This window comes from Gossypium hirsutum, chromosome D02 (assembly GCF_007990345.1).
Source record: "Gossypium hirsutum isolate 1008001.06 chromosome D02, Gossypium_hirsutum_v2.1, whole genome shotgun sequence".
In the NCBI taxonomy this organism is placed as follows: domain Eukaryota; kingdom Viridiplantae; phylum Streptophyta; class Magnoliopsida; order Malvales; family Malvaceae; genus Gossypium; species Gossypium hirsutum.
In genome coordinates, this window is record NC_053438.1 from 2,218,074 (window position 1) to 2,274,631 (window position 56,558).

The 56,558-nt window shown below is 31.9% G+C and overlaps 5 protein-coding genes across 6 annotated transcripts; 3 read left to right on the forward strand and 2 right to left on the reverse strand.

Moving 5' to 3' along the window:
• Positions 1-6,531: 6,531 nt before the first annotated feature.
• Positions 6,532-7,529, reverse strand: LOC121214414 (uncharacterized). The gene has a single exon (XM_041088011.1). The coding sequence runs from the start codon at positions 7,323-7,325 to the stop codon at positions 6,558-6,560; it is 768 nt and encodes a 255-aa protein (XP_040943945.1). The 5' UTR covers positions 7,326-7,529; the 3' UTR covers positions 6,532-6,557.
• Positions 7,530-7,981: 452 nt separating this feature from the next.
• LOC107934834 (putative wall-associated receptor kinase-like 11) lies at positions 7,982-9,301 on the forward strand. Its single transcript, XM_016867345.2, has 2 exons — positions 7,982-8,006; positions 8,102-9,301. Exons 1-2 carry the CDS (start codon positions 7,982-7,984, stop codon positions 9,298-9,300), a joined length of 1,224 nt encoding a protein of 407 aa, XP_016722834.2. The 3' UTR covers position 9,301.
• Positions 8,730-13,600, reverse strand: LOC107934850 (30S ribosomal protein S1). Of its 2 annotated transcripts, none has more exons than XM_016867361.2 (11): positions 13,193-13,600; positions 12,882-13,041; positions 12,121-12,182; positions 11,845-12,004; positions 11,635-11,755; positions 11,445-11,526; positions 11,254-11,357; positions 11,081-11,159; positions 10,933-10,983; positions 10,733-10,853; positions 8,730-9,112 (listed from the first exon to the last, which is right to left on the reverse strand). In XM_016867361.2, exons 1-10 carry the CDS (start codon positions 13,487-13,489, stop codon positions 10,770-10,772), a joined length of 1,200 nt encoding a protein of 399 aa, XP_016722850.1. In that variant the 5' UTR covers positions 13,490-13,600; the 3' UTR covers positions 8,730-9,112; positions 10,733-10,769. The 2 variants fall into 2 exon arrangements, with proteins under 2 accessions (XP_016722850.1, XP_040943944.1); XM_041088010.1 differs by lacking the exon at positions 8,730-9,112 and adding an exon at positions 9,655-10,315.
• A 1,943-nt stretch (positions 13,601-15,543) lies between these two features.
• Positions 15,544-17,450, forward strand: LOC107934815 (ras-related protein RABA5e). Its single transcript, XM_016867328.2, has 2 exons — positions 15,544-16,123; positions 16,987-17,450. Exons 1-2 carry the CDS (start codon positions 15,793-15,795, stop codon positions 17,301-17,303), a joined length of 648 nt encoding a protein of 215 aa, XP_016722817.2. The 5' UTR covers positions 15,544-15,792; the 3' UTR covers positions 17,304-17,450.
• A 23,289-nt stretch (positions 17,451-40,739) lies between these two features.
• LOC107934855 (transcription factor bHLH62) lies at positions 40,740-43,257 on the forward strand. Its single transcript, XM_016867368.2, has 6 exons — positions 40,740-42,049; positions 42,147-42,212; positions 42,283-42,351; positions 42,436-42,507; positions 42,593-42,845; positions 42,931-43,257. The coding sequence occupies exons 1-6, from the start codon at positions 41,222-41,224 to the stop codon at positions 42,966-42,968; spliced, it is 1,326 nt and encodes a 441-aa protein (XP_016722857.2). The 5' UTR covers positions 40,740-41,221; the 3' UTR covers positions 42,969-43,257.
• The last annotated feature ends 13,301 nt before the right edge of the window (positions 43,258-56,558 follow it).

Consider the following 56,558-nt stretch of genomic DNA (forward strand, 5'->3'; position numbering starts at 1 on the left):
ATAGAACGTTAATTTTTTATCCATTCTAAGATGATTTGACGAATAACACAAATTTAAAGGCTAAAAAAGCGAAAACTTAAATAGAAGGCTAAAATGACTTTTTTACAAAGTTGGAGGACCAAATATATTATTATACCTTTTGATTTCTGAACACATGTTTTATAAAACTTATTTTCATAAAAATTATGTAAATTTGAAAATTTATTTGTCGGGTCACTATTTGATTCTATTTGTGAAGTTAAGAAATTTTCACCATCATTTTATCAAATAATAATCATTCTACATTTGTATTATATTGACAAATTTTGACAAATTTATAATTTTGTGTTATTTATTTGTTGAATATGATTACTTTTCATTTTATATATTTTAAAATTGTATTGTTAAAATTTACTGAATACTAATTAATTTATGAATTGCAGAGTTATTGGTTCAAATAGACTTAAACGCATAATTTTCTCTTTTACATATGTAAAAGATAAATTATGATGTTAAAATTATGTATTTTGGGGTTTAACTAAATTTTTTTAAATTTTAGAAGTTTAATGAGATTTTTTTATAAAAAAAATGATGAGTATAATTAATATTTTTAGAAATTTTATAAGATTAATGAAATTTCCCAAAATTTTTAGAATAATTTAATTAAAATTTTCCAAAAATTTTAAAAATAAAATAAAATATTCCAAAAATTTTGAGCTTGGCCACCATTAAAAGGTTAGCCCCTGGCAGAAAGTCATTTACTTTAACCCTACTGGACTCAATGCTTTGTCGGTAAAAATTTAAGTCAATGGAAATATCTTTGAACCACGAATTTGCTTACGCGAGGAAGGAACGTACCGAAAGGGGCACGACTAGTGCATGCGCTAATGTTGTCAACGTAGAAAACCGAGAGTAACCTCGTCAGAGCTAAGAAATTTCTTTGAACCTTCAATTTGATCCACTCCAGTTTCCCCCCGACTATGATTATCGACTTATTGATCCAACAAAATCTTCATTAACAACAGGTGGTGGGAGAAATTAAGAGAGAATGGGCGCTAGCTTGGTGTTTTTCTTCATCCTGCAGCTTTCGTGGCTAATCGGAGCAGCCAATTCTGATTGTCATGAGACATGTGGGAATGTTGCAATTCCGTTGCCATTTGGAATCAAAACTGGTTGCTATAACAATTCGTGGTTTAGAGTCACTTGCAACCAAACCGTTAATGGGCCAAAACCTTTCATCAGTCGCATCAATCTGGAGTTACTTGGTAAATTTCAACCGGTTGAAAACGCCGTATCCGTCAACAATCCGGTAAGTTACCTAAATTGCGGTGATAAAGGAAACAACGGTACCACGGCTTCTTCAAGCGTGGACCTTGCAGACAGTCCGTTTTTCTTCTCAACTGAATACAACGTATTCGGGTCAGTAGGTTGCGGCAATATTGTATATCTCAATAATCAAGCTGCCGATGCAATCACTGTCTGCCTACAACGAAGATGTGGCGACCTGACTTCTAAATTAGGTGGCTGTCAAGCCAATATTTCTGATAATCTTGTTTCCTATACAACAAACATTACAGATATAGAGTTCTCTAATCCTGGGAGCAAGAGATGTACATCTGCTTTCATATTTGATTCTAGTCGGTTGAAATCATCAGATGTAGATCCTCAATTTCCCTACAATATAAGTATTAATATGACGCATGTTCCTGCAACGCTGATGTGGTATTCCGTCATATGCAATTTGGGAGGTCAGCACTTACTATCATCTTGTCGCTAATGACTTCTCCGTTTATTAAAAATGTTATATATTAATTGGTGCTTTTGTTTTCGCATGCAGCTGCGATATGCCAAAAATTAAAACCAGCTGAAAATCCACCTCCTCCAGTTCAATCACCAACTATACCTTTAAATTACAAGTATGGATGCATTGAAAGATGTGGGAATATTGGTATTCCATTCCCATTCGGCATTGAAGTGGGATGTTACATGAGTAACTGGTTCAGAGTAACTTGCAAGGAAACAAGTGATGGATCAAGGCCTTTCATAAGTAGCATCAATCTGCAATTATTGGATGTGTCATTTTCCGAAGGCATAGTTCTCGTCAACTATTCGGTAGTTTATACCAATTGTCTCAGAGAAACTAATGTGGTTGGTGTCAACCTAACAGGCACCCCCTTTCTCTTCTCAGATGTCTTCAACAGATTTGTTTCTGTAGGTTGCGATAGTTTGGCGGCTTTTCTTCGTAGTCCAACGGATGATTATCCTATTAATTGGTGTGCTCAACCACATTGTGACAACATGACTTCCGAAGCTATGTGCTCTAGAGATATTCCTCCGAATCTCAGTTCCTTTGCTGCAAACGTGACACAGATTTATCCTAGTAATGAAAACAATAGATTATGTGGATCTGCTTTCATTGTTGATCAACGTTACCCGGATTCACTAGAGAGAATAATTACAAACCGCAATGACACAAGTAAGCAGTCTCGGTCATACTTCCCCACAACACTGCTATGGGGCACACATAAACGTGGGCTGTGTGAGTTGAGAGAAGGTTCAAACATCTCGTGTCGCTCTGATGGTGCATACTGTTGGGCAAGCTTGAGCGAAACACATCTATGTGTTTGCCATTTGGATTCCTATGGTGATTCTGATGATGTATGCCAAGGTATTGTATTAATCATATGTTTTTGCACTTGACCTTTCCAAATAACATGCACAGATCTAACTCAATTTTATCCATTTTATAAATGACAGAATCAGGCAAATGTGACGATTTAAAATATAAATACTGTCATATGCTTTGTTTGAATACTCAAGGCAACAATTGTTCGTCATTGTTGGAAACGTGATGGGCCGAAAATTTACTTTTTATTACACACTCAATATATTACAATACGAAGATTACAAATATTTTCTCAATGACTAGATAGTCTAGCTGCTGCTAAATTTTAACTCACTCAAGGTTTGCTAACCTTCTCACTCTCACTCACGTTGCTACTCTTATTTCTTTTTCTTCTCATTTTTTCTTCATTACAACACAAGTTCAAGCCTCTATTTATAGGCTGATAAAGTGACAACAAATGTGGCTATTAATCCACTTAATTTCCAGCCACAAAACATCTCAATAATGGAGCACTTTGTATGGCTAAAATTTCAGCACTTTGCATGGCACAAAATTGCTCCACGTCTCATGCTTCTAGATTATGCTTGGAGTGGGTTTGATTTCTAACACTCCCCCTCAAACCCAACTTTCATACCGAGCTTCTCTTTGAATTTGTTGAATGTCTCCACTTTCAACGGCTTTGTGAAAATATCTGCCAGTTGATCTTCTGTCCTGCAATGGACCAACTCCACGTTTTTGTTTTTCACTTGCTCTCGGATAAAATGATACTTCGTATCGAGGTGCTTGCTTCGGCTGTGCGACACCGGATTCTTGGCAAGTGATATAGCGGATTTGTTGTTAACGTAGATGGTAATTGGACCTTCATTTGAAACACCTATTTCTCCCAAAACATTCTTCAACCACATTGCTTGGCATGTACAAGTTGCTGCGGCCATATACTCTGCTTCACATGTTGAGAGAGCAATTGTTTGTTGCTTCTTTGACGACCATGAAAAAACTGCGGAACTGATGTGGAATGCATATCCGGAAGTGCTTTTCCGATCATCCAAGTCTCCCCCATAATCGCTATCTGAGTAGCCAACTAATTTTGAATCTTGTGAGTGGGTATAGAATAAACCATGGTTCATCGTACCTTTGATATATCTCAAAATTCTTTTTGCGGCAATTAAGTGGTCTTGCTTCGGCTTCTCCATGAATCTGCTCACCAATCCTACTGCATATGTAATATCTGGTCGTGTGATTGTCAAGTACCTTAAACTTCCAACGAGACTTTTAAACAGCGTCGGATTTATCGACTCCCTTGTCGAATCAACACTTAGCTTCATCCCTGGATCAGCTGGCGTGACTACTGGCTTGCAATCCTTCATTTTGAACTTGTTCAAAATCTGCTCCGCATATTTCTTTTGAGAGACAAAAATTCCATCTTGCATTTGTTTCACCTCGACTCCAAGAAAGTATGACATCTCACCGATATCTGTCATTTCAAATTCTTTAGTCATAGCTTTCTTGAAATCATCAGACATACCTGGATTGTTTCCGGTGAAGATCATGTCATCCACATATAGGCATACGATCATGATATCTCCATATCCATTCTTCTTTGTGTACAGGGTGTGCTCGTGCGGGCTTTTGATGAATCCATTTCTTCGGAAGTACTCGTCGATCCTTGTGTTCCATGCTCTTGGGGCTTGCTTCAATCCATACAAAGCTTTCTTCAATCGGTAGACTTTGTCCTCCTTTCCTTGTATGCTATATCCAGGTGGTTGTTCTATGTAGACTTCCTCCTCCAAGTAGCCATTCAGGAATGCAGACTTGACGTCCATCTGATAGATTTTCCATTTGTATTGTGCTGCGACCGCTATAAGAAGCCTAATTGTGTCTATTCTTGCGACTGGAGCAAATATTTCATCATAGTCCACTCCTTGTCTTTGCTTGTAGCCTTTGGCGACTAGTCTTGCCTTGTATTTCTCTACTTTTCCTTCTTTGTTGGTCTTCGTCTTGTACACCCACTTGACACCAATCGGGCTATGTCCTTCTGGCAGACTTGTTAGCTCCCACGTGTCATTCCTTCTTATTGCAGCAATCTCCTCGTCCATGGCCTTCTTCCATTTATTGTCTTCAATTGCTTCTTCGTATGTCACTGGATCACATTCTGTCATTAGACAGAATAGTGAATAATCGAACTGCGTCTCTACAGGTTCCGTAGAATTGTAGATGTCGTTGAGACTCCGTGTTCTTGTGGGTGCTTCATCTGAGCTGCTGCTTCCGCTGCTGCTGGTTGGTGACGAAGGGGCTGTTGTACCAGGACTTTGATCATCGCCTTGTTCTTTTTGGTTGATGACATCATTGTCGTCTTCGTTGAAAATAATCCTTCCACTTTCTTTTCTTCTTCACTCCATCTCCAGTAATCCGCTTCATCGAACTCGACATCTCTTGAGATAATCAATTTCTTAGTAAGAGGATTATAAAGTCTGTAGGCCTTACTTCTTTTGTCATAGCCTATAAAGATACACTTCTCTCCTCTATCGTCAAGCTTTTTCCTCTGTTGCTCAGGAACGTGTGCATATGCAATGCATCCAAAAATTTTGAGGTGTCCAACTCTTGGCTTGTGATCGCTCCATGCTTCTTCTGGTGTCTTGTGTCTTACACTTTTTGTTGGACATTGATTCAACAGATAAACTGCGCATTCAACGGCTTCAGCCCAGAAAGTTCTCGGAAGGTGTTTACCTTTTATCATGCTTCTTGCCATATCCAGAATTGTCCGATTCTTCCTTTCTGCAACTCCGTTTTGTTGTGGAGTGCGTCTGGCTGTTAACTGATGAATGATTCCATGATCCTTGCAGAAACTTTCATAAAGCTTTGCAGTATACTCGCCTCCTCTATCGGATCTGAGTATCTTCAAATATCGACCACTCTGTTTTTCCACCATTGCTTTGAACTCCTTGAATTTTTCTAGGGCTTCCGATTTTGCTTTGAGAAAATAAACCCAACATTTTCTGCTATAATCATCAATAAAAGTTAGGTAGTACCTGTTTCCACCGAGTGATTCAATGTCGTACGGACCAGATATGTCGGTGTGTACAATTTCCAATGGTCTTCTAGCTCTTCGAGATTTTCCTACTTCAAATTTCTGCCTATGCTGCTTTCCTTTGACACAGGCTTCACACAGTTGATCTGGATGATTAATACTTGGTAATCCATTCACCATATTTGTCTTCGACAACAGCTTCAAGCCAGAAAATCCGAGATGTCCGTACCTTAAGTGCCACAACCATGATTCATTCTTCAGATCCGTCTTCATGCATTTTACTTCTCCAGACTCGATGTCGAGGGTGAAAAGACGATTTCGCGTCATATCAACTCGAACAACTAATTCTCCACTTTTGTTCCTGATGGCGAGTGAGCGGTCTTTCATATGAACTTCATATCCTTTTTCTAGGAGTTGACCAAGACTGATCAGGTTGCTCTTCAAAGCTGGTACGTAGTAAACGTCTGAGATGTACTTCTTCTCTCCATTCCTTTGTGTTATAACAACCTTGCCCTTTCCTTTGATTTCTGCATGTGAGTTGTCTCCAAAAGTTATTTGTCCATGAACTGTTTCATCTAATTCTGTGAACAGCTCCTTTCTTCCACACATGTGGTTGCTTGCACCGTTGTCGAGATACCACACACTTCTCTTGCGATCTTCATTTTCTCCGTAAGTGAGAAAGACACTTGATTCCACTTTTTCGTTGCCTTCTGCTGCGACTGCTACATGGTTTCTTTCATCCACTTTGTGTGTTGATCTGCACTCGTAACTGAAATGTCCATACTTGTTACAGTTGTAGCATTGTACCTGAGATTTATTTTCTTGAAATTTGCCTCGGCCACGACCTCTAGATCCACGTCCACGGTTGGATGTTTGATAATCTTTATTTTCTTGATATCTCCCATATGATTGATTTCCACGTCCTCATGATCCTCTTCCTCCTCTGTTTCCACCACGGTAGCCTCCACGGTATCCTCTGCGGTTTCCTCTTCCTTGGTTAAAGTTATTACTTGTTTCTCCGTCGTCGATGGACAACTTGCTATGCAAGGCTTGATCAAGATTTTCACTATCTTCATTTAGCTTCATCTTTTGCTCATGGGCTTGCAGAGAACCCACAAGTTCTTCGAGCGACATCTTTGACAAATCTTTTGATTCTTCGATGGCAACGACTACGTACTCGAATTTGCGTGTGAGTGACCATAGAATTTTCTCCATCACTCTTACCTCGTCAAGAGTTTCTCCATTTCGTTTCATTTCATTTACCACCGATTTTACACGATTGGCATAGTCATCGATATTCTCGGAGCTCTTCATTTTTAACATTTCAAATTCAGCTCTAAGTGACTGAAGGCGTACCTTTTTAGCTTTTTCTACACCTTGAAATGATTTTTGCAAAATCTCCCATGCATTCTTCGCGTTCTTCACATCTGATATTTTCTCGAAGGTTGATTCATCCATACCTTGAAAGATACTATTCAAGGCCTTTTGATCCTTCTTTCGTGCTTCTCGTAACGCCTTCTTAGCGTCATTTGATAAAGCTGCTTCTGTAGCGGCATCTCCGGGCTCGATGTATCCTTTTTCAACGATCTCCCAACAATCTTGCGAACCGAGCAAAGCCTTCATTCGAATGCTCCAATTTCCATAATTTGTCTTCGTCAATTGTGGAACTTGTAGCTGAATTACGTCGCCCATATCGACTTGTTAGATGAACACCAAAAGTACTCCGAACTGGACACGAACCGGACACGAACCGAACTCCGAACCAAGCTCCGAACCGTAGCTCTGATGCCACTTGTTGGAAACGTGATGGGCCGAAAATTTACTTTTTATTACACACTCAATATATTACAATACGAAGATTACAAATATTTTCTCAATGACTAGATAGTCTAGCTGCTGCTAAATTTTAACTCACTCAAGGTTTGCTAACCTTCTCACTCTCACTCACGTTGCTACTCTTATTTCTTTTTCTTCTCATTTTTTCTTCATTACAACACAAGTTCAAGCCTCTATTTATAGGCTGATAAAGTGACAACAAATGTGGCTATTAATCCACTTAATTTCCAGCCACAAAACATCTCAATAATGGAGCACTTTGTATGGCTAAAATTTCAGCACTTTGCATGGCACAAAATTGCTCCACGTCTCATGCTTCTAGATTATGCTTGGAGTGGGTTTGATTTCTAACAGTCATCATGTCCAGCAGGATATGAATACATCGATGATATATGCAAATCCATAAGTCCAAGTATCATGACAAAAGACCCTAAAAGATCTCAAATTTTGCCCATCATCGTAGGTATACATTAAATTTACTTTCTTTTTACCAATTTGTTGTCGTTTAGTTAATGATAATTCACTTATTGGCAGAAAGTATGAATCATATTAATACACCTATATATATATGCTTTGTCTTTTTATTTATTTACTCTATTGCAGTAATAAGTAATGTCTTTCATACAATACAGGTTGCGGAGCTAGTATTGGGACAATATTTGTGCTACTTGGTGCATGGCATTCGCACAAACTTCTGAAAAGAAGAAACAATACCAAGCTGAAGCAGAAATACTTTAAAAGAAATGGAGGCTTACTACTGCAACAACAATTGTCCAACAATGAAGGTAAGGTTGAGAAAATTAAAGTTTTTACTTCAAAGGAGTTGGAAAAGGCGACGGATTATTATAACGAGAATCGAATTCTTGGTCAAGGCGGTCAAGGGACTGTTTATAAAGGAATGTTGACAGATGGCAACATTGTGGCTATTAAAAAGTCTAAATTGGTTGAAGAGAAGGTATTAGATGATAAGAAGCTTAAACAGTTCATTAATGAGGTGATAATTTTATCACAAATTAACCATAGAAATGTGGTTAAGCTTTTAGGATGTTGCCTAGAGACCAAAATCCCTTTTTTGGTGTACGAGTTCATCCCGAATGGGACACTATATGACCTACATAGGCCAAATGAAGAGTTCCCATTGACTTGGGAAATACGCTTACGAATTGCAATTGCAACTGCAAATGCTTTATCCTACTTGCATTCAGCTGCTTCTGTCCCTATTTATCATCGAGACATCAAATCTAGCAACATACTATTGGATGATAAATACAATGCAAAAGTTTCGGATTTCGGAACTTCAATATCAGTTGCGCTTGAGCAAACTCATGTAACCACTCGAGTACAAGGAACTTTCGGATATTTGGATCCAGAGTATTTTCGATCAAACCAGTTCACAGAAAAGAGTGATGTGTATAGTTTTGGAGTTGTTCTTGTTGAACTTATAACAGGACAAAAACCCATCTCTTCAAGTGAATCAGAGGAAGTGGTGAGAAGCTTGGCAAACTTTTTTCTACTCTCAATGGAGGAGAATGCCTTACTCAACGTTGTTGATCCATTGGTAATGAATGGTAATGCAAAAGAAGAAATTGTAGCGGTGGCTAAGCTAGCAAAAAGATGCTTGAATCTCAATGGAAAGAAAAGACCTACAATGACAAAAGTTGCAATGGAACTAGAACAGATCAGATCGTTGAAGGAAGCTAATGTCATTGAACAAAATGCCTATGAAGATTCTGATATAGATGACATGATCGAAGCTTCGGATATTGCTTCTTGTTCAACGTCTAGTTCAATTACAAACGATAGTGTAACTTATCACAGTGTGACACTTTGAACTGCAAGTAAACATCGCAACCCAATAAGCGTCGAGAGAAAGCAGAAAGCAAGGCAAAGAAAGTGGAGTCCTTGGGGAGGACCTTGTCAAGTTAATGACGTTGGACGTCTCACCCAATCAAGAAAAGACTATGCACTCTCAGTAGCTCAAGGAATGGACAATTTCAAGGAAAGAGGTATAACCATCTCTTAAAAGATTTATTTTACCGCTTTATTACTGTTCTTTCTTTTTTGTTTGGCTCTCATCTAATTCTTAGGGACTTAAGCATTGAAAAACGTCTCAAAACACAAGTTTCAATGCCTTCATAATTCACCTTGTGTTTGCAAGCCCCAAGCTGCCTAGATTCAACATGTAAATAGACTAGTATTTTACTCTCTCTTTTTGAAACTATATTTAAATATGAGGTTGATTTATATTTCTAAGCTGTTTTACTTTTGAAATTTATATTTAATATACTATTAAGGGAGGTCAACTCTTTCTAAAGAAGTTTCCGAAATATCGTTCATTGAGAGCTAACAAACCCTTTAATAGGTTGATATTGCCTTAATCAAGATTTGACTTCCGACTTTGCGAAGAGCCCAATTGATTGAAGAGGCGAGTTCACAGAGCAAAAGTGCGTGGCGCACAATCACTTGCCAAGTAAATGTGAGCAACATCAAGTGGTAGCATAAATCCTCACGCTTACTTGGCAAGTGACTGTGTGCCATGTACAATCCTATGAGACGTTCATCTTCTGTGAATCTGCCACCTCAAACGTTCGTGCTATCCACAAAGTCGAAAAAGAAAAAAACCCTGACTGAGGATAATATAAACCCATTGAGTGGTCCATCGACTCTCAAACAAATGACATTTTGAAAACTTCTCCGACAGAAATTGCCCTCCCCTCAACAATAATTATTTTTCTATATATTCAAGGTATCCTCCAAGTCCGTTTTACAGTCCATAGAGACCAATCCTTTCGCGGTTCGTGGTTATCCCTCCCGACAATGTCATCTATGGTTCAAACCCGAGTCTCCTATTAAAAGTATAATGTGTCTTATTATTACATCCAACACTTGTTGGTGACAAAAATCAAATTATAATATAAGAGAAATATCCAATTACGCTAGTGTAAAATTTTCCGTAACTTAAGTGGATTGTTACAATACTAATAGTATAAAAGGTTAAGAATTAGTGTAAAATCACTTAAGTTTTATACCGGTGTAAACGAATCTCTGCACTAAATTCTTTTTTTTTGGGGGGTAAATTAAATCTTTTAATTTTTAAACAAAATAAACACCAAGAATGTGGATCAATGTTTATGATATAAACTATTAACACATATAGATTAGAGTATGTACTCCACTCCTATAACTTTTTGTACAAAATAAACATTAAAGTGGAAAACAAGATTACAAGATTAAAAAAAAATTATAAAAACTGGATAAATAACCTGAAATGATAAACAGCAGTCGCAGTGAAAATTAGAATCAAGGAACACGTTCCAGTACTCGCTGTAAAGCCTTTTTGATACCTTCTTGATCAAGGGATGTTGCCAGTTGAATCTCCTGAACCTGAACTTGAAATAAAATCCGATTAAAACGCGAAAAAGTTCGACACGAAAGAACCGAAATGATCACACGACGGATTTACCTGTCTTCCTGCACGAGCTAGGAGGGTGAACATATTGTCACTAGGTGGTGCCTGCAACCGGATGATCGAAAAATTAACGATATTATATTATCAGGACTTTCATTTTTCTTAAAAGTATTCATGTATGATCAAGAACAGAGTAACTTACATTTGAAAGCCAAAGCTGCAAATCTTGAGAGACTACCCGTTTTTCGAACCCTTGTCGACTAATACGTACATCATTTATACTGGTTAAGAACATGAATATTACAGAAATGAAACAACATTAATGAAGATTTTGATTTTGTAAAAAACAATCCAATAAAGGAAACGAAAGCATACCCGTCTTCCTGCAGAAGCTCTTTAAATATTGCGTCAAGCCCTGGAAGCGGTTCAATGGTACTACTATTGCTTGTAGTCAAGGAATCAGAATCGGCTGAACCATCCTGAGAAGTTTAAACCCATTTATTCTCAATGGAATTGAAACTAAAATTCAAGTTGAAGATTATCAATTATAGGTTCAAATCACGAACCTGAGGGATCACTTTATCCAATGTTTCCAACAGTGGATCCTCCTCCAACTGTTTGATTGATAGAGTTAACCTCGACTTGCCCCTGCATAAAATCGCAACAATAACATCCTTGGAATATCATATTCTCTCATACGCATGCCTGAATGTTCATTCAACAATGTAGTTAACACTAGAAGCTGCACGAACTCACCGATCAATATTAACAACCTTCACTCTAACATCATCCCCCTCAGTCAAGATGTCTCGAACATCTTGAACTAAATCCCAAGAAACCTCTGAGACATGAACTAGTCCGGTGAGATGATAAAGTCCTGCATCAGAATTATACGATAATAAGGTTCACAAAATGCAGAAATGGAATGGAGAAACTAGAGCTAGACAAATCAAAGACCAAAAATACCATCTGGGAAGCGTAAGTGAACAAAGGCACCATAATCCTCAACAGAACCGACCTTTCCTTCAAAAACATCGCCTACATTAATTTGTGTAGAAAACTTTGTCCATACAGCTTCCTTTTCCGAGAATATCAATTTCCTGCTCTCTTCTTCTGCTTGGATTACCTAAAGTAATAAGATGAAGTACTTGAATTACTAAAATCGAAGGGATGTTTTATGAAATGAAAGAAGAACATTAACATTGCAAAGATTAAATTTGAAATAAAAGACAAACTCAATACCTTCACTGAAAGAATTGAACCAACCAAACCTTTGGCAATCTGATGGATAGTTTTGTTGGGTTCTACATCATATATTGTCATAAAAAAATGGTAATAGATTAGGTTTCAGTGCTATCATAAAAAGGACTGAAAATATAAAAAAAAGAAAATCTTGAGATATTCTTTGCATTTAAGTCCATGCACAAAGGCTAAGAAGGCAAAAGGACTGGAAATTACTTGATTTCATAGAAATTCAATCTTAAATCTATGCCAAGGGATAAAAGGTATTTGAACCTCAAGTTTAATTCAGTTAATTCATGCAATCACTCTTACAAGGAAACATTGTGTGGGATTTGAGCCCCTTCCGTATCCTAGATTGGGGCCTCATTTGTACAAACAAAAGATTTAATACTGTAGAATCAAACTAATACAAAGCACGGTCAATAAAGAATTGAAAAAAACCAGACAAAACTCACTCGTGACATATGCATGCACATGACGAGACTCGAATCTAAGTATTTAAAACCAACAAGCATACAAATCACATGTTCAATTAAAGCATACAAATCAGTCTACTAAAACATCCCAACATATGATATTCTACTAGAAAGTAAGAACAAACATTTCTCAATTCCATAATCCACATTTGCAAGTATGCAATTTACCCTTTTTCCTATGTTACTTAACCTATATTCAAAATGTCAAAAAGACTGGGAAATTTGAGACTTCAAATTTCAAAATACATAACCAAATTGAGAGCAAATCCACAATTAAAACAGTACCTTTACAAGAATGTGAAGGACTCAATTGAGGAAAAGGAAGGAAACCCACAAGCGAATAAAAGCGAACCAGCAAACCACCACCATTAAATCCTTCAACTCTACCTCCATAGATGAACCCACTGTGCAAATATGCCCTAGCTGCCTTCCAATCAGCAGACCTCTACTTCTTTGCAGGAACTAAGTATTAGATTGTATATACAAAGTATTAAAGCACTGAACTTGAACAACCAAAAAAATACATCCCCCATTATCATAAGTTGAATAAAAATGAAAAACTCATTAAAAAAAAAAAGGGGAAAAACAAAACACACCCGTGCTGGTGCTGGTGCTGGTTTAAGCTCATCAGTGGATACAGAGTTGTCAAGAATAGCAGTAACAGCAGCTTCAGCTTGTTGGGAGTTATCAGTCTTGGGATTAGCTGAAGCAGATGAAGCAGAGACTTTAAGATGATATAATGATGACGATGAAGGCTTTCTGAGAAGGGAAGGTTTGGAGTATAAAGTGGAGAGCTTTGTGTGGTGTACGAAACAAGATAATGAGGAAACATCGAGATTGAAGAGCTGAGAAAGGAAAGAAACTGAGCCAAGTGTTGCAGTGGATACAGGCATTGTGGGAAAAAGGTGGTAAGGGAAAATATGGGTTGGAGAAGAAGATTGGATGATGATTTTTGTACATTTGATTCAAGTTGGGAAGGTGTGTCTGGTCAGTTTTTAGAAAGCTATGTGTCATTTCTATGCCCACACATCTGTTTACCTCTCGAAATCTATTTGTTTTTACCATTGGTCCCCCCTCTTTGATCATGCCATGTTTGGCTACCTCAATTCCCATTGCACCATTCATTGTACTTGTTACTGGTTTTGATATGACTTGAATTATTTGCCCTTTTAATAAGCTTTTACTTGTTCGAGTAATTCGTACATGTTTAGAATCTTTGAATATTTGAATAAAATTAAATTTTAAAATGTTTAATATTATTCAACCTTAAATTTTGAGTTTATTTGACTTGTTTTTAAAATATTTATTTATTTTAAAATTTTGATAAACTTGAAAGGATACATAAAAGTAGACATGTTCAAATGTTGAGTTATTTATCCAAATTTAAAGGTTTGTCGAAAATTTAAAAAAAAAAATTAGGCATAAATATTAAGCCCAAAAAATATGTTTGGGCAAAAAAAATTAACTCTACTTAAAATATAGGTCAGGATCAAAGCTCAAACCTTCAAAACTTAAACATGGATTAGCTTGTTTTCTAAGTTTATAATATATTATATTATATTAATTTTATATATTATGTAATTTATAAGTTGTCATGTGTCATCATCGAATTTATCATCAGTGTCACGGAGTATAAATTCAAGTACCACTCCTATAGCTCGATTGGCATGATCATTATTATCAATATAGAAAGACGTGGATTTAAATGCACTCAAGCGTATTATCCTCTTATTTATGGGTTGGAGAGGAGTTATAGGTAAACATAATGCCTAGAAGTACTCATAGCCCCTCCTTAACTCATAAATAGGAGGATAATGTGTTTTAGCACACTCAAATCCACGTACTCCTGTATTAACAATAATGTCTAAATCAATCGAGCTAAAAATCAATCAACAAATATTAATACATTCTAAAATTGAAAATAAAAAAGTGCATTGATACTAAATTGATTAGGTTTTATGAGATTTGGTTGGCAAGGTCAATTGGTAATGGTTAAGACGAGGGGAGGTTTGCTCTCTTGCAATCTCATTCAATTCTAAAGTGAATGCTTTGCTTGGATTTTATAGCGACGCGCGTCTCAACTGCCATTTTTTCTTACATCCGTTACAATTTTATCAAGGAAAGCTTTATTTTCCCCCACGCGCTTCATCTTTCCACTTGCGGTGCCCACTAATGTTTACATCATTTTCTATTCTTCAAATCTATATATGCCATAAATTAATATTCATACAAACATTAAAAAACAAAAATTGTGGAGATTTTTCATTTTCATTTAAATATTTTTATATTTTTAGAAAATTTATGAATTGTTTTTATATTTAATTTACATCAAAATAAGCACATTTTTATTTTTGACACAACTTTTAATAATAAATTTAGCCTTTAATATTTATTTCTTTTGTTATTTTAATCTTCATCCTTCAAATTTTAGTCATTTTTTTTCTTTGGACAAATAGTTGATTAAATTGTTGTTGGCGTGACAGTTTGCATGAAAATTCATGTGTACTTCATTACTACCGTAGATAATTGAAATTTTTATTAATTTTATGTATTTTTTTGAATTTTTATTAAGTATACACAAATTGTTACGTGGGTTATCACATCGCTACCATTAAAATTTTTGCATTTCAATCAATTTTTCTACCCAAAGAGAAATAATTTATTTAAATTTTGAAGGTTGAGGATCGAGGTGATCCAAAAAAAATAATAGGGCCATAATGACAAAGAAAAGCAAACCGTACAGGATAAATAGACTCGTTTAAAATATAAAAAAAAAAACCTAACATAATTTTAACTGTATTAATCATTGGACTTACATTTTTAAATCTAAAAATAAATAAAAATAAGAATTAAATTTTATAATGTATGAAAAGAGGAGGGAGTTAAAAGGAAGAAACTATTGATAAAATATGTATAAATGTTCTAAAAAGTAATAATGTGATGGAAAAATTGAAAATTATGAAAAGAGTTATATTTTCAAAATTTAAAAAAGAAAACATAACAAGCGCGTGGGCTTAGTAATTAACTCCCCATTACAGAACCAGGTCCACCGTTGGTGTCTGCAACTTTCTCCTCTTCCTTCTTCCCTCCCCTGTTTACTTTCACGTTAAATCCTATTTCATTCATTTTCCCACCACCCAAACAATCCCAAAGAGAAAAAAAAAACCACCCATAGCCAGAAAGCAAGCCAAAAAAAATGTCAGACGATGAAACAGTGGAAGAGTACTTATTCAAAATAGTGATAATAGGAGATTCAGCCGTCGGTAAATCCAACCTCCTTTCTCGATTCGCACGAAACGAGTTCAACGCTCACTCAAAAGAAACCATTGGAGTTGAGTTTCAAACCCAGAGCGTTGAAATCGACGGAAAAGAAGTTAAAGCTCAGATTTGGGACACTGCGGGCCAAGAACGTTTCCGTGCTGTAACTTCGGCTTATTACAGGGGTGCTTTCGGTGCTTTGTTGGTTTATGATATTAGCCGAAGAGCTACGTTCGATAACGTTGCTCGGTGGCTTGATGAGCTTAACTGTAAGTGCTTCTTCTTTCTTCTTCTGGCTCTTGTTCTGGTTTTTGGGTTACTGAGAAAGTTTTTTTTTTTTTCTTGTTGGTTTTATGCTCGGAATTGCATGGTTGGGATTTCAACCTCTTGAAACAACAGTATCTGATTTTCATTTGTTTGCTTTCTTTCTTCTTAAAATATAGTTGAAGTACAATCCGAAAAACAAGGGTAATAATGCATAAAGAGATTTAACTCAATTAACATAGATATTATTGTTAACGTAGAATATATGGATTCTGAAATGTATTATCTTTCATAAATTAGATAAAAATTATGAATAATTTTAAATATTATATTAAAAGAACAGATATAATAAGAATCTATAATAAAATTATTTAAAAAATAATAATAATATTGTACACTATCTTCGTTTCTACCAGGTACTAAAAAGTACAGTTTTAAATATTAATATTAAATTTTGTACTGGTGTATTTTTTTTTTCATTTTCGATTAAAATGTCACATAGAAAAATAAAACTATAAAAAAATCAAATTACACAATATATAAATGTTAAAATTTAATTTTTTAAAATCAAAATTAAGTTGACATAATGTATAAATATTGAGGATTAAATTTGCTAGTATATCAATTTAAAAACTGTTTTTTGTTAATCATTTTATAGTTGGTGATAAAAAGAAGATAAAATCGAATAATCCAGTGACTGTTTTGTAATTTTTTATAATTGAGTGGCGAAAAAAAATTACGTATTTACCCAATTTTTTATTTGTAACCTCTGTGGAACAAATTTTATTGCTACTGATAGCATAAGCCATGCTTCTTTTGGATTTTTATACGTTATTTCAAATTGTTTATCACGAATCAAAACTTGCAGCACATTCGGATACAACAGTGGCAAAAATGCTGGTAGGGAACAAATGCGATTTGGAAAACACAAGGGAAGTGAGCTTAGATGAAGGTAAAAGCTTGGCAGAATCCGAAGGGTTGTTCTTCATCGAGACGTCTGCGCTCGATTCGACCAATGTCTGGACTGCGTTCGAGATCGTTATCCGAGAGATCTATAACAATGTGAGCCGGAAAGTGTTGAGTTCGGATTCGTACAAAGCCAGGTTAAGTGTTAATAGGGTAAGCCTAGTGAATGATGATGAGTTGAAGCAATCTAAGACCAAGTACGCATGTTGTTCTTCATAGTTTTATGTTTCTTTCCATTGCAATATCAAAAGGGTTTTCTAATATTACTGTCTTTTTGCCTTGCATTAACTTTGTTATATAATGGAATTTGAAAACTTTTGGTTTTGAATTACTAAAAGTATAATGGAGTTCTATTCTAGAGTTAAATTGTATTTTGTCCCCTCTACTTAGAAAATAGATAAATTAGTTCTTAAATGTTAGATCAAAAGAGTAAATTGGTCCTTTTTGTTAAAATTTTCATACATTTGTACTCTTAAAAATTAGCGTGGCTGACAGAATAATCAAACAGTGACATGTGCAATGGCAGATCTAGAAATACGACTCGCGGGGCAGGGGAGAAGTCAAAAAAAAATTTTGGGGACTGGAATTAGATTATATATTTTTATGATAGTAAAAATATAATTTTATCATTTTAATAGCCTATATTTTTATAAATTTTAGAGGATTAAATCAATTTTTTTATCTTTTTTGGGGGCCAAAGTGTAATTTACCATTACTAATTTAAAATTTTATAAATTATAAATAGTTCAAATAATTTATTTTTCTATTTTAGGGGGGTTGGGGCTCTATCAGCCCCCTAAATCCGCCCCTGGGCATATGTCATGCCACGTGCACCACAGATTGATATATAGAGTTTAGTTTTTAACAGAAAAAATGGATACATTTTTTAACTAAAATCATATTGCTCTTTAATCTAATGTAGAAGGTGTTGGGAAGAAACCGAACAACCGAAACAAAGCGAAAGCACAACCGGTGTTCTTTCTCTCCTTATAACTCCTGTCAAAAATTATGGCAAGCACAATAGCACAAGATATGTTCTCTAGCAACCTTAATCAACCACAAATCAACTAATGCAACCACAACAAAAATAAATAGAGACACCGGTATTTTTACGTGGAAAACCCCTTTAAATCAAGGGTAAAAAACCACGGGACTTTAGAGTCCGATAAAGAGCTCTACTATCATCAAATGTTCGACTACAAGATCACAATATCAAGCCTACAACAAGCATTCAACTCCGACAAGGCTAACAACATGTAATCTTTAGCAAAAGAGAGAAAAATGAGAGAACATCACCAAAAAACGTAGCTGCTGAAAAATGGGTATTTCCGACGCTACAAGACTCGGATGAAAAATTCGACAGTCAAAGTCAAGAACACCTTATCACCTAGCTGCTGTCCAAAAATCAGCTCAATCGAACCACGGATGGACCTTCGATCGAAGAGTTGATCACTGCTGCACCAAGCTTGAAAAACTGATTTTTCTATTCTCTTTCTCTCTATTTTTTTTTTTAGCTCTCTGCAGAAATTTCTGCCCACTCCCACGTTAATAAGCCAAAAAATTGGCTTTTGACAAAACCAAAAGAAAAGGAAGGCAAAACATTGTGGCAGAAAATATGGGTTTCCCACATAGTGGGACCCATACCCAACAAATCTCCCCCTCCAACTATGTGGGGAATGCCTCCATGCCGGAGGTCAAACAACATGCTTTAAACTTTCCTCTTGGTAAGGCCTTCGTCAACATATCAGTACCATTATCATTAGTGTGTATCTTATCAAGCTCTAACAGCTTAGCTTCAAGAACATCTCGTATCCAATGGTACCTCACATCAATATGCTTAGATCTAGCATGAAAAGTTGAGTTCTTACCAAGATGAATAGCACTCTGGCTATCACAGTACAGGACATACTTCTCTTGAGTAAAACCAAGCTCATGCACAAACTTCTTCATCCAAAGCATCTCCTTACACGCTTCGGTTGCTGCAATGAACTCTGATTCGGTGGTGGACAATGCAACACACTTTTGCAGTCTCGATTGCCATGCCACAGCTCCCCCTGCATAAGTGATTAAGTAACCTGAAGTAGATCTCCTCGAGTCAATGTCTCCGGCCATGTCTGAATCTGTATACCCAACAAGAACAGGTTTCTCATTGCCGAAACAAAGTTTCATGTTGGAAGTGCCACGAAGATATCTCATAATCCACTTCACTGCATTCCAATGCTCTCTGTCTGGATTAGAAAGAAACCGACTAACTGTACCAACGGCATAAGCCAAGTCTGGTCTCGTGCAAACCATTGCGTACATCAAACTACCCACGGCTGAAGAGTAAGGAATTTTCTGCATCTCTTCCTTCTCCTTTTCTGTGGAAGGACTATGCTTAACACTCAATCTAAAGTGCATAGCAAATGGAGTATTCACCGCTTTAGCTTTGTCCATACTAAACCTTTGAAGTACTTTCTCAATGTACCTCTCTTGTGATAACCATAATTTCTTGGCCTTTCTATCACGTGTCAGTCTTATGCCAAGAATTTGCTTTGCTGGCCCCAAATCCTTCATTGCAAAGGATTTACTCAACTCTTGTTTCAACTTCTCAATTCTAGAAGCATTCTGACCAACAATAAGCCTATCATCAACATAGAGCAAAAGAATAATAAAATCATCACCAGAGAATCTCTTAACAAACACACAATGATCAGAAGTAGTCTTCTTGTAGCCTTGCTCCCCCATAACAGACTCAAACTTCTTGTACCATTGCCTTGGAGCTTGCTTCAAACCATACAAGCTCTTCTTCAATCTGCACACATAGTCATCTTCCCCTTGTGCAACAAAACCCTCTGGCTGCTCCATGTAAAGCTCTTCTTCCAAGTCACCATGAAGAAAAGCAGTTTTCACATCCATTTGTTCAACCTCTAGGTCATAACAAGCTGCCAAACTCAGTATAGTTCTGATAGAGGACATCTTCACAACCGGAGAAAATATTTCTTCAAAATCAACCCCCTTTTTCTGAGTATAACCCTTGACGACCAATCTAGCTTTGTATCGTGGAGATGAAGACTTCTCTTCTTGCTTCAACCTGTAAACCCACCGATTATTCAAAGCTCTTTTGCCCTTAGGCAGTTTCACCAATTCAAAAGTATGGTTCTCATGCAAGGATTGAAGTTCGTCTTTCATCGCTTCAACCCACTGATCTTTGCATTCACTCTCCATAGCCTCTTCATAACATTCAGGTTCTCCCTCGTCAGTCAAAAGAACATATTCATCAGGAGAATACCTGACAGAAGATCGTCGATCTCTGGAAGACCTTCGAAGTGGAACTGCTGGTGGAGCTATAGGTGCTTGTTGTTGATCATTCACAACATCATCCATGTGAGTATCAAAGTCACCTATAGTCTGATGGTCACCACTAACATCACCATGCACATCATCCTGGATAGGATCTGGTGAAGAGTCTAGGGGAACCGGATTCACATCGATCAAGTCACCACTACCTTGTGAATCCACTTTCTCCGTCTTATCAATGTCATCAATGGTCTGATCCTCAATGAAGACAACATCTCTGCTTCTCACGAGTTTCTTCTGAACTGGATCATAGAGTCTATAACCAAACTCACCATCTAGACCATAACCAATAAAAATGCATTGTCGAGCCTTGGCATCCAACTTGGATCTTTCATCCTTTGGAACATGAACAAATGCTTTACAACCGAACACACGTAGGTGATCATATGACACGTCTTTACCAAACCAAACTCTATCTGGCACATCACCTTTCAAAGGAACACTAGGAGACAGATTTATCACGTGTCACTGTATTCAAAGCTTCAGCCCAAAATGATCTTGGTAACTTTGCATCTGACAACAAACATCTGACTCTCTCAATCAATGTTCGGTTCATTCTTTCAGCTAACCCATTTAACTGTGGAGTCTTTGGTGGTGTTCTCTGATGTCTGATTCCCTGTCGCAGACAATACTCATGAAACGACCCTGTGTACTCGCCACCATTATCAGTACGAATGCACTTCAACTTTTTCCCAGTTTCCCTTTCAACTGATGCTTGAAACTATTTAAACACCTCAAAGACTTGATTTTTAGACTTCAAAGTGTAAACCCATAGCTTTCTTGAACAATCATCAATGAAAGTCACAAAGTAAAGTGCACCCCCATGTGATCTTACTTTTATCGGACCACAAACATCTGAATGGACCAACTCTAGCAACTCTGATTTCCTATGAGGAGGATGGCTTCTAAATGAAACTCTTTTCTGCTTTCCTGCTAGACAATGAGCACAATTCTTCAGTGTAGCATTCTTTAAACCCGAAAGTTGATTCTTCTTCGCTAAACAGCTAAGCCCCTTCTCACTCATGTGACTGAGTCGTTTATGCCACAACTCAGTTGAGTTGTCATTCAATGTCACATTCACCGTCTCTCGAGAAGTCAAAGCTTGCATCAAGTACAAATTTGAACTCTTCTTTCCTCGAGCCACAACCAAAGAGCCTTTAGTCAGCTTCCACTGCCCTTCACTGAAGGTGTTACAGAATCCCTCATCATCAAGCTTTCCTGCAGAAATCAAATTCAAACGGACATCCGGTGCATGTCTGACATCCTTGAGAGTTAACTTTGTTCCATTGTTACTTACCAAGCTAACATCTCCCATACCAATAACCGAAACCAAACCATCATTACCCATCTTCAATACCCCAAAATCACCAGGAGTATAAGATGTGAAGAATTCCTTCCTCGACGTGACATGAAGTGATGCACCAGTATCAATCACCCAACTAGTCTCGTCGCATGCTAGGTTGACCAAATTCTCATCACAAATAACTAACAGATCTTCACGAGTAACAGTAGCAACACGCTCGAATTTTTCATCGTCATTCCGATCGTGTTTATCACCACCACCTTTGTTCTCTTTCTTCCACTTAAAGCAATATTTCTTGATATGATCTTTCTTACCACAATGATGACACTCAAGATTCTTGTATCTCGATCTTGACTTGCTTCGACTTTTATCTCTACCCTTTCCATCTTTGTCTCTGTTTCTCCCCCTGTTCTCGATAACCAACACCTCGGACTGTGATGTAGAACCCTGAGATCTTCTTCTAACCTCTTCATTCAACACACCACTCTTAGCCAAATCCAAAGTAATAATACCCTGTGGGGCAGAATTAATGAGTGAGACTCGAAAGGTCTCCCAAGAGTCTGGTAGAGTAGCAAGCAACCAAAGTCCTAAAATCTCGTCATCAAATTTGACACCCATACCAAGCAACTGATTCATCATACTCTGAAATTCACTAACATGGTCAGCTATAGACATTCCTTCTTTATATTTCAGCGCCATCATTTTCTTCAGCAAAAACAACTTGTTATTGCCCGACCTCGAAGCATACAAGCTTTCAAGCTTCTCCCACAATGTTCGAGCATGTGTCTCCTGATCAATGTGGTTGTAAACATTTTCTTCAACAAATTGTCGAATAAAGCCACACACTTGTTGATGCTCAAATTCCCATTCTTCATCACTTTTCGAATCGGGTTTTTGAGTAGTAAAGACCGGAAGATGCAAAGCCTTCACAAACAACAAGTCCTTCATTTTATTCCGCCAAAGTTGATAATTTGTGCCATTCAACATAATCATCTTGCTCGTATTAATTTCCATAATTATCTGACACAATAACCAAGCTTTGGTACCAGTTTGTTGGGAAGAAACCGAACAACCGAAACAAAGCGAAAGCACAACCGGTGTTCTTTCTCTCCTTATAACTCCTGTCAAAAATTATGGCAAGCACAATAGCACAAGATATGTTCTCTAGCAACCTTAATCAACCACAAATCAACTAATGCAACCACAACAAAAATAAATAGAGACACCGGTATTTTTACGTGGAAAACCCCTTTAAATCAAGGGTAAAAAACCACGGGACTTTAGAGTCCGATAAAGAGCTCTACTATCATCAAATGTTCGACTACAAGATCACAATATCAAGCCTACAACAAGCATTCAACTCCGACAAGGCTAACAACATGTAATCTTTAGCAAAAGAGAGAAAAATGAGAGAACATCACCAAAAAACGTAGCTGCTGAAAAATGGGTATTTCCGACGCTACAAGACTCGGATGAAAAATCCGACCGTACAAAGTCAAGAACACCTTATCACCTAGCTGCTGTCCAAAAATCAGCTCAATCGAACCACGGATGGACCTTCGATCGAAGAGTTGATCACTGCTGCACCAAGCTTGAAAAACTGATTTTTCTATTCTCTTTCTCTCTATTTTTTTTTTAGCTCTCTGCAGAAATTTCTGCCCACTCCCACGTTAATAAGCCAAAAAATTGGCTTTTGACAAAACCAAAAGAAAAGGAAGGCAAAACATTGTGGCAGAAAATATGGGTTTCCCACATAGTGGGACCCACACCCAACAGAAGGATCAATCTACTCATTTTTTGAATAAAAGTAACAAAATGTAATCTAACTTTTAATACAGATGCCTCCATTATATTTTTACTGCAATAAAACCTAACATAACTGAAGGAAGGTATGACTTTCTTATGTGGAAGTAACATCCACTGTCAAGATTATTTTTAAATTTTTATTTTTTTATATTTAAAAAACTTTTATATGTTGCATCTTTTTCCAAATATTTAGTTGGTTAAATATTAAATCTATATATGAATTTTAATTTAACGTACAGTTTGATATATAAAATTTGAGTTAATGTAATTATACACATTAAATTTGAATTATGATTCATATGTACAAGAAATTTTAATTTTGATTCAAATTATACACATTTAAAGAAATGAATACATATATTTATTTTCATATTGGATTAATATAATTATTTGTGTTATACAGTATATCAACTTAAAATGGTACTAATTCGATGATAATGTTAGTGATTTGTGAATATTGAATCCAATTAAAATTCCATGTATAAAATAGCACAAAATCAAACTTTATATATGACATGGCATATTGAAACAAAGTTTATGTATAGTTTTAAGATCTATCCCTATTTAATTTTTGTTTTTAGATTAAATGAATTTCTTTATTGAGTTTATTATATTTTACACACTCACAAATTGAACGAAAATGAGGTAAATGTTACATTGAAAATTTATGCATTAGGATAAAGTTAATAAATCATATCAATGGTGTTTACCTAAATATAAAATCTGCTCAAATAAAATTATTTTTAGAAAGTAAGAAGGATAATCACATTTATATTATACTTAAATACTAATAAGTGTGAGGTGTGGTGGTACAATATTGTTAAGAGAGATAGTCACGAATCCTAAACATGGATCATAAAATGGCGATGAAGTATTAAAAAAAATTAACAAATTAGTCGATTGAGTCTTAGCTCAATTGACATGAGCATTATTGCCAATGCAAGAGGACGTGGGTTTGAGTGCACTGAAGCGCATTATTCTCCTATTTATGGGTTTGAGTGAAGTTATGAGTAATTTTAAACATTATTTTAAAAACAAATATAATCAGAATCTATAATAAAATTGTTTAAAGAATCAACAAATTATATTATGCGACACTCTGAGGTGGTTTTGCACAGCACTTGTTTGAGTGTTGGGATGCTACATGGGCAAAGGCCTACGCTGTTCGAATGGGGACTTTGCTTAAGAGATGGACTTCATGAATATTATTATTGAGATTGATATTTTTTTTTTTGTTTCTAGAATCTCAAATGTTACTCTAGGCTTAACACATTTGGGTCTTTTTGTTAATAAGGCTAATGTTTTCTTGCTTTTGCTCTTTACATTTTTGTTATGTTCCTAGATCAGCTAATAGAGTAGCTGATAGCATTAGCTATATGGGCTTAATTAGTGTACATGAGACATGATTTGGTACGGACTACCCTCACCGGCTACATGATCTTGTAATTGCTTTTCAAAAAAAAAATACACAAAAACAATAAGGAAACAAATAAACAAACAAAATTCAAGCAAACAACAATAAACATTGTACATACAAATAGGGGTTTGATGCAACTGAGCCGAGCCCAAATACTATTAAACTCGATCAAACATTTAATTTTAAGCTTGAGCTTGGCTCAATAATTAAGTTTAGAGTTAATAATACATATTAAGAGTAATAACGTATAATAATATAAAATATGAAAAGCTCGATAAGACTCGTGATCCGTTTGAATGAAATATTACTAAGCTCGAATTTGGCTCAATCATAGCTCAAGCTTGGCTCGATAATTATCGAATTGAATTGAATTTTTGTTTTTCAAATTCAACTTAAATAGTTTAGGAGCACCAATATCTCATTTAAACACTACAACCATTCAAAATCGAAGTTTCCAATGCTGATTTTTTTTTATTAGACCATAGTATTTCAAACTAAAGTGTCTTCCAATGGGTTGATAATGCATGAATATATTGTTCAGAGAGAAGAGTCTCCGATAGCTCAAATCAACATAAAAGGAGAAAGGTTGCGCCAATATAATCATATAAGAAATTTATGGCAATTTATAAGTTAATTTTGGGGCAAAAATCAAAAGAATGTTCTTTTACATTTACATTTACATTTACATTTACATTTACTTGACTCACTTTTACTTATAAGAGTAAATTAGTGTCCATTCATTCATCATAAACAAGATTTTCCCTACAATTTAAACTCATGATGTGAATTTTTGAAAAAAAAAATCTAAATTTAAAGTTTAAATCTTAAAAAAAAAAACATTGAAGGAATTCAATGTATATATTCACTTTCTACTTATTTTAATTTTTTTTATAATTTATATTTCAATAGTTTCATCATCATATTTTATTATTTTATTATTTTACATTGAATTTTGAGTAAATGAAAAAGATCTAAGTAGATGTAAAATAGCATTGTATTAATAATCTAATCGTCGATTTGTTAAAATATGTAAAAATATATATTATATTCAAAATAGATTTCTTATTGCATGGGAAAAGGCCCGTGGGTTTGACCCAAACTCTTATTGATATCAGACCCACCAGCTACATAGACACAAACATTTTAATTTTTTTTGAAAAATTTTATCATAGGTTTTGATTATATCTGTGTTTTCTAATATAATGCCTAGAACTATTCATAACCCCTCCCTAATCCGTAAATAGGAGAGTAATGCACTTCAATATACTCGAATCAATGTCCTTCTGCATTAGTAACAATATTTATGTCAATCGAGTTAAGACTCAACCACAAACAAGTTAAATTTTAATCTGAGTATTTGGACGGGAGTTAAAAAGGGAAAAAAAATCTATTTTCAAAATAAACTTGAATGAAAATTTTGATTGAGCTAATAAAATTCTATTAATATTATCTTATTTTAGCATTAAAAATTATTTATATATGTTTTTATAATTAAATTTTAAAAATTATTAATCAAGTAGTAATTTGAGTTAATATTATTATAAGACTACTATGACCATAAGCAACTATGAGAGAAGTGTCCAATGCTACCATGGTATTGTAAGGTAAGGGTTACATATATTTTGGTCGCACGCATTCTCTATAATTATTTACATTCTAAATATTAACATTTTTTTTTTCGTGAGCTTACAAGTATCTATCTTTATTAATCGAGGTGCTCCCACACCGCAAATCCACAATTTTCTCCATGAAATTGGGAAACAAAACCTTGACACAGAGACAATACCTTCTATTGAGAGATCTGTCAGCTCCTAAATAAACGACACTTTAAAAACTTTTTCCAAGTGAAAATTTGACCTTCCTTCAAGGATAAAGTACTAAGATTTTAAAGATATAAGTTCGAGCCTCACTCTGTGAAAATTATATATGGACTAATTAATTAATTGAGTTTAATTTAATTATGTTATTCAATTTAATGCTTATAATAGTTAATTCTGATTAAAACTATCAATACAGTGAATTGTAATTAGAGATGAAAAACCAAAACTCAAAAAATTCCAGCTTGACCCAATAAGATTCCTTTTTTTTTCTAAATAGGTGACTTTTGAGTTAAGGTTTGGGATTATACTAATCAATAATTAATTAAGGTAAATGGGCTGCTATTTTGGATTCCAATTTTTTAAAGCTTGAATTTTTATTTATTTTTTCTCAAAAGAAGAAATCTTTAGAATTGGGTATATCTTAAGGATTAAGTCGAATTCAATTTTAAGCTATTTAAATTAAATAAAATTTTAATCATATTAAACTTCAGTCCAGTTTGGTAATAATCTGTTTTGTCTGGTCTAGTGGTCCCAAACGAATATTCTGATGGAAAGTGCAAACCAACTTCTTTTTCACTTTAATCATCATCATTAGGCTTAGATTATTACAACTTAAACAGCTACTTAATCCACTTCTTTTTTTAAATTTAATTTTAATGAATAAAATTTCCTTTTAATATTGGACAAAAGAAAAGTTGTCAAGGGTTGTAGCATTCCAAGGCCAAATCAAATAATTTCGTGATTAAAGTCAAAATTCCCAATTAATTAAGATCTCCCATAGTTTATATTATCATGATAGCTTTAAACACGAGATACTTATAAAAATTTAAGATTAATATATTATTTGGTACCTATATTTGACTTCAATATTCAATTTGGTACTTGTGTTTTTTTCCTAATTTGGCACTTAAATTTGGCTTCCATATTCAATTTGGTACCTAAACTAAACAACATAATGTGGCCCAATAAATATTTGATACGTGTGCTCTAGTAAAAAAGACATAGGTACTTAATTGAGATAAAAAAAATCAGGTACCGAATTGAATATTAAAATCAAACTTAAGTACTTATATGGGACAAATTGAACATTGAAACCAAATATAGATATCGGATAATATATTGTGTGTATCAACGAGATCTTGGTAGTATTGGTAAAGGATGAGATTATGAGATCTTAGCACTCAAAGTATTTTGTGTTTAAGTTTTACCATGTGGAAATTTGGATATAATCTAATTTTCAATCAATTGTACTTTTTTATTGAGTTGATTCTAGTTTTAATTGATAAAATATTTATTACTTGTAAATTTTACTCGTAAACTCCGAAAAATTGTACAAAAAATATGAAAATGAATTTAAATAAATATAATATAAAAATGATATAAACACATCAAAATTTATATAGCATAACATATTAAATTTTTATATAATTATAATCATGTCTAAATATGCTCTCATTCCATGAATTAATTCAAACATTTGAAATTTAGTCATTTTTTTTTCTTTTCAATCAATAATTGAAATACAATTGAACTTCAAAGGGCTTCTGTCAAACTAAATTATGTGAGATTTTTAAAATATAAAAAAAAAGTTGTTCATATAAAATAAAAATAAAAATTGAATTTGTGATTTAAAATTCTTTAGCACTATTTTGTAGAAATATAGTGAAATTTTATATTTGCTTACATGATTTTCACACAATTTTAAATTAATTATGTCAGTATATTTTTTATTTAAATTTTTTATATAATTCATTTTAAGGGAACTCGTTTGATGATATTATCGATTAAACTTTAATAATTAAATCGAATAATAATAGATTAAAAGTTTGAAATTAAGAAACACTATTTCTTTTTCGAGAATAAGTTCTATTGTTGTAATATTATTTTTTATACAAAATAATCAAAGTATGTTTGAATAATCACAAGTATCAAATTATTACAACACAAATAAATTATTCAAGTAACCATAAAATAAAATCAAACTATTATTACACAAACCGATTAAAAGCTAATACAATTCAAACTAAAGTCAGTGAATTGAACTAAAACCTACACATGAGTAGAATCAAACTATTACAATGTTAAAGAACTAAGAATTGATACAATCCAGAACTAAAGTTGATGAATTTGATTAATTGGACTGAAACTCACACATCACAACTGCTCATGATAGGATTTGAAGACCCACGCATATAATGACGTACGGTGAGTCTTGAATCTAGATTAAAATCCACAAATGACAACCACATATGGCTAAGCAAAAAAAATTGAAAACTGACCCAAATTAAAGTGTTTGGACGGTTTATAAAAGGCAAGTTTAAAAATCATGGTTGCTCGAAATCGAACCAAATTCTATTTTTATTTAATATATAATTAAATTTAATTATGACATGAAAATAAATCTTTTATATTTAAAATAGTGAAAAAAATCTTTAATTTTTTGTCAAATAATATTCAAAAACTATAAAAATAAATTTTTTTAATAATCTCATTATACGTTCTAATCATATATATTATTTTTGATAGAATAGCTAAAACTATTCATAAAAAGAAAGATAATACTATTTATCATACTCGAACTTACGTTTTCAAACAATAATAATAATACTCATATTGGTCGAATTAATTAATTCAGCACATAAAAGCTAATCATAACAAAATTACAAACATGTACATATACATCGATTATCGAAACTAATTTATATGGATTACTCAGAGCCGCAAAAGCAAAGATCAAAAGTCGGTGAACACTCAATTACCATACAAATAAGTTAAACTTTTCTCTAGCTAGTTATTATTATAATAATAATTATTTTTCTTGGTCTTGATGCCTAACTAAGGGGTATGCTACAGCTTTTCATTTTTTATATTTAAATTATACATGTTTTGGAGAAAATAGAGTAAATAATAATGATTGTTTATGTTTAGTTAACGACGGTGATGGAAAAGAGGTAGATTCTTTGTATGTGTTTTCTTCTCTTTAAAAAACTAGAGTCGTGCATGATCAAATAGTGAAGTTGTAGGAGGAGACTATTTCACCAATTTGCATTACAATGTAAAGGAAGTCATGCATACAAATAATAATTTATTTTAAAGGAATTAACGAGCATGAACCATATAAAGAAAATATGATTATCGTATCCTATAATTAAGGTATGGGGTTTTTCTTTTTCCATGATTGGAACTTAAGTGTTAAGGTTCCTAGAATGTTTCTAGTTTTTAATCATATATATGAATGAATGTGAGAAAGTATTTTCCTTGGAAACCCAGTTATCCACTTGTTCTTTCATTATTCTTTATATAAAAATATTAAAAATTATTGATATGTTCAAGAAAATCAAATTCAATGAATAAATGTACAAGATTTATTGATTAGAGGAGAACCCTAATCTTTTAATCAATTTGTTAATAGCAATTAACTAAATTAACCACTTGCAAAATGTTGTTCATTATCTTAGATTTTTTATGCAATCAAATCACCATATATTGTGTGATTCGATTAGAGTTCAACCTAAAATAATAATAAGAAAACTATTTAAAAATTCATGAATATTAGGGAACCATAGGAAGATTTCCCATTTTGACTAAACTCTCTAGCTTTGACCTATAATTAATTTATTAATCTATTAAAATAAACAAATTGGAGTGTTTGAGCCACAAATTGAACAAAAAAGCAAACAAGAAATTTCTAAAAGTGTGGGCTGAGCTATTTGAGGGGTTAGATTAGGCTTTTACAACTATTTGTAAAGCACCTCCTTGCTAAGTGAAAGATTAAGTTGGTTGATATTTTTAACTTGTATGGTTAATATGATGGTTAAGAGTTTTCGGGTTCGAATTTTTTAAGAAACAAGTGATAGGTTTTTATTTTGATAGCTCCTTTAAATGTAATGTGTGCGTGTGTAGTGTGAATATGTCTCTAATGTGGGTGCATGAATTCTAACCCTTTAATTGTACATTATCAAAAAATTTACAATAGATAAATATCATGAGTGGTTCTAAATTTTTTTTATTCAAGTCTTGATATATCATAGTTTTTAGTCCAATTTTATTTTGCATTTGTTAGATTTGTATGACCTGAACCCCATTTGATCCGACTTGAAAAGTTCGAGGTGCAACTCACATGTTAAAAAAATAAAATAAAGAGGCAAAATTAGGGATCTGTGGGGACCTTACTGCACAAGTTGAATCCGTATAGAATTATACGTCTTCTATTAGACAAGTTGTTTAAACCTTAAAAACTGTGTATAGCCACAAACCCTCTTGTATTGATATTTTTCAACATTAGTAAATTTCTCCTTCTCTGCACGTAGTTTTTTCTTAATAAAGATTTTTCACGTAAAATCTATATATTTTTATTTTTATTTTTTATTGCTTTACTATAATTCCTAGTTTCATTATTAACGTATTAGTAAACTCAATGCCAACTCTACATTCAAAACTAAATGGAGTTCTCTAATTTGACAATTGAAGTTTCACGCATAAGATATTATATTGAGACATGCTCCTTTTAAAATTAAAATAAAATAAAATTGTCTTCAAATTTTCTGTTTATAGAATGATTTAATGAGTAATTAATTTAATCAACTTGGGAAAGAAGCAGACCAATCACATATAATAATCTAAATACAAAATAAACACAAAACCGCTTTTTATACTGAAACTATAAAATAATCCAATTATATAATTAGTATGACCATTAATTAAAAATTATTTAAAAATTATTTTAAGATAATGTTTCCTACTTTATCATTTCTAATATTGCAATTGAATTTATGTGTTTATTTTTGTTGTTTTTAATAATTTGTTCGTACTCTGTATATATTAGTATGGTTAAGTTATATGAGACAATAAATCAGAAGTTTACATTAGTATCGTTGAATCATGTGCATAGTAAACCAAAAGTATACTAGTTCAAATATACTAACTAGTTGTCGTAGTCAATTAGACCATCCCGATCAGTAATGATGTGACAATATAAGAATTTATATGAATATTTATTAAAGAATATGGAGATCCTTCATTTATCAAGTGTTGTTGTTCTCAAAGAAGGTATATTAAACTTCACTAGCAAAAGTTGAGATTTGATCTCTTGCATTTCTAGAAGAAATATTGATCCATTTTATCTAGCAAGTGGATGTTTTGATATCACATATGAGTTATCAAAGCGCAACTTGTAGTTCGCGAGATTATTTGTTTAATGATTTGTTGAAAAAAACTTTCAGATCATGCAATCGAGACAATTCTTGTTAATTTTGGTGAGTTTATTTTTCAGATTTTTAATGTTCATTGTATGTTAAATTGCCGGTGTGAGTAAACTGCGGAAAGCCTAATGTTTAAGTGTATAAAATAGTTTAGCATAATTAATAATTAACTGCCTCAAGTTAGTAGTTAAATCATATTTTTTTAGAACAAAATTTTTTGTATATATGTATAAGAATATGATATTTTATATGAACTGAAACTTATATGCATCATGCCAATAAGTTATGATAAACACTCCCCATTACACTTAACTTTTGGTCATGAGCCAAATGCAACCCATTTTAGAATTTCTGAATGTGCAATAATATGTTTAAATTGCTCAACTACAACGCATAAAATGAGTAGTGAAAGAAAGTTGGAAATATACATTAGTTATGAGTCTGCGTGTATTATTAGTTGTTTTGAATGAATTGGAGATTCAATTATGACATGATTTGTATTTTGATTTGACAGCTTTCACAACTTTAACAACTGTATGAAATAATTACTTGTAATAAGTTATCATTATCTAGATCCTCATATAAAGTAATTTGAGCTAAAAGTTCAAAAGATAATTCACTGTATTAAGAATTAACTGTCAGATGCATTTATTGACCTAATAAGAATAACCAAGTATTATATATCAATTGATATTTTGAAGTCCCGGTAGGACAATTTGTTAGAATAAATGAAAATAATGCATGCTTGAAGCATAATAGATTGATTGGTTCCAAAATCTAGATGGTCATATAGTGGAGACAATGCTCCTGAAAAGATCTAACACATAACTAATTATTAAAACTCTAGAATAGATTTATTATTCTACTGTAATTCTTCGGATAATCCATGTAATAATTTTATACTCCTAATTACTAGGACAAGGTACGAGTGTTAATATTATTATTTTTTAATTATCATATTAATCGCTATTAATTAAGTTCTATAAGAGATAAATTAAAAACTTAATATATGATTATGTTTAAAATATTATATTTTAATTAATTATTACAATTTATCTAAAACATTATTTTTCAATTATTAAAAAAATACATCATTATGATTTTCTTTGAAAATTATTATTTATGATTTTTGTCTAAAACATTATTAAGTTGTTGTATAAATTTAATGCTTTATATTAAATTTTTTATTATAAATTTTATTCAAAAAAATATTATTTAAATGACAGTGGATTAATAAAATGAAGAAAATCAGTTGATAAATATCATTGAATATTAAACACCTATTAATCTTTTCCCGTATTAAACTATAATTTTTAATATAGAAAAACTAAAAAGTTGGGCAAAGCCTAATCATAAACCCTGCCATAATGATTCTTTCCAAGCTTTGGCTGGATGAGACTTTTAAATATAAAAATAAAGTAAACAATAAAATATTTGCAATGTAGTTACACTGCTATATTTTAATTATTATTATAATTAAATTATAATTATTTAAGTGGCAATAAACAAAGAATTTACCTCGGTTCTCGTTCCTGTTGAATTATTTAGAGAAATAATAGGTGTCTCGAAGTTAAAATAGAATTTGGTCAAATAGTGGAAGGTTTGCATGTGAATGTGTGCATCAATGATTGAACCTCAAGTTGGCTCAATATTAACCTATCCTTTGTAATTTGCCGACCTCCTTCGTTAGTATTTAAATACATACAAATATTTATTTTATTGTAAATGAAGTCTTGGCTTTTTAGTTAAAACGGGTTTGGGTTTTTCAATATCCACATTTGAATCTTATTATGTGAAATTGTGATGGGTGGAAGTCATATTTGAAAAAATTATTTTCTGAATCTTTCCTACCGCATTATTTATAGTTTATTTCTAATTGTTTAATGATGTTTTAATACTTTTTTCATGTTATTAATATATAATTTTGATAATTTTTTTTATCGTAAATTCTAAATACTAAATTTAAAATCTTAAATCCCAAACATTGAACCCTAAACCCAAACTTAAAACTTTGAATAGGATTTGAGGTTCGGAATTCGAAATTCATGGTTCGGGGCTCAAGGTTCAAGGTAAAAAAATTACTAAAATTATGTATCAAAGACATGAAAAAAAATTGTTGAAATGTCAATAAATAATTGAAAAGGGACCATGAATAATGTGGTAAGAAGGGCCTACAAAATAATTTTTCTGTCATGTTTGGGTTTTGTCATTTTACAGTTTGATCTAATTATTGTTTCGTTATGCTTTGTACTAGCTTAATTTTACATTATAGTTAATTGGACATATATTTCTACTTGTTATGTGAATCTCACTGTATAGTGACTATCTTTCAGCTACGAGCACATTTTGAAAGAACTATTTATGAAAAATCCTTTATTCTCATTATTTAATTTAAAAATTAATTTTAAATGTGAATTATTTGGATTTACAATAATTATGTATGTAAAATAGATTAAATGAAAAGCAATATGTAATATTTTCCCTATTTATTGTCCTCCCTACTTCAAACTTAAGCAATGAATCAAATATATTTGGATTTGTGCATGATGCTGATCATTTGAAGGTAATGCATTATTTGGGGTTATCGACATAATCATTACTCAAGGACGGTGTCAATGACATTTGGGATAATGAAGAATTTTTTCGAGGGTGACATGATAATGTTTAATTATTTTGATTAGAGATGATAAATAGATTTAAGAATTATATCAAAAAATTATTAGATAATTTCATCTAATCATGACAAAAAAAACTTATGAATTTCGAGAAAATTTAATTTTAAGGTAGAATTATTGATTGAGTTTTAATTTGATTCGTATTGGTATTCTTATTAATAAAGACAATACGGGTTCGAGTATATTGAAATGCATTCTCTTCTTATTTAAAAATTATATCGGTAGTGAACTTTTAGCTACAGTGATGATGTTGGATTTTCATCATCCAAAGCAAAGATGTTTATCACCAAAGTTTCAAAACTTTTCTCTATGCAATAAATTGTTAGTTTTGATATTCTAAACTTTTGATATAATAACAATTAAGATGAAATTTATATATTATATTTCTTAAGTCATTTGGTGAAAATATGGTTGAAAATATTAAACATTTTCAAGACTCGCAAAAACTCAAAAACAAGTTTTATATATGTTTCATTGTGTTCCAAATGTTTTTTAGTCAATACCAAAGTGTAAGGAGTTCAAATATTTTTCAAAGCATTTTGGTAACTAAGTATAGGGGTGAGTAAAACTCGATTAGATTCGAAAAAATAAAAAAAAATTGAATTTCGAGTTAATCGAATCAAGTTATTCAAATTATTCGATATGATCTAATAAGTAATTCGAGTTTCGAGTTCGAATCAAGTTGAATTTCTCAATTCGAATAACTTGAATAATTTGAATAACAGATTGGTGTAAATACCCTTTTGGTCCTTGTCAAGTTTGAAAATGAGCAAATTGATCTCTCTCTCAACAAAAATTAAAAAAAATCAAAATATTTATAAAAATTCTAAATTTTTTTTAAAAATATAAAATTCTAAAAAAATTTCTAAAAATTATATAAAAAATTACAAATTTTCTAGAATAATAATTTTGGGACTTAAATAAGTTAATTAATGATTTATGTTTATCATACTAAAGTATTTTTATTATTATTTTGCTTTGGAAAAGTTTTGAAATATATATGTTTTCAAATTTATGTGCTCTAGCATGGAATTAGTTATACTGTAACAAGATTTTAATTTGACATGTTTAATTTTTAAATTTAATTCAAAAATTTTCATTCAATTCCATTCGATTCAATTCAACTTGACTCGAATTTCATTTCACTCGACTCGATTAGAAAAAAATTCAAATTGAGTTAGGATGATAAAATAGAACTCGTCAACTCGATTAACTCAAAAATTCACTCGATTCAGTCGAACTCTCACCATTAACTAAGTCTTGATACTTGCAAGTCAATAGCTAACAACACTTCTAGAGGGATCACACATATCTGCTACAGTTTGCCTAATGGAGTTCGCATATATAACAATTTATGTAAGCATTTGCACCTAGGGCTCTCAAATATCAACTACAGTTCGCCTAACAGAGTTCGCATGTATATCAGTTTATATAAGGGTTCGCACCTATGGGGGTTCGCTTATAGATTACCTTACTTTCTAATACTTCAATTGATTAATCATACACAATGATTTAAGTTTAGATCCCACACCTGATTGAAGACACAAAAATCTTAATTTGGATGAGGAGATTGAGGATCTACTAGAAGGAGAGGGACAAATTTGAAAACCTTGAAATCTTTGGTTGAAAATTGATTCGGCAATGGAGGAAAAAAGAAAACTTTGAGAGTTGTTCTTGAAAAATTCTCTAGATAAAAATTCTAGGATTTGAAAAGTTTAACTATTTATAAAACTCTTTTTCCCTAATTGAAATAGGATTAGGAATTAATTTAGAATTTAAATTAAGGATTAAATTTAAAAAAATCGGGTTGGGCTAGTTTGAAAATTCAGCACTTTTATGGGGTAAAAATAAGAAAATAAAATGGAAAGGTGCACAAAAGGTTTTAAACTTGCTACCTAAGGGAAACCTAAGGCTTTACTATTGAGCCAACAAATTCATTCTTATTAATTCCTTATCAAAAATCTAAATTTTATTCCTATTTCTTCTAGCCCCAATTTTGGGATGTGACAAAAAGTACCATGGAGGCCCTTATACTAAGATTGCATTTCCCCCCTCTACTAAAAAAATAGGCAAATTAATCCTTGGACGTTAGATCAAAAAATAATTTGGTCATTATGTTAAAATTTCATTCATTTTACTGTTAAAAACTTGTCCATGTACATCAACATAATGTACAAATAGCACACCACGTGTAAATTGTTTGATTATTTCGTTAATCACGCCAATTTTTAACAGTATAAATAGATGAAATTTTTAACAGAAAGAATCATGTTGTTCTTTGATCTAATATATATAGATTAATTTACCCATCTTTTGAGTAAAAGATATAAAATACAATCTAACTACAATATAAAGACCTTCATGATAGTTTTACCTTTTCTTATAATTTTACTAACTGTTTGATTGCCAGTAAAATATTTTCCGTAAAATGATTTCGGGAAAATATTTTACTTTTTTGTAAAATGATTTATTGGAAAATATTTTCTGGTATTTGATTGAATCTGTGTAAAATATTTTCGGCTGTTTGGCAGATTTCCTGGAAATGTTTTTTGAAAAAATTGTTTTTACATATATTGATATGTATTAATAAATTTTTATATTTTAAATTATTTTTACATATATTGCAATGATTTATTTATAATAATACTCAATTATTAAGCTACAATATTAATCGTTATAAATTAAAAAAATTTAATATCAAATAAATTATTTGTAATTGTGTTAAAAAAACAAGTATTGAATAATTAAAAAAACAAGTTACTGAAAAATCGATAAACAGAAGCAATTTTCTACCGGAAATGAAGGAAGAAATGAAGGAGTCGATAGAGAGGAGAGCACGGAAAATGTCTTACGGAAATTGAAAGGGTAAGACATTTTCCCTAAAATGTAACCCATTTTCCCTTGTTTTGGAGTTCATTTTCCAAATGGAAAATGTTTTCCGCCAATCAAACGCTGGAAAAGTTGGAAATGATTTTCCGGAAAATCAATTCCTTCAATCAAACTGACCCTTAGTTTAGTAATTTTTTTTAACCCAATTTCCTTATCATAAAAGGCATCAATGAAAATCTTCTGCTTTTCATTAATAATGGCACAGTTGAAGTGTTAAGGCACTTTAATGATATTGATTTTTTTTCTTAAACTTTACACAACTTATGTCATCAGCCAGGTCTATCCCCAAATCTAGGTCCTGAATCAATAGAATGGAAACAATATTGGGTTAATTTGTCTTTGGGCAACTTTAGTACATGAAGTTAGTTGAATCCTCAAGATTTGGGGACCAAAAAGCAATTAATAAAAATATATTAAATATGAAGATTTTGAACTTTTGTAGTCTTGTTTGGTCGACTTCATCACCTTAAAATTTTAAATAAAAATCCAAAAATATAATGAATATTTATAAAATAAGAATGGATCAAGGATTTCTATGGCTCAAAAAAAATTTTAATTAATTGAAACCAAAAAGGAAAAGAAAATTCCTGGATCCTCCATAGTCCACTCCACAGCACACCTCTTTCACAAATAATTCACATTGTGAGATCCTTAACATCTTCTTCTTCATCAGTTTATTTAAAGCAAAAAAAAAATTGAAAAATAAAAGATAATAATTTTCTTTCTCTCTCTTTCTGACATTGTAATTATAATAATTAAATAAAATTAAATATAGTATTAAAAGAAATCTGACCCACCTTTTTTCCTTTGTGCATTAATCATTAATCATTGATAATTAACACAAACAGTTGTAGTGTTTTGTGCCCAACAAAAAAAAGACATTTGATTAATTAATATGTACAGATATTGATTAATGATGATTTAATGAGTTTTGTTGATATTTTAGAACTTGTTAATGTTATTTAATAATAATATTTATAGTAAGTTTAAACATTACGGTACTCATTAATAATTATAATTTTAAGAAATTTGTTTTGAATTTAAGGTTATAAATGTTGAAATTTTACTTTAATTTATCAAAATTTTGATTTAAAAATATTTTCATTAATAAACAAGTAATGCACATGTTACAGATTAGGATTAAATTGGTACAGAAAATTGGAGTAGCATCCATTCCCATCAAACTTGCAATTCACCTTAATCAAGTATTAGTAATACCATTTTTAGACTTCTCTAATCACAAATACCTATCAATAGATTTGACGCTACTAAAGAACACTTCTTCGCATTGATGTCATACAAAATTAATTTTTATATGCTAAATCATCTTTCTCTTTATCTTAAAATCTGGTCTTTTGTTCGATATTATAATATCCTATTTTAACAAAATTTACTTATGACAATTCTCAATGGATTTAGCTGATGACTTTGATAATTGACATACATGCATCATAACACAACCAAAAAAATAGTAGAGACTAAATTAACTAAAATTGACCACTCCCTCTTGCAAAGAGATTCATTTTTATTTGTTTTCAAAAAGTTTTGAGAAAAACTTGAAATAACAAGACTTTTTGTTAATTTGATTGTACTTTATAAACACTAAGAAGTTAGCCCAATTGGGTAATTGGTAGGTCTTACCATTAATTTAATAAAAATAAAAATTTAAATTTAAGTGTTTACCCATAAATTGAATTAATTTTTTAATTTTCGTAAAGTAAAAAAATCAAATTCCGATAAATTAAAGTAGAATGATTAATTTTTCAATTTTCAATTTATATTTAAACTCATTATTTTATTAAATATCACCTTAACTAATACTGAACAAGATTAAAATTTAAAAAAAATAATAAATTAGATTTTCAAACGAGTTTAGAATGATATGAAATGTTCTTTTAATTACTTATACTAGTATATATAAAAGGAAGGCGTAAGGCTTTTCTTACATGACACCTGTCGAGTCCTTTTTTCCTTTTATTACACGATAATATAATGGTTAAATTATGATTCTAATCTCTATTTTAAAAAAAATTATATAGGAACGATTAAATTTTAGTTTTGATTTGTGTGTTTCACTTAAATTTGAGGTTTAATCTTTATATTTTAATTTTGAGATAATATGGTACTTCAACTCTTATAATATTATTAATTAGTCTAAATAATTTATTTCAATTAAAATGATGATGTGAAATTTTAAAAATTGTTAATACTATTAAAATTCTCTATTAAATAAATGTTCGTTACAATGTCATTTTCTTACATGAATATCAAATGAGTTTTTTTTATTTCAAAATGTTACACGAATGAATTTAACAAAATAATTTTAACAACATTAACAAATAGAACTACATTTTTAAACTTGAAAAATAGAAGAACTAAATTTTTGAAAATAAAAGTATGAAGACTGTTACGATTTGGGAACCGATTGTCTAAGTGACCGATAGGATCTGGACCTCTGACTTGGAAGAAAAATATTCGCCTACAGGCATAGTCAGCTGAGGACCTCACGAGAATGCAAGATGTTCGCAAAGATAGCTTGTGCAGGAAGCCTGTGGGGGAGCTCGCGTAAGCCTCGCAGGAATGAGGCCGCAAGAGGAGAGCTCGCGTAAACCTCGTAGGGACGAGGCCGCGAGCTATGTCTGCGAAGAGGACCCCCGCTCATAATTGGCAGGTACGATGTTCGCTGGGAGAGTCAGTCCCAGGGTCAGGAAAGACTGCGTGCTCTGCAGGCAAGCGTCCAATAAGCCGAGGGAGGCCCAAAGAATGTCAACACTAGGGACAAAGAATGTCAATACCCTTTGCTCAAAGGCCAAGACAAAACACTGGGCCCTATTGTGAGTTGTAATAGTATTAGTAAGAATGCGTAAAAATATAACTCATTTGTTTCTCTTAATACAATACGAGAAAATATTACTCAATAAAAACTAAATTCCAAATATATGAATAATACAGCAACTTAGAATATACTATAACTCTTAACTTTTTTACTTTATAATTTAACTAAAAAATAAATATTTAACCCAACAGGGTACAAGTGGATAGAAGTTTTATTATTATTTTACAATCTTCAATACAAATGACATCATCCTAATTTTGCTCCACCGATAATATAAGGAAAATACAGAATTTACTCTACAATTAAAAAATAAACATCAATTGTTGTAAATGTTTTTATTAATAAAAAAATTAATCATAATGGCAGCCCCTCTTTCAAAAGCTGGTTTGAAGTTTGAACTTTGAAGGGCGTCATTTTCCTCCTCCGTTCCTTCCACCGTCTATTACGCAGTTTTAGGCTGAGATTTTCGTAATACTAGCATTTAATTTTCTTTATATATTAAATTAATTAAAAAATAAATTTAAAAAAGAAAAGGTCAAACAGACATTTGCTTTGCTTGCTTTATCTATCCCTGCTTGCTCATCATTTTCGCTCATTTCATCTCTCACTTTTTTCTTCTCTTTTGCCTTTGCCTTGGCATTTGCTTTTTCTAAATTCCAGCAATCTCTTTACTCTTTGCTTTCATTTTCCCTTAATTCAGTCACAAAAGCATCATCATTATTATCATTGTTTAACCACTCTCTTTCTTTTTCACTCAATTCTACTACTAAAATTCTGGGTTTTGTTTTCTGATTCTTGATTCTCAGTTTTCACTTTGATTATCGATCTGGGTTTGTGTTTTTTTTTTGGTCATGGAAAAAGACAAAGCTTTTATGTCTGAAGAGCTGAAGAACAGAACAACAACACGACAACAACAACCAGCTTGGAACCCTTGTGGTTTTATGACAGAAATGTCAACAAATGAGCTGAATTGTGGAACAGAACAAGGTGGGAACTATTTTTTCAATCCAAATTGGGATAATTCAATGGATCAGAGCGATCCCTTTGAATCAGCATTAAGTTCCATGGTGTCTTCTCCAGCTGCTTCCAATGTTGGTTCCGGTGAAAATGTAATGATGCGGGAATTAATTGGAAAATTATGGAATATATGCAATTCTAAAGATATCATCACCAACAGTACTAATGCTTCATGTTATAGTACGCCATTGAATTCACCTCCATTTTCAACTGACCCTGGATTTGCTGAAAGAGCTGCTAGATTTTCTTGTTTTGGTGGCTTAAATGATCCATTAAGGGATTCACTTAAGCTTTCAGGTCATGTTAATGGAACTCAAACCATTAAGAACAGTACCCTTTCAAGATCTTCTTCACCAGAAAATGCAGAATCTGGTGTTTCTAAGGAAGAATCTTCAGTTTCTGAACAACTTCCAGGTGGTAATAACAAGAAAAGGAAATCAATTCCAAGGGGAAAAGCAAAAGAAACTCCATCACCAGCAACTGTTGATGCCAAGGTTGCAGCTGAGAATAATGATGAATCCAATGCTAAAAGAAGCAAACAAAATGGCACTGTTAAAGCTTCAAATAAGGAGGATTCAAAGCCACCAGAGCCACCAAAGGACTATATCCATGTTAGGGCAAGAAGGGGTCAAGCAACTGATAGTCATAGTCTTGCTGAAAGAGTAAGAAAAACCTTTAGAAATTGAAACCAATGTTTTGCATGTTCTTCTGATGTTTATATTCATCTAATGATCCTTATTATATATTGTAATTGACCAGGTTAGAAGAGAGAAAATAAGTGAAAGGATGAAGTTCCTACAGGATCTTGTTCCTGGTTGCAATAAGGTAAAAAGCATAAATAAGACTTGTGTTACTCTTAAAACATTCATGTCTGATAAAACGATGTTTGTTTCAGGTGACTGGTAAAGCAGTTATGTTAGATGAAATCATCAACTATGTGCAGTCATTGCAACGCCAGGTCGAGGTAAGTTTGTTCGCTTGAGCTAAGTGTTTTCTCGAATTTTAATGTCGGATTTCGATTCTGATTAAACGATTTTATTACCTGCAGTTCCTATCTATGAAGTTGGCTACTGTGAATCCAAGGATGGATGTTAACATGGAAACACTTTTATCAAAAGATGTAAGTTTTTAATCAATTTGGTCTCTCCATTTATGCCAAACTCATCTGAATTTTTTTTAATCTTTGCATTCTTTGTGTTATGCAGATGTTCCAATCTCGTGGATTGTTGCCGCACGCTGTCTATTCGATGGAACCGACGTTCCCTTTCGGGTATCAACCACAGCAAGGACTAGCTCTTAACAATGGCATAGCCAATACCACTTCTCAACAAGGCTTTCAGTTGCCTCAAGTTAATGGTTTCATTGATGGTAATCCACAAGTTGGATCAATTTGGGAGGATGATTTACAGAGCATTGTTCAAATGGGGTTTGGACAGAATCAAGCACAATGCTATCAAGGTAAAAGCATAATCCAACATCCGAACTATACCCGAATTCGAGTTGGAATAACATAATCGATTGATCCCTTTTTTGTTTGGTGCAGGTTCAATAGCTCCAGGCCAAGTGAAAATTGAGCTATAGAAACCACCATTAAACAACACCTGATTCAGAGATGGCTTTGTAAATAGGAAGGATTCAAAACCCAATTCTTTAGAGAATTTTTACAACAAAATCCTGATTTGTAATATTTTAGGACTAATTACAATGAAGTGGTCCATATTCCACAGTTTTTTAAAAAACTTTTTAGCTTGTCTTTTGTGAGGAGGGGTTGAGAGAAGGGATGAATTTTTATGTATACTTCTGTTTCAACCAATATGTAATTTGGCCTTACAATTTGAGAAATTAATGAAAACTCTTTTCAGTTCATTTAGAAAATGGATTAATATACTATTTGGTATCTGAATTTTACTTCAATATTCAATTTGGTATTTAAATTTGGTTTTAATGTTCAATTCATTATCAAATTAAACAAATTAAACAACTCAATGAATGTTTGGTACATGTACTCTAGTAAAAAAGATAAAGTACTTAGGTACTAAATTGAACATTGAAACTAAACTCAATATCAAATAGTATATTAAACCATTAGAAAATTCTGCTTCTATGTATAACTTAATGTCTTTGATTAGTGCCTATAATTTAGGCTAATATCCATCCGCAGATTTGGGTTTTATTAGAAGAATAATATGATAAAAAGGCAAAACAGTTGTGTCCCATGAATTGATCCATTTTCTTTATAATTTTTCTTGGCAACCAAACAAAAACTACGGTTGAAAAGAAAAAGACAGCAAATTTGCCATTGCTTTCAAATTTAGCTGGAAATCAGAAGTGGGGTTGAAGGAGGGGGACCCTATAGGCATTGGATTAGATTGACAATTATGTAACATTAATAAAAATGGAGTAAACTAGTGGGAAAAAAAATAAAAATTAAGATTCTTTTTTATTTACTTGTAAACAGCTGTTAAAGTGGGGACAATTGATATCTCAAAGTCCAACTGATGATTAACAATGATTTGTGTGGTTTTAGCTGTAATCCATTGTCATTTCTTCAAACAGGATCTTCCTCTCTTTTTTCCAGTTTACAGGTATCCTTAAATTTTGCCCCAACCTAATTTAATTTACATTCAAAAGAATATAGATTTTAACCATTAGGTCCTTCTGTTCCTCATAATATTAATACTTTAAAGAGTGATAGTTTAGGGGAATTAACCCCAAAGAATAAGTCTTTAGTGAACTTATGAGTTGGCTAAAGAATAAAGTCTTTTACAATCCAATCAGCTTTAGAAAATTCTGACAAAAAGGAAAATCTATTAAAAGTGGATCTTATGGAGAAAAAATAAATTAAAGTAGTGGAATTCATATGTAAATTAGATAAAGAGATGCTTTTTTGAAGTCAATTTTTCTTTTTTCCCATCAAAGTTTGTATTGGAAATTCTGAAGTTTTTACTTTTTACAAACAAACCTTTTTGGTGAATTGAGCAATGCATTTATGTGCACAAATATTGGATAATTTTTAATGCAAATTATTATGGATAATAAAGGAAAGCAACCCCAAAGTGCAATATTTATACAATTCATGGACAGGAGAATTAAAAGCTAAGTACTTTTGAACCCCATGTGATGCGTAATAGTTAAGGTGTTCATTGCTTCAAGTGTGATCTGGATTCGAGTCGCGCTAGTCGTATTTATTGTTTGGGCTTTGTCCTGTTATTATAACTCACCAAAAAAAAAAACTAAGTACTTTTCTGGATACTTAGAGGGGAAATTGGAGAATATTTTAGCTGAATTTTGTAATTTATCTCTTATTAATTAAAATATGTTATCATGTATTTTGGTAAAGTTTGAGATTTAAAATTATATTTTAATTTTTTTAAAATTTATAATTCAATTTTGATTCAGTAAAACAAAATTCATAATGAGTTACATTTGAAGTTGAAATGATTGCATGGTTGTATTGATGATTTGTAATTGTAATGTAAAATACTATCGGTGTCAAGAACTTAACTAGGAGTATTAAATTGAAGGGTAAATTATATTTGTAGTCACCCAATTAATGGTGAGCTTCATTTTTGGTCATTTAACTATGAAAAGTTACAAACTAGTCATTCAACTATTCAGTTTTTTTTCTTTTTTTGGTCACCAATCGTTAAATGGCTGATGGAAAGAGACAAGACATCTTTTAAAATTAGCATAATAGCAATTTTAACTCTCAACATTTATAACTTTGTGTTAATTTAGTTTTGATTATAAAAAAAATTAACCCTCAACATTTATACATTGTGCAATTTTATCTTCTTTTTTTCAAAATTTCTTCTCTTTGTGACTCTTTCATATAAAAAGCTAAAAAACAATTCTATCAACTATTTTTGATTGAAAATATACCAAAAATGGGAACACCAAAAAATCCTAGATAATAAATTTAATTTTTCTCTCATTGTTTTAAAATTAACCCTCAATGTCACAAATAAAATAAAACAACAAAATAAAGACCAAATTACACAATGTGTAAATGTTGAGAGTTTTTTTTTTGGAATCAAGACTAAATTGACACAACATATAAATGTTAAATGTTAAAGTTGCTATGATGTCAATTTTAAAATATCAATTTCATTAGTAATTTAACGGTTGTTGATCAAATAATTAGGTGACCATTTTACAATTTCTCATAGTTAGGTAATAAAAAAAATTCTAATAGTTGGGTAATAAAACAGCAAAACAAAGATCGAATTACAAAATGTGTAAATGTTGAGGTTTTTTTTTGTCAAGACTAAATTGACAGAACATATAAATGTTAAGGGTTAAAATTACTATTATGCAAATTTTTAAAAATTGCCAAGTTCGTTAGTAATTTAACTAATGACAAAAAAAAAAGTCGAACAGTTAAATGACTATTTTACAACTTTTCATAATTGAGTAATCAAAAAATTATTAATAATTAGATGATTATCAGTATAGTTTACCCTAAATCGGAAAAAGCAAGAGATTTAATTTTTAACCTTGTTTTGTTAATGTAGGTATGTTCTCTTTACTCTCTATTTTCATACCTACCTAATAATTCTCCAAATCTTTTTTGGTTCAAACATTGTGATTTAAACAAACTGCTTATTTCATTCTTGCAATGACAGTAATATATTATATTTTTTTCAACTTTATTTGATTGAATGAAACTGACATATACAACCAATTGTAGAATTATTCTATCACAGAACAATTTCAAATTTATTGCATGATCAGCTTTAAACAATAAGATCTGAGCATTTCTTCTAATGCAAATTTGGTGCATCAGTTTTCATTTATTTCTTGTACTTTTAGGTAATTAATGGATGTGGTTGATAGTTATGACTAATTAAGTACAAATTAGTTAAGATAATTGCCCTTATTCAAAGGGATTTTTGCTTCTTCTTCTTTTTTTTTTTGGTAGAAACAACAATTAAATCTGTGAAAGTTATTACGATCGGCTAACAAAAATCCCTCAATAGGAGAAGGTATTGTATGAAACTGTGATTCCACGTTATCCTTATCTTTTTCCAATAAGAGAATGATAAATAAGATTTTTCATACTGATTTTCAACTTTTTCCTTATGGAAAAGTTCAAATCTAATTAAAAATACTAAAAAATGAGGAGAAAAAAAATCTGATTTGTCATTCTTCTATTGGAAAGGGAAAAAGATTACGTAGAATTATAGTTTCATACAATCCTTTTCTCCCCTGAATAGATATTGACTGTTCATCAAACACATATAAACTCATAAAACCAGAATCCGTACATTTAATTTCTGAAGATATTTTTTATCTATAATTAAATTTTCGAAAATATATAAAGAATCTATATTAATAAAATTCGAATCTTATTATCTATAATACGAAAAAAGGAAAAAAAAAGAAAAGCTTTTTTATTATTAGATATTGTTTATGGAACAACCAATGAGATTTTTGAATGGTTGAATCAATTTAAAGGTAGTTGATACCTTTCTTCATCATCAATGTCACATTTTGACAATGATGCCAAAGCAAAATTATGTGACTAAATCTAGCAGGGTACAAGCAAATCAATCCATGATTGTGATTGAACATTGCCATTTGAAAGCGATTTAAGTCCATTAATGAGAAATTATTCGAGTTGTTTATCATAAATGTTTTAGATCATTATTATTATTATAAAGATTTTTTTTGAAGTTATAACTAATTTTTCGAGATTCGAAGTTGTACTTAAAAAATATTAAGGTAAATTATATTGATAGTCATTCGATTATTTATAAATACTTTTAGTTACTTAATTATGAAAAATTATAAAATGATCATTCATTTATTAATAAATTTCTTTCGTGGTTACCCAACTATGAAAAATTACAAAATAGTTACTCAACTATTAAATTTTGGTTTTTTATCACTAACATGCTAACAGTGGCAACTTTTAAAATTGACATAATAGTACCTTTAACCTTTAACTTATAAATTATGTCAATCTAGTCTTAATTCTAAAAATGTAACCATCAACATTTACACATTGTGTAATTTGATTTTTTTTTTGAATTTTTGGGTTAATTTTAAAAGAATGAGAAAAAAAATTATTATCTTGGATTTTTAAGTGTTTTTATTTTTTCTGTATATTTTCAACCAAATTTAGCTGATAAATTTATTTATTTAGCTTTTTAGGTGAAAGGATCACAAATAAAAACAAAACTACAAAAAAAAAAACTAAATTACACAATATGTAAATGTTGAGGGTTAGATTTTTTAAAATCAAAATTAAATTGACAAAATATATAAATACCGAGGGTTAAAGTTGCTATTATGTCAGTTTTAAAAACGGCCACCGTTAGCTAGTTGGTGATAAAAAAAAGACAAAATTGAATAATTAAGTGACCATTTTGTAACTTTTCATAATTAGGTGACTACAAAAATTTTACTAATAATTGGATGATAAAAAAAATACTAATAATTAAGTTACTAGTAATATAGTTTACCCAAAACATTAATGTGGATAGTTATTATCTAACTTCAACTAATTAGGTAAAATTAGTTGCAACATTGGATACATTTTTTTTGCACTTTCCTTTAAAGTTTTATGCTTATTGTCCCACTGTTACTACTGCAATTGCTTTAATTTACAGACCCCATATTAATTAGAAACTACTAATTTGGATTATGGTAATACCATCCATCAACAATCTCAACGATTTTTTTAATAATTTTATTATAGGTTTTGATCATGTTTAGAATTATACAAGTTCATTTTTTATATTTTTAGGGCCTTATGCGAAATGATAAATTAGATTCCATTTTTTGAAAAATTATAAAATGTAATTCAATAAAAACTGAAAATTTTTTAGGGCATTAGGAGATTAAACATTTATGGTGAAAAATTGAAAGCCTTAGGCATTTAATTAATTTATTTTAGTCTGAAAATTTTTTCCCATAATAAAAAGCTGAAAAAATAATTTGTTGGGCCCTTTCCAACCCTGGGCCTTGAGTAGCTCACCCTTAAACAATCCCCAGGGCCGGGTTTGGAACTACTCATAGTCCCTCCCCAACTCATAAACAGGAGGATAATACGTTTCAGCGCACTCAAACCCATGTCCTCCTACATTGGTAACAATGTCCATGTCAATTAAGCTAAGACTCAATCGACTTTTGTATGATTTTTTTCTAATCAATTAGGAAGTTAAAATTTTTTTAAAAATTATTATTATGTGATAAAAATCTATTGATTATGAATCAATTATTAAATCAAATTTTGGTATAGTTGTTACCAATTAATCTAGAAAGTTTTTATTAGATATAAGGATGGAGGTGGGCTCTAAAAGGGAAATTTTGTTTCAATATCCTAAAATTATAAATTTTAAATTAATATATAATAAAATTATAATTTAGCTCTCAAAAATACTAAAATTTTAATTTAATTTAAAATATATAACTTATTATCGATCTTTTAGAAAAAAAAATTAACTTTTTTCTAAGAATCTTATTATAGATTCTGATTATATCTGTTATATTTGATACAATACCTAGAACTACCCATAACCCCTTTCGAAACCATAAATAAGAGGATAATGCGCTTCAACGCACTCAAACTCATACCCATCGAACATTTCTAAGTTAAATTCGAGTAACATATGTAGAATGATTTAGACAGATTGATAGAATATGTATTGTTTATTGTGGGGTTTATAAAATAATGATGAATTAGAGGGGGGGTGACAATTTACCTACAAACTAGCTGTCAATTAAATTCTTCTATTATATCATCTGTTAATATTATCCTACACCTTTTCTCGTTTTCATTTATGTCTTTTTGTTTAACCTCGACAACTGTTACACTGTTTTTTTAACTTTGGTTTGGTACATATCAAACTTTGATTGGGATATTTTATTAATATTTCAACCATATCTTATAATTTCTTTAACCTAACATTTTGCTTCATCTCCAAAAATTAAGCAATTATTATATGCAGAAAACATAACTTTGGAAAAGCATAATCAACAAACTCAACAAAAAAAAATACAGCATGCATGATGTATTTTTCATTCAATTTAAACTCGGGATTTAATGGATATAATATCAATTTTTAAGCAATATCTTTTATGAGGGAATATGTGTAATTATTTGAAAGTCAAAAATTCATTTTAGAGTGGTCAATATTAAATTATAAATTTTAAGGGGTTAAAGGGGCTATAAATTTTTTTTTATAATTTTGAGTGGGATCAAAGTATAATTTTATCATTTTGGAACGAAAAACCCTACCTGTCTTTTTGGTGATGTCATTGTATATACAGATACAAATAGGAATAAGCAAAACTAGATTCGATTCGAAAAAATAAAAAAAAAATGAATTTCGAGTTAATTGAATCGAGTTATTCGAATTATTTGAGTTTCGAGTTTGATTCGAGTTGAATTTTACAATTTGAATAACTCGAATAATAGATTGGTGTAAATACCCTTTTGGCCCCTGTAAATTTTGAAAATGAACAAACTGATCTCTCTCTTAACAAAAATTACAAAAAAAAAATTAAATAATATTAAAAAATAAAAAATAAAATTCAAAATATTTATAAAAATTCTAAATTTTATTTTTTTAAAATAATTATAATTTTTAAAAAAATTCTAAAAAGTATATAAAGAAAGTTATAAATTTTTTTAAAAAAATTCTAAAACAATAATATTGGGACATAAATAAGTTAATTAATATTCAAGTTTATAATACTAAAGGATCTTATTTTTTTATTATTTTTATTTAATTTTTTTAAAAAAGTATGTGTTAGAAGTTGTGTGACCAAATTCCTGTTAAAATAAAATACAAGTAGCAAGATAAGGGATCTATGAGAGCGAAGGCCGAGGGCTGCACAAGTGAATTCTGTATAAAAGTTTATTTCCTCTATTTGATGTTGATTAGAATAAGGTGCTTTAACCTTATTGCATTATTCTGTTTGACTTTGATTAGAATATGATTTTACAAACTTATAAATAGACGTAGTCTATACTCCTCTTGTATCATTCGAATTCGACATAGTGAGCTTTCTTCTTTTCTGCTCATGGTTTTTTTCCCGAAAAGGTTCCCACATAAAATTCTGTGTATTCTTTTCTCTCTTTCTTCGCGATTCATTGTCATTATCGACGTTTTATTTTCACAATATGGTTTCAAATTTATGTGCTCAAATATGAAATTAGCTATACTGTAACAAGATCTTAATTTGGCATGTTTAAGTTTTTAATTTAACTAGAACAATTTCACTCAATTCAACTCGATTCGAATTTCACTCCACTCGACTCGATTCGAAAAATTTCAAATTGAGTTAGCATGATAAAATATGATTCGTCAATTCGATTAACTCAAAAAAATTTCACTCGATTCAAATGGTAATACGAAATTCAAAGAGAGGGTTCTAGTAATGTGTTTGATTTTGGTCTTCCTCTTCAAAGAGAAGGTGTAGGAAATACATATGGATATAATTTTCAAGCCTATTTATTTCTTTCTTTCCAATTTGATGGCTTTTACTCATTTATAATTTTATAAGAAAATTATTGGTGATGTATGGCCAGGGTTTAGAAGCTATTTGTCCTATTTTATCACCATCCAATGGCAGTCCCCAATCTTTATAAAATTGGGTCTCAAAAAGTGTGAAAAATGGTCCATAGTTTGGGTTTGGAATGATTTGGTTTCCTAAGGAAGACAAAACCACAAGCTTCTTGTTTTATGGTCTCTAACCGAAAAATAGGATAAGATACCAAAAAAAGTTAAATTATTCCATTAGTCCTTGTATTATATATAAGTTGTGTATTTAATTATTGTAGTTTAATTTGATCATTTTTATTCCCTATATTTTTCAAACTTTGGAATTCCAATCATGACCAAACAATGGCTATTAAATTCATTAAAGTTTGCTATTTTTCAAAATTTTCTGCAGTGAACATATTATCACTTGTATAAGGCCTTGTCAGCTTGCTATTGTCACGTATTAGTATTACTCACAGAAAAGTCAATTAATGGATTTGACGACGATTGATCACATTAAGGTTGAAATTTCGAAAATTGGTAAGTATAGATATTAAGAATGGTCAAATTGGAGAATAGAAACTAAATCTATAACTTTATCCATAGTACAAGACTAATAGTAAAATATAACTAAACAAGTTTAATTATTAACCTTTGGGTTAGGATTAAAATTTCAAAAATTAAAAAACACACAGCTAAGATTGACCAATTTGAGGAATACAAGTACTAAAATTAACTAAACTAAAATACAATGATTAAATCTACAACTTACGTAAAAGAAATATATGAATACATTAAATTATTAGCATGTTAAACATGATTATGATATAAAAATACATAAATACAAAACGAGTATATATATATATAAATGAATATATTGAGTTTGGTTATAGACATACTTCTATGATCAACTTGAGGGATTGTCCCCCTATCCTATAGACACCAAAACCGAACTAATAAATGATCTAAGGCTTCAAAAACAAGTGCATATCTTTATGTGGCTTTTCAATAAATCTTCCATTCATGTCAATTTTGTGTAATAAACTTTGGGTGGTCCATCATATCCATTATCATAAGAACACCCACAAATGAGAAAAGAAAAAAAAAAGAAGAGAAGTAGAAATTCAAACACAAGGTTATTAATGGTGGTGTTTCTATGTCTGTTGAATGCCATAGTTTGGAACGTGGGAACGACATGGATAGCAAACAACATGTTGGCCATGATGTTTGTTTATGTACTTCAATGTGTACACGTTATTACTTGCTTTCGTTGTGATAGCCCGAAATAGGGCCTAATCGGAATAGTGGTTTCGTAACCACAAATCCGAAGTGAAATAGTTTAATTTTATAAATTTTTATTAGTTACTGATTGATTGAAATATTGTGTGAAAATATGGATAGGAAATTTTAATGCTTTAGTGCTTAATTGAATTTTTAGGACTAAATTGAAAAAAATGCAAAGTGTGTCTAATTAGTGATTAAATGACTTAATTGAATTATTGCATGAAATTGGAAGTGTTTATGTGGCAATTAGACAATAAATTAGTGTTATGGACACAAAAGGGTATTTCTAGAAAAATATCTAAGTAATGGGTCAAGGGCATTTTTGTCCAAATTGAATAAAAGACAAAATAAAGATGAAAACAAGTGTTCATCTTCTTAAAATCAGACGTTTGCTGCAAAAAAAATTCATGTCACCATAGCTAGGGTTCTTGAACTTCCTAAGCTCAATTATCAAGAAAGAAGAAATAGTGCAAGTGATCGGGGAAAAGAGAAAGTTATCGACTAAATTACAAAAATAGTCGTTTTGCATCCGAGGTAAGTTATATGTAAATAATAGTTATATTTGTATAAATTGTGAATTATATTTGATATGTGAATTAATATTGAATGTGGAAGGAAAATTGTTCATGAATTATTCAAGTAATAAAGTGTTAAGTGTAAATTCCCGGTTGAACTTAGGAATAGAATTGGATACAAGTGACATGTCACTAGAGACCAGTGTTACAGTGTTACAGTGTTACAGTGAGTCCCGGGTGCTGGGTGATCTAGCATGTGTTGCAGACACCTGACAGCTTGTGTGAGCAGGCCCGTGGACATTTCCAGTGTTATTGATCAGTGGTAGCTTCGGCTACATTTCAGTGGTAGCTTCGGCTACATATCAGTGGTAGCTTCGGCTACATATCAGTGTGGCACTTATGTGCTAAATCTCTACGTATCCGTGTATATTCCAAGTGTTCAACGGGATTAATAATGAATTAAAGTGAATATGAAATGTTAAGTGTGAAAATGTATATGCAAGTGAATTGGTAAGATTGTGTATGTGTAAGTGATGGAAATTGCTAAGAAATGTTTTGATTAGTTATATGTTAAAAGTGTTAATTATTAATTGAGTAATTATTGTTTACATGTAACTTACTAAGCTATTTATAGCTTACACATCTCTTTCTTTCCTTTGTTTTATAGTGATTTGAACTTGATCGAATAGTGGACCGTCGGAGCTCGTATCACACTATCATAGCCATCTCGGTATTATGTGCTTTTCAAAATGTTTGAACTATGGCATGTATAGAGTCTTAATCATTTTGAGCATGTTCAAATGATATGGCTAATGTTAGCTATTGAAGTAGTTATTAAAGAATATGTTTTGGTGTTATGTATGTTAAAATGGTAACTAATTCAAAGAAGCAGTTTCTTTGACAGCAGCAGTGACGTGAATGTGAAAAATCACCATAAATAGTAGAAATGGAATTAGAGAGTGAATTATATATACAATTAAAGCTTATCAAGTCTATTTTTACATGAAAGAAACGGTGTAGGCAAAGGAATTTTATATTTTGAGATATTTGAATTTTAGTGAGACAGGGTCAGAATGGTTTTTGAAGTCCCCTGTTCTAACTTTAGAAAATCATTATAAATTGTACAGAAATAATTATAGGTCATAATTTATATGTGTAGATTTCTTAGTGAGTCTATTTTCAAAAGAAACAAACGATAACCTTATATGTATTCTGTACAAAGAGATAATTGATTTTTAGTGCCAGGAGGTCAGATCTGTCGAGCTGTGAAACAGGGGATACTTTAATGAATAAACTGTACTAATTGGCCAAGTCAAAAATTCTGAAAATTTTATGGTAAGTAGTAATATGAGTCTAGTTTCAGGGAAAATTTACGGATTTAAATTTCGATCCTCGTAGCTCGATTTATAATTAAATTAGTGACAGTTGCGCAGGTAGACAGTTTTGCTGTGAACAGTGAATTTAATTTTAAAAGCAAATTTTTATGCTCCGAATTGGTAAGTTAAATTGGATAACATCTCGTACTCGATTCCGGCGATGGTCTCGGGTAAGGGGTGTTACATTTAGTGGTATCAGAGCTACGGTTTAGTCGATTCTCGGACTAACGTAGCGAGTGTAATAGACTATCTATACATGCCATAATTGAATAATGATAGTGTGACGACTCCTGACATCTTAAAATGTTTTTTTTTATAGTAATGGATTCTAACCGAGATACAGCTGATGATGCTCAAAGTAATGTGCCTGTTGAAAGTCGATTCGAGACTCAGGGTCAAGGAGATGAGGCTCGAGAAGCTTTTCTCCAAATGATGAACAATTGGTACACTGAGTTTGTTAGAACTAATCCTAATGCTCAACCTCCTCCGCCCCCTCCTATTCCTCAAGCTGTTCCCATAGCTCCTCAACAAACTGAAGTGTTAAGATTGTCAAAGCCTCCAGTGGACAAAATTCGAAAGTATGGAGCCGAAGAGTTCCGAGCTAGTGTAAATGATGATCCTGAAAGAGCAGAGTTCTGGCTTGATAATACCATCAGAGTGTTGGATGAATTATCTTGTACTCCAGAAGAGAGTCTCAAATGTGCTATCTCATTGTTGAGGGATTCAGCTTATAATTGGTGGAAAACTTTAGTGTCAGTGGTGCCTAAAGAGAAAGTTACATGGGATTTCTTTCAAGAAGAATTCCGAAAGAAGTATGTGAGTCAGCGTTTCATTGATCAAAAGAGAAAAGAGTTTCTTGAATTGAAACAAGGGCGCATGACGGTAGCCGAATATGAACGAGAATTTGTCAAATTAAGCAAGTATGCCCAAGAGTGTGTATCTAATGAAGCTACATTGTGCAAAAGGTTTGAAGATGGATTAAACGAGGATATCCGATTGCTAGTGGGAATTCTTGAAATTAAAGAGTTAATGGTACTAGTTGAAAGAGCTATCAAGGCTGAAGAATTGAGCAAAGAGAAAAGAAAGGTGGAAAGTGAAGCAAGAGATGCAAGAAAAAGATCAATGGGCAAGTCATTTCAATTTCAAATGAAGAAGTCTAGAGAAATGAATACTCGATCGAATGTTTCTAGTGTGAATTTTCAAAGAGATCGAGGAAGACAATATTCAGGTTCTAAAGCTCAGGCAACTTCTATGGCAAGTATAGGTAGTGTTAAACCTACTAGACCGGAATGTCAACATTGTGGAAAACGACATTTGGGGGAATGTTATTTAATCAGCCGAGCTTGTTTTAAATGTGGATCTCAAGATCATTTTGTGAAAGATTGTCCAGAAAGAGAAGAGATAGAAAAGTTTCAAAATGTGAGATCGAGCAGTGTGACTACTAGAGGAAGACCATCGAGAAATGTGGGGACTGGAACTAGTGGTAAAGGTGTAACAAAAGACACGACTGTAAGATCTGAAGTGGGAGCTCCAGCAAGAGCTTATGCCATCCGAGCTAGAGAGGAAACATCTTCCCCCGATGTGATCACTGGTATATTTTCTCTTTACGACACTAATGTTCTTGCATTGATTGATCCTGGTTCTACTCACTCGTATGTATGCATGAATTTAGTGTCTGATAAGAATTTGTGTGTTGAATTGACTGAGTATGTGATTAAAGTGTCGAATCCTTTAGGCAAGCATGTGATAGTTGATAAAATATGCAAAAATTGTCCTTTGATGATACAAGGTCAGTGTTTCCCTGCCAACTTGATGTTGTTGCCATTTGATGAATTTGATGTTATTTTGGGGATAGATTGGTTGACATTACATAAGGCCAAGATAGATTGCAGTCAGAAAATTCTTGAGTTGAAGTGTAGTAGTGGTACAGTTCTTCGGGTTGAAACATATAAGTCAAATGTGATGCCAATTGTGATTTCTGCCATGTCTGCTCAGAAATGTTTGAAAAATGGTTGTGAAGCATATCTTGCTTATGTGTTGAATACAAAAGTGTCTGAAACAAAGATCGAATCAGTGCCAGTGGTATGTGAATATTTAGATGTGTTCCCAGAAGAGTTGCCAGGTTTGCCTCCGATTAGAGAAGTAGAGTTTGGTATTGAAGTAATGCCAGGTACTGCTCCAATATCGATTGCTCCCTACAGAATGGCACCAACTGAATTAAAAGAATTAAAAGTGCAATTACAAGAATTGACAGATAAAGGATTTGTTAGACCAAGTTACTCTTCGTGGGGTGCTCCCGTGCTATTTGTGAAGAAAAAGGATGGGACATTGAGATTGTGTATCGATTATCGTCAACTTAACAAAGTGACAGTAAATAATAAGTATCCATTACCCCGAATAGATGACTTGTTTGATCAGTTAAAGGATGCCACAGTGTTTTCCAAAATTGATTTGAGATCCGGATATTATCAATTGAGGGTTAAAGAGTCAGATGTGCCAAAG

Coding starts and splice junctions, on each gene's coding strand:
- LOC107934850 (XM_016867361.2), bottom strand. CDS start 13,489: ATGCCTGTATCCACTGCAACACTTGGCTCAGTTTCTTTCCTTTCTCAG. Junction 11,527..11,634: donor AAGGTTGTTAATATTGATCG/GTGAGTTCGTGC, acceptor GATTTTATGCAG/GGGCAAGTCGAGGTTAACTC. Junction 11,358..11,444: donor TGGATAAAGTGATCCCTCAG/GTTCGTGATTTG, acceptor TAAACTTCTCAG/GATGGTTCAGCCGATTCTGA.
- LOC121214414 (XM_041088011.1), bottom strand. CDS start 7,325: ATGGGCGACGTAATTCAGCTACAAGTTCCACAATTGACGAAGACAAAT.
- LOC107934834 (XM_016867345.2), top strand. CDS start 7,982: ATGATAATTCACTTATTGGCAGAAA. Junction 8,007..8,101: donor AATTCACTTATTGGCAGAAA/GTATGAATCATA, acceptor CATACAATACAG/GTTGCGGAGCTAGTATTGGG.
- LOC107934855 (XM_016867368.2), top strand. CDS start 41,222: ATGGAAAAAGACAAAGCTTTTATGTCTGAAGAGCTGAAGAACAGAACA. Junction 42,352..42,435: donor CATTGCAACGCCAGGTCGAG/GTAAGTTTGTTC, acceptor TATTACCTGCAG/TTCCTATCTATGAAGTTGGC. Junction 42,846..42,930: donor TCAAGCACAATGCTATCAAG/GTAAAAGCATAA, acceptor TGTTTGGTGCAG/GTTCAATAGCTCCAGGCCAA.
- LOC107934815 (XM_016867328.2), top strand. CDS start 15,793: ATGTCAGACGATGAAACAGTGGAAGAGTACTTATTCAAAATAGTGATA. Junction 16,124..16,986: donor GTGGCTTGATGAGCTTAACT/GTAAGTGCTTCT, acceptor CAAAACTTGCAG/CACATTCGGATACAACAGTG.